We start from the raw sequence: 72,089 nt of genomic DNA, 5'->3' as shown, positions 1-72,089 counted from the left end.
TAATATAAAATAATAAAAATAATAAAAAACAGGTCATAAAAAATATTTGATAAATAAATGAATTAAAAAGTCATACAAATAAAATAAAAATAAAAGAGATAAATTCATAATTCAACTAATCAAATATTAATTAGGGTTTAAGATTTAGGGTTTAGAGTTTAGTATTTAGGATATAGGGTTTAGAGTATAGGATTTAGGATTTAGAGTTTAGGGGTTAGGGTTTAAAATTTATTTAAACATATTATTAAAATATTTAATGTGAGAGTTTGTTGTAAATTATTGAGTTTTTTTAACTAATATCAAATAAATGAGTAAAATAATAATCGTGAAAATATGGATAAATAAGATAATTTAATTTGTAGAGATAGAGAGAAAAATTATTTAATAAGAGGAGAGAGAAATTAATTAATAAGACGAGAGAATATTTATTCTATTTTTAATTATTATTCTATTTTTATTTATTTATTAATTCCACTTGTCACGTAGACCATCGCGCTTCCAGTCGCGTTCTCTATCATTTCTATATATATATATATAACTGTAATTTATAATATGAATATATATTAAAATAGGTTTAGACATAAATTTAATCTAAACTTAATATACAAATTACATCAACCGATCAACGTCATCACTTTTTTTTTATAATAAATGATTATATATTTTATAGTTGTATACCAAATTATTCAAATATAATTTTAAATTACTTTAAAATTCAAAATTTAATAACAAATTTTAGTTAACAAAATTAAAATATTTTTAATAATTATCTTGTGATATTTATCAAAACTTTACCAATAATAAAATTTTACATTCGTCATAATTATCTAAATTAATATATTAATTAATAATAAATTAATAATTTAAAACAACCTCATAACAATTAACTTGACACATATTATTAAAAGAAAAGACCTATCATTATTTTAAAAAAATTCAAGTAAAAAATTATTATAATGTTATTTTGTTTTATTTATTTTTATCCATAAACTAGTCTAATCATATCATTGATTATATTTAACTAACTTTAATTGTATTTAAATAGTTTTTAAATCTAAATAATATTTATCCTCATAGACAAATTACAATTTTATTTATAAATATTATTAATAAAACATTATTAAATATGAATTTAATAAATTTAATAATTTTTTCATGTATAAATTTATAGGATTTAATTATTTTTTATTAATTAAATAAAAAAATCTAATTAAAACAATGTATATTTTCTCATACAATATCTACTTTACTTCTAGTTATATATCCTAATAAATATTATATAATTAATAATTATGTGTGAATTCTTATATAAAATTTTACATTAATCGTATTTAAGTATTTAACTAACTTAATATATTAATTTAAAATAAATAAATCAATAACTCTAAACAACATATTTAATATATGAAACCATCTTAACTAATTTAATTTGATTAATTATTTGAATATTTTACCTATACATTCTAAATAAGTAGTCTTTAAATTATTATCTATGAAGTTTAGGTTAAAACCTATTACTTAAATTTTTAAATAATACATTTAATTTATTAAATTAATTTAATTTTTTTAAATTTAAAATATTTAATTAATAATCTTATTTTATAACTTTTATTGACACTATAATATAATATATGCTCTTATCACTTAATTTTCTTTCATTTTTAATGCAATAAATATGTTAAAAGTATTTACATAAGTTTTACCCCTCTAATAATAATAATAATATTATTATTATGATAGCTAATTATATTTGCAGACAAATTAATTGAATAAATAATTAGTAAAATCACATATATTATATATTTAATAATAATAAGGAAGAAATGAATGAAAACACTAATATTTAAATAAAATTTAGCACAACACGAAGTAACAATGCACTAATAGACTTGCGGGTCATAATATTTTGAGTGGATTAAGACACGATATGATACACATAAAAACGGGACTCGATCCGATACGATAAGGAGACCATGATAACCAATTCAAATCGGAACAACACAACATGCGAATTTAAACACGAGATAATACGAGACGAATAAGTTCGTGAATCATAATATTTTGAACCGGTCAAGACACCATATTTTAATTTAATCGAATACAACTATTTATATATATATATATATATATATATATATATATATATATATATATATATATATAAGTGAGAAAACATAATTTATTCAATAATTGAATATATTGCTGGAAATTGATGCAACTCAATAGATTGATTTTTATTTTTCTAATGGGCCTATAATAGTCTGTTCACTTAATGAGAAAAGAGAGCCCAACTCAGAAGTTAAAGATTTTGTCCATATAGGCTTTTACTTAAAGTTAATCCTACATTTTAGGGTCTGTTTGAATTAAGCTTATATATTAGCTCTTATGTTTGTTAGTTTTCAAGTCATATTTGATCCTATTGGTTTAAGGCTCTTATTTAAAAATTAATAATAAATAATTTTATTTGTTTCTTAGTTTTGTTGAACATTAAATAGAACAAATCTACACGAACCTGACATTAAAAATAAATAAATTCATTACTCATAATTGGGACAGCAAATGAGTCAAGTCTAGCCGTTCGGTCAAAGCTCGACTTAAGTTTGACTTTGACCAAGTTCGAGTCGAACTCGAGTCGGCTCGTTTAATATTCAAGTTGAGCTCGAGCTCTATAATACTTATTCGATGTTTTGTCGAGCTTTTTTGAGCTTGATAATATATTCTTTATTTATTTTAATGTTAAAACCTAAAATCTAAAAAAATTATTGTTTTTCACAAATATTTAAATATTAAATTTAGTTCAAGCATTTCGAGTCGAGTCGAGCTTGTGGTAAATAGTCGAGTCGAACTCGAACTTCAATTTATAAACTCGTTCGAGCTCGAGTTCGAGTCGAGCTAATAAATATTTAATTGAGTCAAGCTCGAGCTTAAACTGGTTTGAGCTCGACTTTATTCGTTTGTAACCCTACACATAACTTTCATTTTTGAAGAGAGCAAAAATAAAGTTAGAGTGAATTTGGTCATAATTTGGGTTCACAATGACTCATACATTTTAAAAACAAAATTATTCATAATAATTGGACATTAGAAATTAAACTTAAAATTTTAGTTAAAATTATTAATCATTTATAAACTCTTACAAATTTTTAGTTGATCTATTTTAATAGTAATAATATATTTTTAAATTTGTAAAATAAAATTTTAATTTTTTATAAATCTTAAAGTAAAAAAATTATAAATTATTCAACCCACTAATGTAAATAATGATTCTTATTTAAAACGTTTTAATTTAAATTAAAGTAATGTTTCTTATATTAAAAAAAATATTAATTATTTTTAAATCATACAAAATTAACTGGTTTAATAATTTATTTAACTCTTTAACTTTTTTTTTAAAAATAATAAGATTTAATAGTTAAATGTTTGGTGTAAGAAATTACAGTTCACCTTTCATGTATCTAGCTTGTTTATTTACAAAAGGAATGATTTTTTTTGTAAAAAAAATTGCTTTATAATTTTGTTTTTTATAAATATTTTTCCAAATTTGTATATAGTGCCAAAAGAGAATCAATAACTGTTCATGAACTGTATAAAATATAAATAAAAATCCAAGTTGCTTGATCATAATAATATACATAAGGATATGTCACATCTTATCCAAAACACATTCATGAAAATATCACATCTTATGAAAACGTAGGCTTTTCAATTCGGAAAGAAGATACTTAGGGTTTCGCATGAGACGACGAATAGGGCGGTGAGGATATTGTCATCTGTGTCTAGGTTTTCGGGGAATCCTAAGGTTTTACAAGAGATGATGCAAGTAGGGATAGTGTCGAAGTTGTGTTTGGTTTTACAAGTTGACGTGAGTTTGAGAACGAAAGAGAGGGCTACGGAAATGCTTAGGGTTCATTCTAAGGTTTGGAAGAAATCGGCTTGTATTCCTCATCATTTGATTTCTTCTTATCCATGTTCTTGAGGAGATAGTGCGGATTTAGTTATATTTGGGGTATGAGTTTTTGATGTACAAATTTAATTTGATAATATGGATGTGTGAGGATAAGGTAGCCTCACAAATATTTATTTTTAATGATGTAAACTATAAATTTTTTATTATTATGATCCTCATCACAATTTGAATCTCTAGATTTACAAAATCTGTTCTCTTATTGCAATAAGATATCACTATGCACCTATTTCATGAGTGTATTAGTTGTATTATTCATGACAAAAACTACACAATTTTGTTTTGTGAATTATGAAACCGTCGATAAAAATATGACTTGTCATTAGATCGATATAATGAATATCGATATTGATTTTACCTCTTATAGTCTTGTCTTATAAATTCGAATTTCTTATCATTTTTTTTAGTTTTGATTGTGTTTATATATTCATATATGGATTTATAATTGTAAACTTATGACAAATGATTCAAATTATATTTGATCAATATTTTATTTTGAAATTTCTAATTAATATCATGAATTTGAATAATTTTATCCAAATTTCTAGCTAGTTGGTAGAATATTTGGATCCAAAAAGGATATAACTGAATCCTTATTTTATCTTTTTAATTAATTGAATTATTTGCTTAGAACTGAATCGATGCATTTTTAGTAATTATATTCAATCTATGCACGCACGTAATTCAAAACGTTACTATTATGAGACGGGAAATTTGAGGAAATGACCCCAAAATAGGGGCAAATAGCGGATGGTGCGACGCTATAATTTTTATAGCGCTGGTGACCCCCAAACAATTTTCTGCCGAAAATACCCCCATTGCGTCACGCACCCTCCGGTTGCGTGACGCACCCGAGGGCATTGTGAAAAGTCCACAATGCCCTTACTATATAATAAAAAAAATGTCAGTTCTTTTCATTTCTTTCTTTCTTCTTCTCTTTCTTCACTTCCCTTTCTCCTCCTTCTCTCTAAAAAAGACAACCACCGACGAAGACGACGGCGGAATCCCTTTCTCTTCCTTCACAATGTCTCTTTCTGCTGCTACGGGTATTCTTCTCCTTCCTTTATTTCTCTCTTTCCACGCTTTGTTTGTTAGGGTGTAGTGATTAGGGAATGAGTAGGTGGAATGCCACCGTCGCGGCGGAAACCGGGTGCGTAACGCAGTTGCGTCACGTAGTTGCGTTACGCAGATGCGTAACGCACCCCAGACCATTTATAACTATTACTTGCATTTCATTGTTACGGTGTCTCTCGATTGATACTATCATTTTTTCAATTGCAGCTGAAGTATTTGCTGACGTATTTGTTGTGTACAATGGAGAGTGGCAAATTGCAGCCAATGGTACCAGGTCTTTCTCTGCACAATCATGCAAAACCATGGATATACCCCAATGTACTACATTTGCTGAATTAGTTGATATAATCTATGAGACGATTAACGTGCAAAAGTCTGCATATGATTTAGTGATTAAAGTCATGTATGATCCTTCTGCAAAACATCCCTCTGTTGTTATTGAGGGAGATAAAGATGTGGGCATGTATTTATCACGGTTGATATCGGGTCGAAGTTCGTCATCTTCGTCACCACTTTATATAACTGTGTACTTAAGGCATTAAATTAATTGCTGCACAACCTATTACAATAACATATATAACATTAACAACGTTTGATATCATTAAATCAACCATATTACAAAGGTTTGAGATTAACATTACAAAAATTTGATATCAGTACAAAAGTTTCATAAATAACCTATGGATCTACAAGTCCACGAAATAACCTCACTGCCCACTTTTCTCTCCAAGCTTTCATCTCATTTGAGGTCACTTCTGCTAGATTCAGGTTTGCAGTCAAGTACTCAATATACATTAGTACAAAGACACCACAATCTCCACTCTTAGTTGCTTTGGGAACTTCTGACTCTGGAAGTCTTGTGTATGGCAAAACGGAATCAGGGTTGAGCAGAGGAAATCTTTGTTTATCTTCAAGAGGCAATGCCTTGTCAAATATAACCGGAATCATTTCGCACATCGGTAGCACAAACTCATCAAGATTAGCATAACATCCAGGATTGCAATCATATACGTCTACGCGCCATTGCTGTAGACGGACAACACAAAGTATCCAGTGGACGTCTTTGATGTTCAAAGGAATATATATATCATCGCATACTTTCCAACTATTCCTAAAGTTGTTTTCATTGCCCAAGAAGTATTCGAAAAAGTTTTCAATGTCAAACTCAATACGACTTTTCTTAAACTCAGGGTAATCAGCTGTGAACCTGGTGTGGAGCCAACAATCTCCAATAAAGAAGTTTTTCTTATATGTCTTTGGATATAGCCAAGCTCTTCTTCTCAGAATGAAGCAACCTGCATCGATTTCCTACACAAGAGAAAAACAATTTAAAATACAATCTGCAAATCTAAAATACAATCTAACATGAATATTACTTACATCATCATTCAGCCAAGTGAACCTTTTTAGCAATCGGCGAAATAATGCCTTATCACCTAACGTAGTATGGAGCTCAATTTTTGTGTTGTCAGTTGTTGGATCTTTAAGCCATGTTTACAATTGATGAAGAAGTTGATCGTCATATTTTAGGAGTGGATTGACGGTGATAAGATCTTTCAACTTGGGCTGTTTCAGATTAGGGTCGGTGAAATCTGGATCATGCTTCGGCCTCCTATTCCTTCTCGTGACCAATATGACTTTCTTAGGAAGAGGAGGAGGAGTATTCATTATTTTCAGTTCATCTTCATCATTTTCGTCTTTCTTCTTCCCCACCTTCTTCTGAAAAGTCTTTTGTATAGGCTTTCTCTTCACTCCTTCTTTCTTCTCCCCTTCTTCTCCAATCTCCACTTCTTCTTTCTTCTCCCCTTCTTCTTCAATCTCCACTTCTTCTTTCTTCTCCCCTTCTTCAATCTCCACTTCTTCTTTCTCATTCTCATTCGGCGGATCCTCAACAACATTCTCATTCTCGACAACAGCCTCATGAATAACATTTTCTATCGGCGGATCCTTAACAACATTCTCATTCTCGACAACAGCCTCATTAAGAACGTTCTCTATCGGCGGATCATTCTCATTCTCAATCTTCTTCTGCTCCAATTCAACATTGTCTTGCAAAATGGCTCCATTATTAACCTTCTCATTCTCCTTTTGCTCCTCTTCTTCATCGAGAATGTCATTCAGACCAATGGCATTCTCCTCTTCTTCGTCACGAATGTCATTCTGCTTTTCTTCCTCTTCTTCGTCACGAATGTCATTCTGCTTTTCTTCCTCTTCTTCGTCACGAATGTCATTCAGACCGATGTCATTCTCCTTCTGCTCCTGCTACAAAAGTGAAAAGAATTTATATTCAGGATGCGTCAAGCAACTGCGTCAAGCAGGGGCGTCAAGACATAAAGTAGTAAAAAACAGAAAGCTCTAACAGAATTACCTGGTTGGTGACATGGCTGGAGAACTGGTTGCTTAGACTGAGAATCATTTTTTCAAACCTCATAAAGTAGTTTTGTTGATTCAATTTGATGTCTCTTATGTCTCTCTTGATCTCTTCGACATCTTTCTTTATCTCTTCGACATCCTTCTTTATCACTTCGGCATCCTTTATCTGAACATGAGATGCCGGTGCCGGTTCACGTGCAGGTGATGATGGAGGTGTTGAAGTTGCGGATGGGGGACTCATGTTACGCAGGCTACGACGCTTGATGGCTGCTTTGCTGGTGGGGAATATATCATCATATTCAACATTCCTCTTCCTCTTGGAAGGTTGGACAGTAGTAGGTTCTTCATCAACATCTTCATCATCATCATCTTCATCAACATCTTCATCAGCCTTTCTCTTTTTTCCCCCATCAGTAACTCCCTCAAACAAATCATCGAATGAATTGTTAATGTGTTCAAAATCCTCCCCACTGTACAAACTCGTCTCCTCGGAGGACTCTTCCATCTTAGAAAACACAGCGCTATTAAAGACAAATTGTACCTCCTGAAATGTATTCTTCCTTTTGGATTGATACAACAGTATCCTTGGGCGAAAAGGGCCATCAACGTCTTTCCTTGTGGCGAATTTAGGGACCAAGTTTTGAATGATCTCATAGCTCCACACTTGTAGTGCTAGTACAAACCCATACACGTTATAAGCAAAAGAATTAGTAACTCCACTCCCTTTCCTGGACATATATACGGACTTGTGGTGTTTCATGTCCTGGTCAAGACCCCTCATGGTGAATCTAAAGGACACCTTCCCCCATGGAAATCGGAGGAAATCTTCAACATCTTCAACCATATGGATGATTTTGAGATTTAAAATCCGTTTTGGGTCATATGAGAAGAGGTACTGGTTAATCAAGCAGATCAGTCCGATCTTCCATGCGTCTTCCTTATCGGTGCATTTCATGAAAATAGATTTCAAATCCATCATTCGAATTGATGTATTCCTTTTGAAATATTTTATCAGCAAGGGTGGACAACCTCGGCATTCATCTTTGTATATAGGCAATCTGTCGAAGTTGAGGCCTGTAATCAATGCGTACTCTTTCAGACCAAAAGTATATTCCTCCCCATTAAAGTTGAAAATCATCCTATTCAAATTGGCCTTCACCTTCTGAAGCAGCAACTGATGTAAAATGGTCCCTGAGAACAACAAGTCTAGGACTCCTTTCAATAAATACTGAAATTGGGAATTTAGAGCCCTCTCCATAAGACCCAGCGCTTCAAACCTATCAGATACTTTTTTCAGGGCTAGGACAGATTTCAATGAAGTCCTACCAGGAAAATCATAAACCGTGAAGTCTGCCATCTACAAAAGGGAAAACAAAAACAACAATGTTTGTGAAAACCTTTCACAACAAATATAAACAAACGAGAAGAAAAGCAACCGTCAAAATAGCTAGAAACAACTGTCAGATGCGTGACGCAGCCTGCGTGACGCAACTGCGTGACGCAACTACGTCACGAAATTGAGTGACGCAACCGCAAGACGCAACCCAACCCATAAACCGTGCATGAACCATTTGAAATCAAGAAGCATCCTACCCTAATCCCTAACATAAAACATGCATGAACCGTTTGAAAGCAGGAAGCAACCTACCCTAAAACCCTAACATAAAACATGCATGAACTATTTGAAAGCAAGAAGCAACCCTAAAACCCTAACATAAAACATGCATGAATCATTTGCAAGCATGAAGCAACCCTAAACCCTAACATAAACCATGAATGAACCATTTGCAAACAAGAAGCAACCAACCCTAAAACATAACATGAACATAAATCAATGAATGAACGAACCATAACATAAACCAACATAACTAAAACTAACCTGATGAAGTCAATGAATGAACGAGAAGACGAAAACGAGCAGGAAGAGACGTTGAGGCAGGTGCGTCGTCGAGGCAGGTGCGTCGTCGGGTGCGAGAGAGAGAGAGAGCATGAATAGTGGTCGAGGCTTATTTGGGTTTTTATATAAAATAAAAATAAATGTGACGCATCGTATCCTACTTGACGCATCCGAGTTGACGCATCCGAGATGACGCATCCGAGTTGACGCATCCGAGTTGACGCATCCTAGTTGACGCATCCGAGATGACGCATCCATGTTGACGCATCCGAGATGACGCATCCATCTTGACGCATCCATCTTGACGCATCCTGCGTGACGCATCCTACGTGACGCATCCTACCAAACAAACAACCTGCATTCAACGAATCAGCGAATCAATGAGGAACGTTCTGTAAAGGAAATATACACGAACTGAATAGGAAATCGAAACAAACAATAACGAAATAAACACAAAATATAGTGGAATGGTCGAATGAAATGTCAATTTGTTCGAAATCTTCAGCGCTGTGCAAAATCGTCTCCGTTGGAAGTTCTTCGAAGCTATATGCCGTTGAATATGGTGCCATGGTCGACGGTGCCTCTTCGATTCGTTCTTCAGCGCTGAAAAAGAAGAGAAAATCTTCTCCGCCACCATTAGGGTTTCACGGCGGAGCGGAGAAGACGGGGAAGAAAGGGGCTGGATGAGAGAGAAAATGAATCGAAAATGAAAAAAAAAAAGTCTTTATAGGGTTCAGGGTGCGTCACGCATCTGGAGGGTGCGTCACGCATGGGTATAATGGTCATTAAAAAGTTTGGGGGTCAACAGCGCTATAAAAAACATGGGCTCGCACCATCCGCTATTTGTCCCTATTTTGGGGTCATTTCCTCAAATTTCCCTATGAGACTATGTAAGATTTATTTTGAAAAGTTTATGGAGAGTCAGTGGCCTCTAGTTTTTGTTTTTCTCTAATTTTAATTTTTCTAATCTCATGTATACTTTATTTTATTGATTTTAAAAGACTTATTTTTTAATATTTTATTGACCTTTTCTATAACAAAATGGTTAGTTATGTATTTTTGTCTTTCATTTTCTTGAGATTTGAATCTTTATTATTTTTACTTTTTAAAGTTAATTTTATGGCATGTATATAATTTCTCTCTACGATTTTATTGATTTTAAAAGACTTTTTTTTTAAAATATTTTATTGACTTTTTTTCTAGAAAAAAATGGTTAGATATGTATGTTGTCTCTCATTTTCATGGAATCTTGAATATTTTTACTATTATTATTATTATTATTATTATTTTAAAGTTAATTTTACGGTATATAAAATTTCTCTCTACGTTTTATTGATTTTAAAAGACTTATTTTTTAATATTTTATTGTCATTTTTTTAGAAAAAAATGGTTAATTATGTATTTTGTCTTTCATTTTCATGGGATCTTGAATCTTTTTTATTATTATTATTATTCCTTTCTAAAGTTAATTTTATGGCATATACAATTTCTCTCTACGTTTTATTGATTTTAAAAGACTTGTCTATAATATTTTATTGATCTTTTTTTTTAGAAAAAATGGTAAGTTATGTATTTTTGTCTTTAATTTTCATGAGATCTTAAATTTTTATTATTATTAATTTTTAAAGTTAATTTCACGACATACACAATTTCTCTCCACGTTGTTTTGGTAACTCTTTTTTCTCAGTTGTTTATTCTAGTAACTCTTTAAATCTTGAATAAAATTAATTTATTTGTTAAATCTCGCAATTATTACGAGTATCATAATAAATAAAACACGAGCACAAAATCACTCTCATAACTTAAAAATAATAATAAATATTGAGGAAGACTACTCTTATAACCAATTAATTGCAAAGAAAAATAATACACCCCAAAGTCTAACTATATAATTAATATTGACTTGTCGATGGTATTTCAATTCCATCATCTTTCACAATTAATCAAAGTCAATCACATTATATAATCCAATTATCGGGTAACTAATATTGAAAGGAACATTTTAAGTGAAAAAATAAATAATGATCATCTTGGAGAGTATTCATTAATCTTAATCAAAATATTTTGGAAAATATAGAAATTCTAACCTAGCTAATAATTTTTTCGAGAAAAAATATGTGGCCATGGAGGGTTAAGTACATAACTCGCAAACACACTTAACCATGATGCATAACTTACTATCTGACGGACTCGAACTCAGAACCTCTCAAGGAGACTGAGAATATTTATCTTTTGTTACCGCTAGGTTAGAAGAATGACCTAATTAATATTAAGTGTATTGAAACTGTTGGATTTTTAGTGTATGAAAATCTTGTTACCCTATTGGGTTGCAATATATATATTGTAATTTAATTAATGAGGTAGTTTATATATATATATATAAAAATAAAATATTGTAGTTGTTTCTAATTGACAAAAATGAATTGATTGTTAGATGATCTGCTAGCTTATATGATTCAATATTCTAATACTCTCCTTTTAAAAATATTATTCAATATTTCGATCAACACAAAAATTTAATTTGTTTTTAGTACATTTCTAACGGGCAGACATATATAATTACTTATAATATTATTCATGGATGTTTGTGTTTGGACATTTTTTGTTTAGGAAATTGGGATTTGGAAAAGTTTACAATCTTTTAATTATCGAGATTTTAAAATATAATATATACATATATATATTAATAAAATATTTTTTAAAATAAAATAATAATTAATCTGATGTTAATATTAATTTTAAATTTGGAATATTGATGTAGATCTAACCAATAAGTTTGACCCATTGTCCTTGAGAGATGTGTTGTCTCTTCTACCATCTATTATATATCTATTCGTCTTTATAAATTTTTCTTTGTATTTTTATTTTATTATGTGATTTCTATTTTTATTTTTTTGCAAGCATAGAGAGTTTATTTAAGAAATTATTAATTATAATCGAATTAAGAGAGTTAAGCTATAGTGTAGATTATGTCATTTATATTTTATTTTCTTAAAATTTCATCTCGAAAATCAAAAGAATTAGGACAAAGTAAAGTCTCAATTCTTCCTTATAATGAAATATGTAAAATTAATAATTTTTTTCATATAATATTATGGGGGAGGATATATATATATATATATATATATATATATATATATATATATATATATATATTTCGGCTAGGAAAACTATAAAATAAAAATACATATTATAATATAATATATATATATATATACAAAATTAAAGTATATTAAATAAGGTATTACAAAGAATAGATTTTAAACAAATTTAAAAAAAAAATTGTCCAAACCCAGCTCTGAGTTTAGGACCACATGAAATAATTTTCCATTACAAAAAAAAAAAAATCTAATAGAATATTCATCCAATAGTGAAATATGTCCAAAGTTTCATTACAACTTACATTATCTTATTTTAAATGTAAATAATTTTATTTTGTTTTTATTTTTATTTTTATTTTTATTTTTGAAGTTAATACAAACCCCATCATGGGTCCCCATGTAATATCATTATCACACATTTCAACTTATAAACATCTTAGGTAGAATTAAAATCGAGACATGTTACTAATATTTAGAGTTGGTGTGAGCTTAAATTTTTTTTAGGTGGCTTAAAGAAAATAAAAAAAAATTATGGATGAAACGAGAAGATGAACATAATTTTTTTTAGAATTAGATAAATAAATAATAGACTAAATTAAAAATTATGAAATTAGGGATTTATCGCACATTTTTTGAGGTGGACTTAAGTCCACCCTAACCCTAACCCTAACCCTAACCCTAACCCTAACGTAGAAACACTTTTGAGATTAACCCGAAAAATATGTTATGAGTTGGAGTTAGAATTCTAGACTCTTAATGTCGCTATATTAATTTTTATATGCATTGTAATTTGGTTTAAAAAATGGTTTTGAGTTATAAAAGAATTTAAGAAATGCTTAATATTTTGTACAGTTAGGGCTTTTTTCTAAATTTCATTTCAAATGTAACGGATGAAACAAAGTACAAATTATAAAAGCAATTGTCCGTGGCCCATTAGTGACCAAACTTCTTTTTATGTTGACTGATAATATATATTTCATTAATTAAAATATATATTGTTTGAAAAAAAAGAAAAGACCGGTAATATATATATATATATTATTTCTTTTTAATAAGTACTAATATAATAATCATGTTTGTATACTCTATTTTGAATTTAGAAACACAATATTATATTTTTATGTTGTAATGTCTTAATTAAATTATTCAATTATAAAATACATTTTAACTAAACAAAGAAATACAACTATATGGTGAGATTCTTTTATTCAAATTTTACATTGTTTAATTTGAAATAGTTGACACGGATACCGATTACAAATTTAACTTTCACACAAGAGAAATTATGGAGGCACCAATTTGGTAGAGAAAATTTAAAAGAAAATGACTTGACGTAATTTACGGAAAATGATTTGGTAACAAGTTATTTCCTCCCTTATCATTTCAATTTATTTATTTATGCTTATCTGTTTCGTTCTAACAAATAAAAAAATAATAATCATAATAAATTATAAATTGGAAATAATAATAAATAAATAAAAAAGTCCTTGAAGAGCCATCAATCAGCTTCATGATTACAACGGTTTGTGGAAGCCGTTGACAATTTCATACTATATTTTCAAAGCCCATTCTCCAATGAGCTTTTTTCTATTTTTATTTTAATTAAAAAAACTATTCTTAAGTGATAAATCACATTAAATTCTTATCAATACAATTTTATATTTTATTTTAATCTAAATAAAAACTGTCACGACAATAAAGGCAATAGGTCCATTTAAATTAAATAGTATGAGGTAGGCTGCCAAATAATTAGGTAAAAGAACTACTATTTAATTATTTTAGTAAAATCATATTCTTTAAGAAAATTGATAAAATCATATGAAAATTAGAAACCAATAAAATGATAAAATAAAATATCAAGAAAGTCATAATAAAAACTGAAAAATAAATTCAGATCACCAAAAAAAAAAAAATTCAAAGTTTGATTCGATTAATTTCAAACAACTTCGCAATTCAAATAACATTGTTAGATGATTAGGATGTGACTGACTGTTATTTGTTTTGCCAATACTTAACTAAAATATTGAATCTAATAATAAAAAAATTATTTAAAGTGTGATAGAGTTGACCAAATATATATAATTATATTGGTCAAAAGGTGACAATATTGAAAATAATAATAATAATTTTGTTTAATGACCACATGCTTCAAAACTTTGGTGTGAATTAAGGACCACACAACCCAATTTGCAATAAATATTATATGTGTGGCTATAAAATTAAAAATCTAAAACTATTTATAATTATATAATTAAAATAATTAATATTGAGTTGGGTCAATTCAAACGAACACAATATATTGCACACAAGTTATGGGCTGGAATAAGGCTTTTAAAATTTCAATTTAACTCGATTTTACAATTTTACATAAAGTTAACGAGTCTGATTTTAAGGAAACTTTTAAATAAGTAACTCTTATAATTTTAAATTTACGATAATAAGATTTTACGATTTTACAAGTTTATATATAATTTCGATTTTACGATTTTATAAGATTTTATATTTAAAAAAAAAACAAATTTATATTTAAAATATAAAAATAAAGCTATTTTTATTCAAATTAATTAATTAATTTTGTAAGTATAATTTTTATAGTGTTATTTAGTTATTATTATTTTACAAATAATTTTATATTTAAATATATAAATTTTTAAAATTGTCTAAGTATAAAATACTTAATTATATATATATAATAATATATAACTATTATTTTTTCAAATTAAACTCTTAATACATACGTATAATTAGCCAATTTTTGATAGCACATATTTTTAAATTACCTCTTATTAGTACATACGTCAAAATTAGCTAATTCTATAAGTACATACGTCTAAGTAAACTTTTTTTCTTTAAATTTTGTAAATAATTGTACAAAATTATTTAAAAGAGTGTACTTAAAATTATTAAAAAGGTCTTAAATTATTTTTTAAAGATCTTCAATTATTTTTTATTATATGATTGTGTTGATATAAGATTAAGTATAATACCTGAAAAATATCATTAAAGTGTTAGAATTTTAAAATAAATTCTACAAGGGCCTTGGCTAAAATATTTGTTTAAGAAATATTCCAAAAGTATTTAAATATCATTTTTTGATCTTTCAGGGTTATTTGAAAATGGATTGGGGTTCCAAAATTATAAAAATAATTTTGAATTTTGAAAAGTGGAACCAAACAGTCCTTACCGAAGTCCTAGTGCTTGGGTCCGTTTTTGCCGATCTAGGATCGGACGGGCTCGGGGTAGTCTGGATTATGGCTCTTGGTTAGATAGTAAACGACAATTTTGAGCTTATTCTCATTTTTTTGAGCCAATAGGCTACCTATAGCCGAATCTGTTACTCTGAGATAGAGAATTAAGGGTTATTCATGTGGGGAAGTCCACAACTTTAAGGAATCCTGCTTTGAACTATTTTTGAACTTCCTACTTAATTTTGGATACAACCTTAGTTTTTATCCGTCTTAACTTTTGTTTGACGGGCTTAGCCTTTGGATAGAGAGGAATTTGATGTCGAACAAGGCCAAGATCTACGCCAAACATATCCTTGTAAGACTAGGCGAACACGTCTTTGTTGGTTTTTAACAATTCTATCATTTCATGACGTTTGTCCTCACTCAAACTTTGACTGATCAATACAATTTGAGGATCATCTACCGTATTGAGGTTTATTTCAATTGTTGTTTCAGCGGCGGATACGATCTCGTCCTCATGTTCCAAATAGTTTTTCATTTCGAAATTATTATCAGACTGAAAAGAAATATCATCATCTGAAATATATTTGAAACTATCTGGTATTTTATTGGATGTTTTATTACAAAAAGTAAAGGGCATCCCATCAAGATTGTCATTACAGACTTCTTTATTTATTACAATATCAGACATTTTTTCACAGTGAAAAATGGGGACAACAAAGCTTACACTCATTCACATTAGTTCATCCTACTATGTCTTGGCCTTTTGCTTTTCTAACGTAAAAGGTGGTCGGCCATTCGTCAATGCCCAGGAATCCGTTGGACATCACAGTTGCGGGTATTTGTTGCCATCAACTTCCAAGTTGATCACAAGAGTTTTATCAGCTACTGGTAGGTTTGCGGAGTCGTTCTCACAAGAACTTTCATTATCCAAACCTTTTCGGTCATAGAGGGATTGTTTTTAACGAGTTCCTCTAGAGTTTCATGTCAATAAGCGGTCATTTTCTTAGTCATGTTAATAGGTGAATTAGGATTATAAGAACAATCTAAAAAGAATTCGAAACCTGGAGAGCGGGTTTGCAAAACTGGATTAAAGAATAGCTCAGGAAAATCAAAACATAGTGTCGCACAAATTGTCCATTTAGGGTTGAAGGGATATATCTATATATTGCTTAGATATTTTACTTTTTCTATACCCTTCACACCCTGTCATAATATATCATATATTGAAGGTATCTGAGTCATAATAAGACCAAGGGAAAGAAGGCATGTTAGTAACATTTGTTCCTAAACATAGGCCTCTATGCGACACGATAAGGCACGACACCAATAAACCAATTGACACGAATTAGCATGATACGAATGCACCCGATGAAATATTGAACGAGTCAAGACACGATACGACACAAATAGAAAGTCGGACTTGAATTACACGAGTCGAATACGACTATTTAGGTACGATACCCGGTATGTCATAATATTACTTGGTTTCTTTACCTCTAATGTTCTTGTGAGATTTTACCATTATTTAAAACATTTTTACCAGGAAACATTCCAAAATCACACATGTGATAATAATTCATTTGAAGCACCTGAAGCTATGTCATTCACCCTTAATAAGGAATACAAAATATATGGAAAGGGTCAAACCTAAATTTGAAAGTCTATTCAAGAATTGGTTGTTAATGTCTTCAATCATTGTCTAGTTTAGAATGGACAATTGATAGATCAAGACAAACCAACACAATCCAACACAAACATAAGACGACACGATCACGACACAATTAATAATAATATAGACATTATTTAACACGACAATTCAAATGAATTTGAATTTTGAACACAAATTAACATGATTGAACCCGAAAACATGGGTCTCTATTAACACGATACGGCACGACACAAATAAACTTATTGACACGATTTAGAATGACACGAATGCACCTATGCATCATAATATTTTGAGCGAGTCAAGACACGATACAACATAAATGAGAATGAGTTTCGACATGACATGGCACAAGTAAAAAGTCTGACATGAATTGTATAAGCCGATTACGATTGTTTAGGCACTATATCTAGCTGGTATATATGTCATAATATGATCTGATTTCTTTATATCTAATATTGTTAAAATAAGTATGTAATTTATGTAAATATGGAAATGCTCGTGATAATAGAGTCTGTAAATATAAGAATGAATATATATATATATATTAAAATAGATTTATACATAAATTTAATCTAAACTTAATATAGAAGTATTATTAAGATACTTAGATTTAGATCGATAAAGAAATAAAGAATAGAGACTATTATTGACGTTATAAATAAATGAATAAAATGGGAGATAACCCTACTAGTCATCACTTCTTTGTTTTTTTTATATAATAAATGATTATTTGTATATCAAATTATTCAAATATAATTTTAAATTACTTTAAAATTTAAAATTTAATAACAAATTTTACTTAACAAAATTAAAATATTTTTAATAACTATCTTGTGACATTTATCAAAAACTTTACCAATAATAAAATTTTACATTCATAATAATTAACTAAATTAATATATTAATTAATAATTTAAAACAACCTCATAACAATTAACGACACATATTATTAAAAGATTTTTCAAGTAAAAAATTGTGACAATGCTATTTTGTTTTATTTATTTTTATTCATAAATTAGTTTAATCATATCATTGATTATATTTAACTAACTTTAATTGTATTTAAATATTTTTTAAATCTAAATAATATTTATCCTCATAAACAAATTACAATTTTATTTATAAATATTATTACTAAAACATGATTAAATATGAATTTAATAAATTTAATAAATTTTTCATGTATAAATTTATAGGATTATTTAATTTTTATTAATTAAATAAAAAATCTAATTAAAACAATCTATATTTTCTCATACAAAATCTCCTCTACTTCTAGTTATATATCCTAATTATCCTAATAAATATTATATAATTAATAATTATGTGTGAATTCTTATATAAAATTTTACATTGATCATATTTAAATAATTAACTAACTTAATATATTAATTTAAAATAAATAAATCAATAACTCTAAACAACATATTTAATATATGAAATCAACTTAATTAATTTAATTTGATTAATTATTTGAATATTTTACCGACACATTTTAAATAAGTAACCTTTAAATTATTATTTATGAAATTTTAGGTTAAAACCTATTACTTAAAATTTTAAATAGTATATTTAATTTATTAAATTAATTTAAAAATTTTAAATTTTAAATATTTAATTAATAATCTTATTTTATAACTTTTATTGACACTATCATATTTATATATATATATATATATAAAAATATATATATATATAAATATATATCAATGTATATAAATATAACAAAATATATATATATATATATACTTTAGGATCGTTTGATTATCCTCCTTAAATCATAGGCTAATGTTTGTCTAGCTTTAATCCTTGATCCTTCCACTTTTGAGATTTTAATGAAATATTTTAAGTGTTTTTAAAAAAAAATATATTATATATATATATATATATAATAATTTTCTCTCAGTCTTGATCTTTTTATTCTTACCATTGAATTTTCTTTTATTTTCAATGCAATAAATATGTTAAAAGTATTTACATAAGTTTTACCATCTCTAATAATAATAATATTATGATAGATAATTATACTTGCAGACAAATTAATTAAATAAATAATTTGTAAAATCACATATATTATATATACTTAATAATAATAAAGTAAAAATGAATGAAAACACTAAAATTTAAATAAAATTTAGCACTCACGAAGTAAAAATGCAAGAATAGACGTGCGGGCCATAATATTTTAAATGGGTTAAGACACGACATGATACACATAAAAAACGGAACTCGATCCAACACGATTGAGAGAACATGATGAACAATTCAAATCAGAACAACACAACATGCGAATTTAAAACACGAGATAATACAATACATATAAAATCGTGAATTATAATATTTTAAACTGGTCAAGACACGATACTCTAATTTAATCGAATACAACTATTTTATATATACGTAATTTATTCAATAATTGAATATATTGATGGAAATGGATGCAACTCATTAGGATTGATTTTTATTTTTCTAATGGGCCTCTCATAGTCTGTTCACTTAATGAGAAAAGAGAGCCCAACTCAGAAGTTAAAGATTTGGCCCATATAGGCTTTACTTAAAGTTGATCCTACATTTTAGGGTCTGTTTGAATTAAGCTTATATATTAGCTCTTATGTTCGTTAGTTTTCAAGTCATATTTGATCCTATTGGTTTAAGGCTCTTATTTAAAAAATAATAATAAATAATTTTATTTGTTTCTTAGTTTTGTTAAACATTAAATAGAACAAATCTACACGAACCTGGCATTATAAATAAATAAATAAATTCATTACTCATAATTGGGACTGCAAATGAGTCAAGTCGAGCCACTCGGTCAAAGCTCGACTTGAGTTTGACTTTGACCAAGTTCGAGTCGAATTTGAGTCGGCTCGTTTAATATTCGAGTTGAGCTCTATAATACTTATTCGATGGTGTGTCGAGCTTTTTCGAGCCTGATAATATATTTTTTATTTATTTTAATGTTAAAACTTAAAATCTAAAATAAATATTTTTTTCACAAATATTTGAAAATTAAATTTAGTTCAAGTATTTAGATTCAAGCCGAGCTTGTTGTGAATAGTCGAGTCGAACTCAAGCTTCAATTTAGAAACTCGTTTGAGTTCGAGTCGAGCTAATAAATACTTAATCGAGTCGAGCTAATAAATACTTAATTGAGTCGAGCTCGAACTTAAACTAGTTTGAACTCGACTTGACTCGTTTGCCGCCCTACCCGTAACTTTCGTTTTTTAAGAGAGCAAAAATAAAGTTAGAGTGAATTTGGTCATAATTTGGATTCACAATAACTCATACATTTTAAAAACAAAATTTTTCATAATAATTGGACATTATAAGTTAAATTTAAAATTTTAGTTAAAATTATTAATCATTTATAAACTCTTACAAAATATTAGTTGATCTATTTGAAAAGTAATAATATATTTTTAAATTTGTAAAATTAAACTTTAATTTTTTTAAAATCATAAAGTAAAAAAATTATAAATTATTCAACTCATTAATGTAGTTAGAGTATTTTCTACGATAATGATTCTTATTTAAAACGTTTTAAATTCAAGTAATGGTTTCTTATATTTTAAAAAAAATATTAATTAATTTTAAATCATACAAAATTAACTGGTTTAATAATTTATTTAACTCTTTAACTTTTTTTTAAAATAATAAGATTTAATAGTTCAATGTTTGATGTAGGAAATTACAGTTCACCTTTCATGTATCTAGCTTGTTCATTTACAAAAGGAATGATTTTTTTTTGTAAAAAAAATTGCTTTATAATTTTGTTTTTTATAAATATTTTTCCAAATTTGTATATAGTGCCAAAAGAGAATCAATAACTGTTCATGAACTGTATAAAATATAAATAAAAATCCAAGTTGCTTGATCATAATAATATACATAAGGATATGTCACATCTTATCCAAAACACATTCATGAAAATATCACATCTTATGAAAACGTAGGCTTTTCAATTCTTTACCAAAATAGTGTCAATTTGAATTAAATTTAATTAAATAAACATATAATTCTTTCTCTATTTTTCAGAAAAATCTTAAATAAATAAAAAAGTAATTATAGGTAAATAGACAATATTTTTAGGGTGAACTTTAATTAAATTGAATTGTTTTTTCGATAAATTTAAATTTGACCTACTAACTATTTTGTATGATTACATTACATTTTAAGCTAAAACCGATAATGAATCTATGATATTGTTGTCTATTGGGGTAAAATTCGAGTTCATAGGTTTGTTTGTATTTATTTTTATTGAGTTGTTTTGAAGTATGAATGTACCCTTACTAGGGATCATGTCACTCGCCTAATGCGGATAGCCACTCACTACATCATATCTTATTGGGTCTATTTAATAATCTTCTATATTCAATTTATATACATAAAATAATTCATATTCAATATTTTTTAAAATTAAATTTACAATAATTAATCAAACCAAATTAAATATAAAAAAAAAAACACCAACATAATAAGAATTTTATTAAATAAACGCATGAATATTAATTTAAACTATGAATCATTAAAATAAAAATAGATTCTATGTCATAACATCAAATTAATATATTTTAAGTCAAGCAATAAACTTTATATTTAAATCTATCATATATCTGACAAATTGATTATTTTTCGGCTCAAATTAATTGGTAACATTTATTTGTAGGGACTCAAATTAAGTTGTTTTGAGTAAAGAGATTGGGCCAAACAATTAATCATAGCGAAATAGGCCCATGATATATAATAATAATAATACTATAAAAAAAGGAATAATAATGATAAATATATATATATTTTTTTGTTTTGTAGATTAATTAATACATAGACATAAAAGACAGCTAGGTAAGGGAAACCCGTATGGTTCATTTTGACTTACATTACATATAATTATTATCATTTTCTCTCTCACACAACACAACACACACATAGAGATAGAAATAGAAATGTGATTTATTTTATTTGAAAATGTTACTTTTGGTGGACATGATTTGGTCCTATGGCATGCTTTGAAGTTGAAGGCCCTCAAAAACTCTCAAGTCTTGATGTAAAGAAAGAAACAATTCATTTATATCCAGACATCTATATTCAAGTGTTATACCCATGCAATCATATTCATTTACTGTTTATATATAATAATAATAATAATAATAATAATAATTCAATTCATAATTAATTTTGACCTAATTTTTCTAGGTTTTATTTACAGAGCTATGAGGATTGATATACCTAGCTAGCTAGGCGTGTAAGGGAAGTATGTTTTCTTCATTATGATGTATAAATCATAGTTATACTTATGTTAATTCACAATCTTTTACTTTGAAAAATTAAAATTCTAATTTGGTTTCTCTGTTAAAATGTTTTAAGAGTTTATTCGGTAAGAGTTTGTTTAAATAAATATGAGTCTATTTTAAAAAAATGTTGATGGGTAGTGATTTTAAGGAGGTATGTAGATATTTTTTGGTAAGAAAAAAATTTAATCGCTATTAATATATAGTGATAAAAAAATAGAGAGTATTTTAGTATTTTATTAACGAATTGAGTAGTAAGAGAGCGAATGAAATAATGTTTTTGATTATGGTTGAAATTTAAAAAAAAAAACTTAATTGAATGCGACTTAAGTTAATATAGAGATCTTCATTGTGGAATAGCTATACTATAAAATAAATAAATAAAAACTTTGGTTTATGAAATATTCTTAGTTGGGTGAGACCAAATGATTTATACTATAATAACTTCTTCTTTTTTAAGAACATATCAAAATTAATCAAATTCCTAAAAAAAAATAAACTTTAGATGCAACTCTTGTTTAGTTGCTAATAGTTATTAATTTGGGTCCTTGGTCTACTTCATTCATTATTGATCTCAATAGTTTATGTTGGGCTTATAGGGGTATATAATATCATTAATATTTCCATTATTTTTTAAATAAATGATAATTTAAGCTTTTTAATTAGTGATGATTTGAATGTTGTTATTGATAAGATAATAATAGATTTAATGAATAAAATCCTAAATAGCCCACATTAAACAAGTTTAATTTTAAGATGGTGTTTTATTTTTATAAATAATTAAATTGATCAAATAAAATAATTTATTTTTTTAAAACTTTTTTTAAGGATGTATTATTGTATCATACATAAATTTTTGAAATCCCAAATAAATTTAATTTATTTTCTTATAAAAAATGGTTGACAATACTCATTTAGATCTAATTTTTTTTAAATTGGGCCCATATGAAGATTTTATTTTATTTAATTTATTTGTTAAGGTAGAAAGATATGTGTGACAAGAAAAGGTATGAAGATACTGTGGAGACCATTAAGATTTGGATCTCTTTTCATCTACTTTAAATTGATTACTACTTTGACACAATTATATAATACTACAGATCAATACTAATTGTTATCACATTTATTATTATTATTGAAGAGACTTTTTATTAGTAAATAACACAATTATTATTAATTTATTATATAATGTCTCTAGTTTATCTTTGTTTTTTAATGGGTAGGTTGTACTTTTTTTTTCACTTTTTTTTATTTATCTTTGTTGCCTTCAAAAAATGCAATAATGGTTTTGGAGTTTCTAATCTTTGTAGTATATAATCTTATTTTAAAATTGTTTTTTTTTTCAAATTCAAATTGTTTTTTCTTTGTTGTATTATGATCCTAAAAACTCCATAGACAAACAAATTATTTGTTGGTAAAAAAGTTATAATTGAATTTGAAAATATATATACACACACGATAAAAGCAAAAAAATATTAAAAATTTAACAATAGAGATGATGTGTCATATTGAATGCCTCAATCCATTCAAAATTTAATAAAAAGATAATTTTCAAAATTTTAATCTATTCGAGGAATAACACTTATTCCCTACACTCTATTGTCAATATTTTTTTCGTTATCTATCGTTTTTATTAATATACCTAACAATTTATTACTTAAAAAATTAAAAAATTAGTATGATCCACAATCGAAATAATTTTTAGTTGTAACATAAAGCATTTTTTATAATAAAAATTAAATTGAGATATTTAATATTTACAAAAACACTTTTTATAAGAATTAAAACAAATATATATATATATATATATATATATATATATCCAAAAAAGAATTTACTCTGTCGATTTTGGCTTATTTGAAATCCCAAATTTGAAATAAAAAATTAAATTTACTTTAAAAACAATATTTTTTTAAATATCTTAACCAAATATTAATTAAAATAAAATATATTTTTATATATTAACAAATTTGATAAAATAATTCTATTCAAACTCAATTTTCCTACTGCTTCTAATTAAATTGAGACAGTTTTCGGTTGTTAATTCGTTGTGAAAAGATATCTAAGTCCCTTTCAAATTTCAATCAATTCAAATTATAGGTCTGAATGGTGTATATAATATCTATTTTTTCTTTAAATTTTGTTTTTATTAAAAAATTATATAATACATTAGGTTAAATGTGTTCGAGATCAATGATGTTTAGATATTCGAGATCTTATTTTTTTTAATAAATTTTTTTACAAAAATAATATAGTAAATTTATAATGAAGCTGAATAGTCTTTGAATATCGATAATCAGATGTAAATATGATAATAATTAGTCTGGTTGGTTCACCAAATGTTTAATTATTTATCGGGTGTAGCATTTGGGAAATTTATTTTATGTGGAAAAGTTTTCGTGAAGAATCTACATTCATTGTGAGAATGGTTATTCGATTATATTTTGGGACGACATTTAGTGTAGTATTAAAAGTCTAGCTACGATGTATCATGAGTTTGTTTTCATTGATATATGTAGAAATGACACAGTTAAGGACATGTTTGATCATTGGTCTAGTGGTTTGCTAGTCGAATTAGATATATAAGAAGATTAAACATTATAGAGACTTCGTCTCATAATAGAGTTTTACTTTTGGTAGAACGAAAACAATTGTCACCGTTTAATAAAACGTTATGCGTTGACAATATATTGATAGTTTCCATGTAGGGCATTGCTACAAATTGTTCTCTAAGACGATTCCATATAATTTTTGTTGAGAAAAACTTTGGGAGTCAAAGATTCCATTTAATATCTCGTTTTTTGGATAAAGCGTTATTAATGGTGGAAATATAACGAATGATATGTGCGTGAAAAAATGTTGTATTATGACTAGTCGTATATTTCACGAAGTGGTTGAATCGACAATTCACTTACTTTTGTATTATCGAGGGTGACTAGTATTTAAAGACTTTTATGAAGTATTACTGAGATTAATTGGGTGATGCCCGAGTCTTTGGGTAGTTGCTAGGAAGTTTAGATTGATGTGGCTGATTTGACATGCCTACATATTTGGGTTAACATCTCAATTATTTTTTATTGGATTATCTAGTTAGAGAGAAATTATCGAACTTTTAATAATCGTAGTCGTCCGATGCGTATCATTCATAATACTATTATTATGACACTTTTTGAGATCGTTTAGGAAAATAGTAGAGTCTGTCGGGGAGTTAATCATTTTTCTCAATCTTTTTTAATGCACATATCATATATTAGAATTCCATCATGAATAACGTTTCATTCAAAGAATGATATCTTAGATGAAATCTTTGACTCCCAAAGTTTTTCCAATAAAAATTATATGGAATTATCTTAGCGAACAACTTGTAGAAATGACCCACATAAAAACTATCAATTTCTTGCCAACGCATAATATATTGTTCAGACGTTGACACTTGTTTGCGTCCTACCAAAACTAAAACTCTATTAAGAGACGAAGTCTACATAATGTTTAATCTCATTCTATATCTAATTCGGCTAGCGAAACCACTAGACTGAGGATCAAACATGTCATTAATTGTGGAATTTTTACATATAGCAATGGAAGTAAGCTCAAGATACGTCATAGCTAGACTTTTAACACTAAACTAAATGTCGTCTCAAAATCTAATCGAATAACCATCCCTCACAATGAATCTAGACTGCTCACGAAAACTTTTCCACGTAGAATAAATTCCCTTCCAAATGCTACACTCCGCTGGATAATTAGATATTTTGGTGAACCAACTAGACCAATCATTATCATACTTAAATCTGATTATCGATGCCCAAAATCTATTCGGCTCCATTGCAAATCTACTACACCATTTTGATAGAAGAGTTATATTAAAAGACATAAGATCTCAAATATCTAGACCTTTTTAATCTTTAAAACATTTAACTTTATTCCAACTAACTAGATGACAAAACGATGAGTTAAAAGATCCTTATAGAAATTTACACATTATTCTCTATATTCTCACTAGCCCACTCTTAGAGAGAATGAATAACAACATCATATATGTGGGCATAGATGACAACATACTCTTAATGAGGATTAGTCGACCCCCTTTCGAGGTTATTTTACTTTTCCATATAGACAATTTATATTTTATTTGAGTGATAATCGGGTCCCAAGAGACCTTGGATCATAATTTAACACATAATGGCATATCAAGATATGTTGACGGAAGATCACCAATTCTGAACCCAACACATTTGTCAACCTTATCCTTCTTCTATTCGAAACGGAATTTAGAAAAGAAAATTCTGACTTATTAAGATTAACTCAAAGATCGGAACATGCATCAAATAACCATAAAATATCCTGAAGGTGTTTAAAATTCTTATAAGTACCATAAATCATGCAGAGCGTGTCATTACAAAAAAACAAATGTGATATGTCAAAAGAATATCTTCTTGACTCACAACTCACTCCACAGATGAGTCCTGAGTTTTCTGCAAAAACAATCACTTTTAATAGAGTTTTTAGCAATGACGAACAAAAAAGAAGAGAATGGATCACCTTGTTTGATCCCTCCTCATAAAATCTCTGAGAACTTTCATGTACAATAACAAAAAAATTTAACCGTCAATAAATTTAATCATTTTATTTCATTTTAATCATTTAATCAATAAATTTATTAATCAAAATATAAGAAGATTTGTAGTAATTTAACTAATTAAAATTTTAAATAATTTATTTATTTTTATTTAAAAAAGAAAATCTCAAATAATCCAACATGGAATAATTTGATAATTATTCTAATTAAAATTCAAAACTTTATGATTATTCCAAACATTGTAATAGTATAGTTAAATCTTGATTTTGTTTGATATGAAGTTTGATTTAAAATGTCATTATTACATGTTCTCTTATGTTTTGTCTAGTTATTGATCGCATTTTATTTTTCAAACCAAATATAATTAATATTTAATAGTATCCACTAGAAATAATTAATATTTATCGAAATTGATAAAATTATTGATTAGAAATGAATTCCAAATAACGTTTGCCGCTAAGGGCTAAGATTTTCTTGTTTGGATGCCCCACAAATATTATTTGAAATGACAAATTTTATTGGATGCTTGCCAAATCATACGCATGATGGAATTGACACTATTTTCTCCATTTATATATACATAAAATAAATTTTAAATAACCTAAACCAAATCATCAGGAAATATATCAGTTCATTTAAAAAATTAAATATTTATAACATATTAAAAGAAAAGTTGGGGACAACAAAGATTATAATAAACTAGATTGAAAAGTTAGAATAATATTTACAAATTAAATAACTTTTTTTATGAAGTGGAGAATTAATAAGTCAATATTCTCAAGCTGCTGCCTCCCATTTAAATTTCAAGAAATTAATTATTATTAAATTTTATTAAACTAATAAAAAAAAATAAACAAAATCGAAATAAATAATTAATTAATGATCTTAATGACAAATTGTATAAACAATTTACAAAAAATAAATTTTTTATGAAAAATATTCAATGATAATTCAATTTTTTTGAGTAATTTGAAAGACAAACTTAATTAAGTTTTTAAAACGATAATGATTGAATTATAGTTAAGATTATGATAAATGAACTAATGAAATATTATTGGAAAAATCTCAATCAAATATTTTAGTGGCAAATAAAATTATTCTTAACCGATTATTAGTAAGTAACGCCGAAAAATATCATATCAAATCATAATTGATAATTTTCATAACTGATCGAAACAATAATTTTTTTTCTTACAAATCACTTGATGATATATATTAAAAAAAATCTCCATATAAAAGATTAGTCTAAGTAACTCTAATTTAATAAGTTTGTCTCCCTTGCTGCTAAAATGGGACAGAAACGGACTAAAAAACGGTTGTCAACATAATCGGAGAATACAAATAAAAAACGATCCATCAACAACGAATAATATTATTCGAATCACAAAAATTCAAGATAAAATATCCAACCCTGTTAAACATGATGCTGATGCCGAACTAAGTAAAATGCAACACCAATTCAAATATGAAAGAAACAAGACATACTCCTACACTTATAAAAAAAAATCGAATCAAAAAAATGTTTAAATATTTAGAATAGATGCGTATGCTTGTTCTAGTTATGTCTTAAATAAATTCTCATTTTCAATATTATTCTTATGTTAAATGAATTACATAATAATAATAATAATAATAATAATAAATAAGACTTCCATTTCCATTTTAATTAAAAAAAAATGCTGTGATCGATGTGGAATATAATTCAAGTTTCAAGTGATGGGACTTTTTTTTTTGTAATGACCCATTTGGGCCACATTTATCCTCTTCTGGCCAAGATATTCCGGCAGCTGACTGGCCGGCCGGCCGGCCAGTTGTATGAAATGAAAGCAGTCGGAATTCTGCAAAATGTTTGGCTAATATTCTGGGCACAGAATATGCTTTTTTTTTCCTCTAGGGAACCTAAAAAGTTTATGCATTGAAATTTTTGGGCAAACACTACTTTTCCCTTAAAGAACACCTTCTTCCTTCTTCAAAATGAGTTATTTAAAAAAAAAAAAAACAGTTTAATAGGGTAGTTCGGTGAAAAGAGTCGACCTAAAAAATCGAAATGTTACGGATTCACTTTAAATAGAAGCGTAGGGTAATGATTGTGAGATGTAATGCTATTTCTCCTTATTTTCAAAACAAAAATAGTTAACTAAAAAGAAACTACATAAATTAAAACAAAAGGTGTTCAAAACAAAGCAATAGTAATAAATAAATGACTTTCCCAATATCATTTAAATTACCCATAATAGAATCAATAAAGATCACTATTTTTTTACTCGAAATATCTATTAAATTAATAATCATAAAACTCTAATCATCCTTACTTTGTTGTGGGAATATTTTTAAAAACTATATAATTTTATTAGATCTATAGGACTACAACCCTAACCCTAGAAGCCAATAGGTCATTCCTTGAAGATTAATTAGATTTATCTATGCTTTCATAATTATGTAATATGACCCATCTATTGATTGTTTCTGTACATTAATCTTATCCTCACCATAATGGTCGGCTTCCATTTATTTTTAACTTTTAGTAAGAGTCGGCTTCATTTGAGATAATATACCAAACTTGTTTTTAGGGCATGTTGGGTAGAAATTATTTGAATAACAAGGAGAGAAAACAAAATAATAGTTGATGATAATTACTGTTTTATAATAAAAAAAAAGTTTTATGTCCTCTTATGGTTTAAATTTACATAAACAATATGTTAAAGTTTGAAGATTAGGAAAAAGGTAATTTAAATTATAATATAAAAAAAAAGTGGGAGACAAAGGTACATTCATTTGATGCCTTTAAATATGAATAGGAGGAATCTTTTACCCATTTCCCCAAAAGTTACTATGACCACACCCCCCACAGTAAAAAAGCAACACCATGGGTCTCTATTCAATCCTTTTTTTTTTTTAAGTCTTACCTTCATTTCTACTCAACAATTATTTGAAAAATAAATAGTAACACTGCCTTATATTATTATTATTATTATTAATCTATATCACTTTTTCATATAGAAATAAAATAAATACAAAATACTTTCTCCATATACAAAATTAATTAATTAATATTTTCTCCCCTAGTTCCCACCTCCCAATATCATTCCAAACTACTTTATCAGTTTGGGTTGGGTGTCCCCCCACTCATCATTAATCCCAACCGTTGATCCTCTTTCATCATCCAACGGTCAAATTCTTCACACCAATCCAACACCCATGTGGATGTGGCACACCATTTTTATTTTAATTTTTGTTAATTATTATTATGTTACTAAAGATTACATAATATAATGGAATAGAATAGAAGCAGTCACAGCTATATCAATAAAGTTACATTAATAAGTAATAATTTATTAATCAAAAGTTAAGGAACATTCACTGCAATGTCAGCCAACCAGTGCTTGTAGTTTGTACCACACCAATCTATTTATTCTCCTCCTAAACCCTAAAAACCCACCTCCCCAAAAAGAAAATTAAAAAAATAATAATAATTCATAAACATGTTAACTTTACATAGAACAGAGGAAAATGTGACATTGGTCCCTAAACTTGAATATGACATCAACATTGATATTGGCCTATAACCTTGACAAAATTGTTCATAGCAAATCCAATTTGGACACTTCTTATCACCTTTTGTCAATTTATCCCATTGTCTTATCTCGATACTCGGTTGAACCGTCGTTGTAAATAATTTTGTAATGTGATAGTTTTCGTTGTTTCATCATCAAACTAGACAAAATTTGAGTATATCCATATTTTCTCAAATACCCACAAAAAAAAAAAAGGAAAGGAAAAGTATTTGAATTGAAAATGGCTCCAATTTTGGTGTTGGTGACCTAGCTAGGAGGGCATGGAACATATTCCTCTTCAAGGTTTGAGAGTTGAGATCATTGTTTTTTTTAGGGGCTCAAAAATACGTGCCCTAGTCCCAATAACCAACATAAATACATAAAGGGCTATAGGCTATTCTTTTTTTTGGGGTTTCCAACTAATAAGGTTGTTTTTTATATTTAAAATAAATTTAATTAAAAATTCACTTTCCATATTTAATTATTTATTTGAGTTCTTATAATAATTGATCATTGTTGAGGTTATCTTATCGTCATCCCAATACCTAGTTGTATTAGTCACATTCATTAAATGATTTTAATTAAGACTTGTTTGAAGTGGAATTATTATCACGAAAATGAAATGTGACTTGTCTTGTAGACTCCACACCAAAATATGCAACAATTCAAATGCATGCATTAGAATTATTAACACAAAACTAGACAAATGAGAGATTTATGATATTAAAAAATGACAAACTTTAGGTTAAATAATTTACATGGATGCATGAAATTAAAAAAATTAATTTGCATGTCTCCAAACTCCATGAATGTTCCTCGAACTCGAATAGCTTCAAAGTAATATATAAATCATTAAAAACATTATAATTAACCCAATATATAAGAAGACTTAATACAATTATTTTGCATGTTTATTAATTGGTTACGTGAAATTTAAATAAGATATATAGGTCAAACTTCATAAATGGTTCCAATGTAGGAAAACATGTTAACACAAAATGAGACTTATTCATAATAACAAATTTAAATATAATATATATCGTTGTCGCTATTTATATATTCAATATTCACAAATACTATCTAATCTAATTGAATACGGCCGAACAAATTATTGACATGCGTAACATACTTACTCAACCCGCATAAGCTTGTAGGTTCAATGAATTTACATAATTTATTAGTTCTAAGTTAGTAAATTAATGGATCCAATGTTGTTAGGTTAGCTAGAAATTTATTTAGTATAAAAACTAGTTATCATTCTAAGCCTAAGGGTCATGCAATGCAACAGTCCTTTTTTTAAATACTCATTTAAACCAACTATAACCCATAATAATATATGTTGCAGTTGAAAATATTGATAGAGTTAGAGATTGAGCAAATTACAATTAGTCAACCATATATATAATTTATAAACAATGTTAAATTGTTTGATATGTGAGTCATACAAAAAAAAACATTTTGTTTATACTGGCTTAGATATTCATTTGACCAAAAAAAACTATTCACATAATATTTTTATTTTTGTGTTAGTTGCTTTTGTGGTTATTTTATTCAATTGAAATATTCAATTTAATGTGACATCTAATCATCAATTTAATTATAATTGTATATATATATGTGGGAAAGCCGTTGACACATCTAATAATAATAATAATTAATAGTTAATTATTTTGTTTTAAAAATAAATGAATTAATTAAGTTGGCTTGAGTAAGCATGTTTATTGACTTAAATCATCAAGCATGATTATTCTTTATTTTGTCTCATTTGCCTATGGTATCCTATGTTTTTTGGGCTTAAATAAAAATTGAATAAAGTTTGGGGGGAATATAATGAATTAGAAAGGATTTGGGGGTATATTTATGAATGTTGGAAAAATAAATGATAAGGGCGGTAAAAAGGTTTACGTGTCATGATCGTAATGGGCCGGACATAGCAACCGTTATCCTGGTCCCGACACACGCGATCAAAGCTGCAAAGTTTACCTGCTATACCACCTTAGGACAATCATATCTGACGTCATCTAGACAGCAACTTCCACCATAAGTTTTTTTAAATTTTTTTTTTTTTTTACAATGAATGTAAAAATGAATGCGAATGAATAATATTGTTAATTTATAAATTTATCGATTAAAAAAATGTTAGATATAATAATCCCTGGTTTACTATGCATATATATGGGTGATCTTGGTAATCCCGACAAACTCTCGAGTTAGGACATCCCACAACCAGAAAAACCCATATAAAATATTTAAATAAATTTATGATTTTAAATATAAAATGTTATAGTTTAAGTGTTTAAGATACAAATTTAAAATTTTTATTTGTTATAAGTTTAAATTTTACAAATATATATATTTTTTTTTATCAATTTTTATTACTAGATTCAGAATAAAATTAATATTTTTTTTGGCTCTGCATATATATATATATATATATATATATATATATATATATATATATATATATATATATATATATATATATATATATATATATATATATGATAATAGCATTTTAAACAAATTATACAATATATAAGTTCAATAAGTTACGATAGTGTATTAGGTTTAAAGTAATTTTATTTTTTATTTTATTTTGGTATTTTTTTTAGAAAAGATTATAAAGATATATAATATATTGATTTTAAAATTAAAAGTATTGATTTAGATTAATAAAAAAAATAAAATTAACATATTTTAATTTTAAATTATAAGTATGTATATAAATTAGGGTTTTGATGGTTTATGTCCTTTATAATAATAATAATTATTATTATTAAATGGTCCTTTATTATTTTATTTTACTTTTTTGAAAGAGAAATAAAAATATATAATATATTTAATGATTAACCTAATTAATTATTTAGTTTTAAGAAGTTAAAAGATATTTGAGTTATTATGGTGATTTAAATAAATAAATAAAATATATAAAAATAATTCATTTTTTTAATGTTACTGTTAGACTTTCAACTTGTAAAAAGTAAATTGAGTAATGTCATTAAATAAACTATACTAGATAAAAAAATATTTCTTATTTAGCAAAGCATAAACCCAATATTAGTGCTTGAAATAATATGAATATTATTAAATCGTTAAGTCATTTATGGAAATAAGCTGAGAATTAAATTAGTCATTTGATTGGTTTAAATTATTATAAGTAATATAATAATTTGTTTGTTTGATATATAAAGTAAGAGAAACAAAAAGTATAAAAGCAAAAAAGTAATTTTACCATACTCTTTGAATTAAAACGGTAATATAACCAGTTTATATCAATTTATACTATTTCTAGCATCTTTATAACCTCTTATACAACTAACTAAACATATATTCTTAGTAAATTTACCTAGATTTTATCAATATATTATTGTTTATTTCTTTTTATGCATATTAAAATACTTAAAAATCTACCCACATGTCTTATTATATGTATTTTAAATCATAAAGTTGTCCTAAGAATATTATTATATCAAAATTTTAACACTTAATTAGTGAAAATCCTAAATCATGCTTCAAATAAATCTGTTTTAACAAATAAATTTGGAAGAATAATTATGCCACATGTCACTAGGCCAGTTAGTTGATCTATATTATTACTTATTACTTTGTCTAAACCAAACAAAGTTTACCCTTCATTTGTCACTTAATTTTTTAAATTAAAATATTAAAATATTTTTATTTAAAATAATTAATAAATTATTTTGTTAATATATATTAATAAATTTTAATTTTTTCTACCAAAATTACAGTTTAATTTCAATAACTTACTCCAACGAATATCTACTAATTTGAGTTGACGTGTGCCCCAAAAATATTGGGGTGAAGTTAAAAAATAATGAGAAAATTATGGATAAAACGAGAGTGGATAAATGTAAATTTTGTCTTTTTTTTTTAAATAGATAAAAAAAAATAGTGTATTAAATAATTTTTGTAAGAAATTAAGGATAATGTCACATTTTTATCGTAAAATTATTATTATTATTTTTATTTACTTTTTGGGGTGGCTTCAGCCCACCCTGAACCCAGAAACGGATCTATATAGGAGCTCGGGTGTACTAAATTCACCACAAAAAAAAATATTTTTATTTTTTAACAATAAAAATGTGACATCACCCCTTAATTTCTTAAAAATTTCAATATAATTCAATATTTGTTTATCTAATTATTAAAAAATATTAAAATTTATCTTTATCCACTCGTTTTATCTATAATTTTCTCGTTATTTTTTTAAATCACTTAAAAAAATTTCAAGCCTACCCAACTCTAAATTATAGATTCGCCTCTTCATATAACTACTTATATTTTGTTCAATATTCGATTAATAAACAAACTATCTACTAAGTTATATTTATGAATGATAATGAGTATCCGTATATCCAATACATGTGGGTACTCGACGGTCAGGATAAGATATTTTAAATTGGATCAAAATAGGAAATTACCTGATAGGGTTTAGGGTAAGAATATAGAGAGTAAGAATATAGAGGGGTTGAAAATCAAACTCGATATCCAACTATATTAATATTTATGTTTTTTTTTATAAAATTTAAGTTAATTTTCAAATATATAATCATTACAATAAATATCTATGATTTATTATACCATCTCCAACCGAAAAAATCCATTTTCAAACTCATTTTGGTGTAAATGTCACGTCAAACAATAATTTTCTTCAACCGAAAAACTCATTCTCAAACCCAAAAGAATATTATTATAATATTTTTTCTTACATCAAATTTTATAACTTTTTAATATCACCCATATATTTTACAAACTTATAAATTACACCACAATATTATAATATCATCCAAATATTTTAAACTTAATTATAAACTAATTATAAAAATAAAAAAAACTCAAAAATTATAATACACGAACAAAAAAAAATACATATAAAATTGAAATAAAAAATTATTCGTACAAATAAAAAGGAGATAACTTTTCAAATGTTGGAATTGTTGTATTTCTCCCACAAATGATCAATCAATGCATTTCGAAGTACAATGTGATCATCTTTATTTCTAATTTTTTATATCGAGATATGATTTCTTCAAATTGAGTATTTTCATCTACTACCATATCGACCTCCGGTGTTTCCAACTCAATCTCAATTGGTACACTTAGATCACGTTCATCATCCATAATCATGTTATGCAAAATTATTATTGTAATGTATTTAGTAATTTTTATAATTATATTTATTATAATATATATATATATATTAAAGTAATTTTATTTTTAAATATTATTATAATTTTTTTTAAATATTATTATAAATTTATGTTATATAAAAAATATTATATAAATAAATTAAATTAATAATTATATAAATAAGCTTAATATAAAATATACGATAAAAATAAAAATATAAACAAATAAAACATATAAATAAATAAGACATATAAATAAATTAAAATATAAATAATTTTTATAAATTAATTATATAAATAAGTTTAATATATAAAATTAATAAAATAAGAGTTGAAGGCTAAAATGTAAAAAATAAATAAAATATATGCGTCTGTGTACCGTTGTTGACAACGCATATTTGCATGCATTGGAGAAATATAATCTCATTTTAGGTATAAATTTGCAGTTTCAACTCTTACCTCTTACCCATAGTATGTTAATATCATTATTTTAAATATAACTTTTTCCTCTAATTTTTACATTTTTTAATAATAAAATATCATTTCTCACCTTTTTTATTTATTTTAAACATCATTCTTTAACCTATTTTCAACCTTTATTATTTCTAATTTAACTATAAAGTTATAAAACTACTCTAACACTGCTAATGTTTTCATTTATTTTAATTTTAATATTATTGATAAAATTTATTTGTATCTCAATTTGATAAAATTTATGTTCGTGTAGTAAAATAAAAAATTGTGTTTGAGGATCTTATTATATTGTATATTATGATATTTATTAATGATATTTTATATTTAAAAATAAATAAAAAGATATATAATTTAAATAAATAGAAATATTGAAATAATAAAAAGAACTTTTTTCTATTGGCGAGTCGTCACTCGTCAGAGAAGAGAGAGGGGGCAGCAGACACACATCATCCCTGAAAGTGACTCGAAACCGACAAAATGCAGAGTGGCATAAAATGTAATTATATACAAACACAAGCCTTTTTCTACTAGCCACTTCTTGATTAATGGAGTGGTGGTGGCGCATATTAGAAACAGTCGTCTTCAACAAAATTTTGATTCATATCTGAAAGTGAAAGAGTAATAGATAGATATAGAGAGAGAAAGATACACATATATAGAGAGAGAGACATCACCATAGCACCAATAGCACCATTAGCACCAGACGAGGAAGAAGAAAAGATACGAGCTTTACTCAAAGAAACGAGTTTTAGAGAAGAAGAAGCTCAACCCTGAATTCGACGACCTGATTAACATTCATTTACATATTACCCACTTCGATTTCCTTTCTGTTCAAATGGCCAAGATTATTATCCACCACCAGCTTATTGATTCCGGTATAGTGTAGGTTTTCTATCTTTTTGAAGTTTTAGCTCTCTGCAAATCCCTGCAGGAGCTTTCTTTCTTCTCTCTTTCGCTCTATTCGAACCCTTTTCCTATTTCCCTACAATGGGTTGCCTTCGGATGACCATTAGAAATCTGGATCCAGTCAGGAAAAGAAGCGGTGGACTAAGAACAAAACAAGCTGGACGAGGGTCTTGTCGTGGTAGTTAGACTAGATAACCCTATTCGCCGGAAAATGCTACCGTCTCCGGCATTGAACTAAAGTGTTTTCATTTTAAATCTACATCCATCTGTTTTTTTACTCTCTTCTTCTTCTTCCCTTTCTATCTGTGATTCATCACCATGGGTTATCTGTTGAAAGAAGCTTTGAAATCTTTCTGTGGAGTTAATCAATGGTCATATGCTGTTTTCTGGAAGGCTGGTTTGCAAAACCCCAAGTAAGTTTCTTTGATTACCCTTTAGCTAAATTGATTTTGATATGCTTTAAGCTTTATTGGGTATTGCTCTCAACTTTTAAATTTGTTTTTCTGCAAAAGTAAACTTTAATTTTGGAGTTTTATGGTTGGAATCTTTACCTGATCTACTTGTGTTCAAATAGGCTTCTAATCTGGGAAGAATGTTACTATGATCCACTTCCTGTAATTTCTGGCATTGATGCCTCTGAACTTGCTTTGGAAGAGTGGGAAGCTTGCTGGAACTCTTCTGGATCTAATTCTTCTTTGTTTGGTATTCATGAAGAGGATAAAGTTCATATTCTGGTTAATCAAATGATGTTGGATAACCAGATTAAAATTGTTGGAGAAGGGTAATTAAATTCATGTCCTGTTCTGTTTTGTTCTGTTGTGTTCCTAATCTCGTTCTCTCGGTTTCTTAACATGGGTTTGAATCTATTTCATTTTCAGATTAGTTGGTCGGGCTGCGTTTACTGGTCAACATCTATGGATTATTGGGGAGAATTTCACAAGAGAAGCCTTTCATCCTCCTCAGGTAAGTTATGGTTTCCAATTTGAATTCTTTGTTAAGACTTGAGAGAGTTTGTATGAATGAAATCTTCATATTCTTGTTTTAGGTTCTATGTGAGATGCACAGACAAATGGCAGCCGGTATGAAGGTATTTTCTGGCATAATCAAACTCTAATCTTGTTTCTTGTTATGTTTATTGTGAATTTGCTGAAGTTTATTTATGTTGTTTCAGACTATTGCTGTGATACCTATACCTGATTGTGGTGTTGTTCAGCTTGGTTCGACTTTGAATGTAAGTTGTTGTTAGCATATTTTCATTGTTCTTGTTTTGGTTGCGGTTTCTGATTCGAATCTTGTTTTGATTTGATCAGATTTCAGAGAATTTTGAGTTTGTTAATGGTGTTAAGACTCTACTCGTTCAACTAGGATGCGTTTCCAGTAGTGTTGTGTTTGATAATGATTCGTTTCCTTTTGCTGGTAACGATTCGGTCTGTTCTTCAGTTTCTCGAGCCCCGAGTGATCTTTTCGAGCAAAACTTTGTGAAATATGACGGCGGTTTGAGCGTAATAAATGAGAATCTAGATGAAATCTTGGAACCGCCTTCTTCGGGTGGTGGTGGGGGTGATGATCTATTTGATATTTTAGGGTCGGATTTCAGAAAGAGAATGTTCAATGACGGGAGGAGAACATTGAAAACAGACGATCTTCATTGTTCTAACTCCGATTTATATTCATTCGACGGAGGAAACTCGACAAGTGGTGTTTTCTCGGTAAACAGTTGTGACAATCTGTTAGATGCTGTTGTGAACAACGTTTGGAGTTCAGGTTCAAACAAACAGATCTCAGACGACAGTCTGTCGTGCAAGACTTCGATAACGAATGGAGGGTTGTTTGGCGGAGGATCTTGTTCTTTTAAATCTGAACGCACTAAGGAAGATGCCGTTGTCAATAACTGCTCCCAAGCCAGTAGTTCACATTTCGGATCTCAAATCAGTTCGCTGATTGGACAAAGCCAGAGTGCTTCAACTGCTTATTCGAAGAAGCAGGACGAGGTTTGTAAAAGTAACCGTAAACGACTCAAACCGGGAGAGAATCCTCGACCTAGGCCAAAAGATCGACAGATGATTCAAGACCGGATGAAAGAATTGCGCGAAATTGTACCCAATGGAGCAAAGGTGTTGTTTTGTTTTTTGGTTACAAATTTTCTTCTCTTTTGTAGTTACTTATATATATTCTATTTTATTTTATACAAAAAACAGTGTAGCATCGATGCATTGCTGGAGCGAACGATCAAACATATGATTTTCTTGCAAGGTGTTACGAAACATGCTGACAAGTTAAAACAAACCGGGGAATCCAAGGTTTTGTTCTGACCCCGTTTTGACATCTTATTCGTGATTATTAAGGTTACATGTAGCTGATTTATTTTTTTCGAATTGAATCTTGAAACAGATAATAGGCAATGATGGAGGGCTGCACTTGAAAGATAACTTTGGGGGAGGAAGAACATGGGCTTATGAAGTTGGATCACAATCCATGATGTGTCCAATCATAGTCGAAGATCTGAATGCTCCTCGTCAAATGCTTGTCGAGGTATTGATTTTAACAGCCCCATCGCATATTATATGAATGATTTGTGATTGCTAAAACAATCATTTTCTTCTTGCAGATGCTTTGTGAAGAACGTGGTTTGTTTCTAGAGATCGCCGATATAATTAGAGGACTCGGATTAACAATCTTGAAAGGTGTGATGGAAACCCGGAATGACAAGATCTGGGCACGCTTTTCTGTTGAGGTATAATTCAAAATTTTAAATTAATCATACATACATATATGTATAAATTGATTTGTTTGACATGGAAATGCAATTGCAGGCTAATAGAGACGTGACGAGGATGGAGATATTTATGTCGTTAGTTCATCTTTTAGAGCAAACCGCCGCCACGAAAAATATTTCTTCATCAACACATGGAATTAACTGCTTTGAGAAGAACAACGATAACTTGATTGCCCCGGTTCCTCCTATAGGTTTTCGTTAGCAGAACTAATAATGGATATTTTTATTTAGGGTTTTTTTGGTGTGTTTGTTGTTTGTGTGTCCTGGATATGTTGAGAGCAATGCCATGACTGACATTGATCCGGGGCAAGATCGGGTCTGGATTGTTCTTGTAATGATCCACGACCGAATCGGAATGTGACCTTGCAGATGTAGCATAATGTTATTTATAATAGTTCAATGTTTCATTTTAATTTGAGACGATGTTTGTTTGATTGTTATTCGGTTTTGAGTGTAAATTAAGGGTGATTGTTGATCACATTGGTTCGGTTATTTGCAAAAAAAAACCTCTATCCGACTATAATAGTTCGATTTGTATTGTACTAAAACTCTATATTCTAACTCAATCAAGTATTAGTGACATTTTATTGTTTTTCTCATTATTATTATTGAAATTTTAATAAACATGATGAATTGATGCTTAATTATCTAACTTACCTAAGGTAAAAATAGGTTAAAATGTCTTATTCAACAAGGTAAGAATGTGACTATAAATAAACTAAAATGTCACCCTTACAATATTATAATCACCTTTAATAGAAATTCAAATTTTGATAGATAAAATAATAATAATTTCTTATATATTACCAAATAATATTTAAGTATTAAATTTTATTTTTTTAAAATATATAATGTTTAAAAAATTATGAGTGAGATGCAAGTTTCACTTTCCAGTTGTTGATTAAATCATTGGACAAATATTTAAAGTTACATGACAGATTTGTAAAAGGAAAAATAATTTTGGGTAGTTTTGTAATTCCTCTTTAGGAATAAATGGCATAAAAGTTAAATAGACAGCTGAATTTACTTAGAAGCTTAAATAGATCATCAAACTTTTAATTGGATAAACACCGTGTTAAATTTATGGAAAGTGATTGAATAGTTTATGCATTTCTATATAATAATTGTAAAATTGACTTAATCGAGATTATGGTTGTTATTATAAGTTTTAATCATGTTCTTGAAAAGAAAATTAAAAAAAAATGTTTAATTAAGCTTTTTTTTAGCTTCAATTCATAATGATGGATGTCTATTAATTCCCCCACCCAAACAATTATTCCTTAAAAAAAAACTAAAAGTTATTAATGATACAAAGAATGTAGGTGGACTACATCTATTGTATTTGCACTTAAAAAGAGGATGGCTTACTACTTTGAAATATGCTTGATTGAGGGATGCTTGTGTCGGTTGTTAAAAAATTTGGATACAAACCGTAAAATCGGTTAGTTTGAGTTTATGGATCTCTATTTCGGTTATTTATGGGTCTCCAGTTAATGGACCATTTAGAATCGTATGACGTTCGGTGATCGTGGTCAACCAATACGTTTATTTCACAACGTTATTATTATTACGATAAAAAGGTCTCCTCAGAAAAATCAATAGAGGCGGTCGATAAAATTATTGATTTTATTTAGAATTTCTTAACTCGTTAAAAGTGTTTTTACGTTTGTTTCACAATATTTAATTTTATTGTGTTTTGAATGTATATGATTTTTTTATTATTATTTTAATTGATATAATATTATTCTTAAAAAAAACAATAATAAGTTATTAATTGAATGACACTCATGTTTAAGTTAGAAAGAATTTTGGTTTAAATACTACAAATATAATATTTGATTTTCTTTAAAAATTTATTGAGGTGGGACGATGATAATAGTTGATGTTTTAGAGAATAAATTTTAATAAAAAATATTAAATGTAATAAATAATTTTTTTTTAAAAAGAAATATTTATATATGAGAATATTCATGTCCTTAAAAGGTATATTAAAGTGCGGCTACCCTAGGATCTGATTAATCTCATCCAATTGTATATTAAAAAGATAATTATTCATGGAGGGATTCAAAATTTAGAGTTTAAAAAAATTTTAGCATCAACTTCAAGGAAATAAAAAGAATTAATGAATGTGGTTAACACTTGTTTTTAAAAGTAAAGAAACAAATAATGAATTAAGTTAAATTAACAACAACAAAAAAAAAATTAGAAAACTATATCATTTTATAAAAAATAAAATATATAATAAATAAATTTTAAACAAGTGTTTTTCTATTTTTCTTTCTCAACTTCAACCTAACTAAGATCTGCTGCCATTTGTAGTACTAATAAAAGTGTGTTAGATATACAATCTATTTTTTTATACTTATTAAAAGATATTATCCCTTATTTAATTGAAATCAAAGTTATTTTTAAAAAATATCTAAAAGGAAGTGAATAATTTGGGTTGACGTTTTAAGTGATTTTTTTAACTTCAGAAATTGTATTTTTTTATTATTATTAATATTTGAATTGATATTTTTTTTGGTGCGACATTTTGTTTAAATAATCAAAATTTTCATCCCAAAATTTATATTCCGAATAATATAAATTATTTGTAGGTTGTTAGTACACATACCTTTCGATTATTTTGGTTATCAGTTTCTCGAATCCGGAAATAAATGGAATTACCATTATTAAGTTGTTTTTACTTTCTTCTATAAAAAAAAAATTAAGTGATTTTTTAAGTTAAACTGCTATGTATTATAATATTCGATTATTTTAGTTATCAATTTCACAAATCATTTTATTTTATCCAGAAATAACTGGAGTTACCATTATTGAAGTTGTTTTTACTTTTTTCCATAAAGAATAATTGAAAGTAATTTTTTAATTGAATAAAATTTAATATGTATTATTCAATTTTAAATTTTTTAAATTTATTTTAATATATTATTTTTATAATTTTTTAATTATATATATATAGATAATCAATTATTAGGATTTTTTGATCAATTCTCAGCCAATGACAATTTTCACTAGAGGCGGGTAATGAGGTTTGAACTCATAACCATATAAAATTTAAATTTATTGATTGAACCACTAAACTACACCATTTTATATTTAAAATTACAATATATTTTACTAAATACTTTAAGATTTTTAACAAATAGGCTGCAAATTACAAGATAATTCGATATTTTTCAATAGAAAATTAATTATTATAAATTTGACATATTATTTAACATATAATTGTTTTGATTTTATTGATATTATTTTGCAAATTAATTCTTAATATATAACTTTTTATTTAAAATAATAATAACTAATTCATTTAAAAAAAAACAAACTTATTTATTTTCAAAATATTAATATCTGTTTATGAGCTATTTTCCGGAACTTAAAATCAAACGGGGTTAAAAGGCGCTCTTCCTTCTTAGATTCCATTTTTCAAACTTAGCGATCTATATCAAGAGAAAGCGGTGAGGCGATTAGCAAGAACGCAGATTTTATCTTCTTTGGATCTACTTTGCTTCCTCGTCTCATCTGAAGCTTCCAATCGCTGCGTTTTCCTTCTCAATTCAGTAAGTCTAAACCCTAGATCTTACTGTATTAAGCGATATAAATGAAATAATCTGTTTTTTTTTGTTCTTCAGGACCAAAGAAACATGAAAGTGAAACTTCTGCGTATCCTTTTTATGCTATTTTGTAGATTGGGTTTATGAATTTAGGGTGTTTCTGAAGAATTGATTTGATTACTATTGTTTATTACACATCTGTCATTCACATTGATAAGTATGCTGTAAATTAGGGTGTTTTTTCAGATTTGAAGCTCTTTATGATTGTGTATTTTCTTGACTCGACACCTTTTGGAATGTTTTTGGGCTTGTAAAAAGAGTAAGCATTCATCTTTATTTTTACCCAAATTAAATTATGGGAGATGTAATACTGATGAGATGAACATGGTGTTTAGGTGGCATGCAATTGCTTCATGGACTTGGGATGCACAAGATGATTCATGTGGGATTTGTAGGATGGCTTTTGATGGTTGTTGTCCAGATTGTAAGCTACCTGGTGATGATTGTCCATTAAGTAAGTTATTATTGGTCATTGTAATAGTTGTTTCAGTATATGACTTGTTTTTATGTTTTCGAAAAAGCTTGTGTGGACATTGATTGTGTTACTGCATATGGTTAGGTTTTTCGGAAGGTTTTACAAGGTTTTTGTTTTGTTTGGCAGTTTGGGGTGCTTGCAACCATGCTTTTCATCTCCATTGTATCTTAAAATGGGTGAATTCACAGACCCCTCAAGCGCATTGCCCCATGTGTCGTCGTGAATGGCAGTTCAAGGGATGATGATTATGATGACGACGACAATGAAATTCACAAGTTTATTTAATTTACCTGAAAGCCCACAAGTGAAGAAGGCGACAGAAATCGAATCTTTTTAAGCATAGTATGGAACAGAGAAATTATTTCTACTAGCTAGTCTTGTTTAGTGATGTTGTTATGATATTTCATACTTCTAAATATTGGGGATTGAACAAATTCACCATTAGTGTTACTTTTTTTCCCCTTCTTTTTCTCATAACAAAATTCATTATACAACTTATCCATTCTCGGCTTTTAACCAATGTCAACTCCTCGTTCATTCCTCTCTTCAACCATTGAAGAATCGAATAAGGAATCGCACCCAAGCTTATTCTTCTTTGTAGTTCATTCACGACTGTACATTCTTCAACCACCACCGAATTACAAAATCCCTCTTCTTTGTCTGCAACGATTCTTTTGTGTAGTTCATTCACGATTGTACATTCTTCAACCACCATATCTAACTATTCAACAGAGCAAGGTATTTTTCGAGCAGTTCGGTTTTATTTCATTTAGGTCTGATGACTATTTATGTTAAGTCTATTGAGTCTCCTAAATCATCTTTATGATGAATTTTGCATGACAATTATATTGGGTTTATGTATTTTACTCTATACATTAATTTTTTTTTGTTTTGATGTAAAAGATAATGACACGTATTCATATCGCTAGAAGATGCAAATTATTCTAATTATAACATCAATTGTGAACATGTTCATTGTTGTATATATTATGGGGGTACAACTGTTATTTTTACATTTACATATTATATTATGTATAATATGAGACTTTCACTTGGGTGTTAGATTCATCAATATTCATAATCATATTTAATTCCATCAAATGACTTTAAACTTATTCAAACTCATTCATGTCTCGATTCCAGCATTTAAACAGTCCTCTTAATGTTTTTTTTAGAAAGACGATAATTAAATGAAAGCCATGAAAGAGTAAAAGAGTTAGAACTGAATGAAGAACAACAATGACGAAAAAAAATAAAAAAAAAATGAATGACAAGCACCATGAAATAAGTGGTGAGGGTGACTTTTATCGTTCTAATTTTGACGGATTAATCAATTTTTCTCGCATGTGGGAATACGCCTCCACGTTCGGATAAGGGAGTTACCGTCGATGATAATATCGTTCAAGTCCCCTTAATGTTACTCTAATTAATTGAGTATATCAATATTTCTTTTTTTTTTTAATTAAGTTGCATAATAATTTATTTGATATTTAATAGAGAAACTACGAAAAATTAAATAAAAGTTACACCCCATCACAAAAATAAATAATGAAAATGATGATATTTAAATAAGTAAGAAATGTTAATATTAATATTAATAGTATAAGGGTAAGATATAATAATATATAATAGAAAATTAGTCTCTATCATCTCTATATATTTTAATAAAATTTATTAAAAGTCCATATTAGGCACATTTATTATGACATAAGATAAAAGTTTTTTCCTTCCATTAATACTCAAATTACTATCTATAAAGATTTAATTAATCTTTACATATATAATATAAATATACCACCACTAAAAAAAAATTTACAAAATATTGAAATAAAATGTTGATGTTTGTATGATAAAGTTAAAGTGGTTAATTTTGGTAAGTAAAAAAGTATATTTTTTTTTTTACAGTGGGGGGTTGGGGGAGTAATAAAAAAGTTACTACTGTCCAAAGAAGTGAAGTGGTTCTTCCCTCCATATCTCTCTCTATATCGAACCAAATTGTTCATCGTCTAATTCCCTCGTTTTCTTCCTTTCTCTCTCTTCCCGCTTTTTTAATCTTTCAACTCTTCACGAATCAGATCTTGTTCATCCTCTCCGTTTGATTCAACTACTGTTTGATGAATCACTTTTTGAATCCTTTCCTTCTCTAGAACCTCCGTTCTTTATCAAACAGTTTCACCGAGGGTTCCGATCGAGCGCAGCGTCATTTTCACGAATTGAAACTTTCAAATGGCAACTCCTAAACCTTTGGATCAGTTACCGGAGGAGAGTATCGTTCAGAAGAAGACACACTTGAACCGTAATCTCACATTTTCTACCTCGAAGCCGGTGTTCAATGACTACCACCGCTTCACTGCATCTCCTTCCGACGTCAAGAAGACATTCGAAGAAGGAATTGTCGTCAAGTCTCCGGTGAGTGCGTTTTACTTCTGTGTTTTTATAGGTTTTTTAGGTAATTGGAGAATTTATGAGCTGTGTGAGATCTGATTATTATCTAGTTCGAAGTCAATGTTCTTTTCTTTGCGTGTGGAAATGGAATGTGATGATTAGATGGATGTTTTATAGGTTTGTTCATGCTGAATTATAGGAATCGATGACTACTCTACTTGTCTTCTTTTCATTCATATAGATGAATTAGTAAGTTATTACTATGATACTAATCAGGCGGAATGATATCATTCTCATTATAGCCATGTACATTCATCCTAGTTTTGAAAATGCTGGAGGATGTCAGTTGTGTTTAAGGATCTATTTCAGTTTTTTCGTTTCTAAAGGTTTACACCTAATTATTCATTCACATCGATGAATTTGTAAGTTATTACTATGATACTAATCAGGCTCTATAGGAATGATATCATCTTCAAACAAGCTCATTATATCCATGTACATTCATCCTACTTTTATGAAAATGCTGGAGGATGTCAATTGTGTCTAAGGAGTAAGGATCTATTTCAGTTTTTTCGTTTCTAAAGGTTCACACCTAATTCACTTCTCAAAGTATATCAAGTCTCTCTTGAAGGAGTATGAATTGATAAATTTACATTTGTCCATGCTCATGAATTTTGACACAATGAAATACATATTGATTCTATGATAAAAAACAAAAGGATACATTATCAAGAAAACCTACCTGATGCCCGATTCAGACTCATAAAGAAACTTTAACTAGGTTAATTGATAAGGAAAGGTTGTTCTCCAATCCTTTTATGAAGTAGTCTCAGTGATTGACATTTTTGTTGCCTGTGGGCTGTGGCAGAAGAGAGTACGAGAACAGCAACTGTTGCAGATTCTTGCTTCTCATTCCGGCAACATCTGAAAGAGTTTGTGTTAATGAGTATTCCTGATGTTCCTCTTGTTGTGTTTGTTACGATTTCTTACTGTGAATGTTATCTATGGGGTTTCATTGCTTTTTCCGAGTTCATGATTTTGTTGCTTGTGCTTTATTTATCAGAAAGTGTTACTTGCTTTGCCACAAGGCTAATAATGTTTGGGAAACTTGTTATTAATTTGACTATAAAGTTCTATAACTACTATACACTAACTTACTTAGATATCCATTAATGTAATTTATTAAAACATTTGATCTACTCAGCCACTAAAACGTAAGGTTGACAGAGCAGAACAACAAACTGAGTCTTTTGAACAGAGACCAAGCAGTGAAAATGTTGTCAACAACCTTGAAACCCCAGTATCAAAAGGTGGTAAAACTCAGAAATTACCCAGGGCCTCTAGGTCCAACAGATATGGACAACAAACTCCAGCAGCTAATCTAGGTAAGTTTTGCACCATTATTCTTTTCTGACTTCAATATATGGCATTACATTATAAAGTGAAGTATTTCAAAGAGTCTTTTAGCTACGATATGATTGATGTCTATCAATATTCTTTTCCAAATCGTGTCCCAAGGAAAGGACAAATAGGTGAGAAACATATCATAGTTTTGTTTCTTTCAATTTGCAGGTACTCCATCAGGAAATAATCCCACTCCTGTTGGCCCCTGTCGATATGACAGTTCCCTAGGTGAGTGAGTCACACATGGTTAGGGCTTTGTCAACATTATTCCTCCTTTTCATGTTTTATTTGTTTACTGTTTTTACATGATATCAATATAGTCCCCTTTTAAAGGGTAAAGCAAGCACCAGCAATTCATTCTCCAATGACAAGGTTCCTTTTTGTTTGTTAATTTAGGCTTATTAACAAAAAAGTTTATCAATCTGATAAAACATGCGGAAGATGGAATTCTTGATCTAAATAAAGCTGCAGATACACTAGAGGTGATTTGTAATTTCTTTTTCCGTATATTTATATTGTCTGCTGTGGGAGTTTGGCTTATTTGAAAGATCTTCAAGCTTTATATAGGTTCAGAAGAGACGGATATATGACATAACAAATGTCCTTGAAGGAATTGGTCTTATTGAAAAGAAGCTGAAGAATAGAATTCAGTGGAAGTAAGGATGTGTTTAATCTTGTAAAAGAAGTTTATCAGTTAAACTTGTTTGTTCTTTTATTAGTTTATTTGAGCGAGAAGTTGCTAAAATTATTTTTATTAGGGGACTTGATACATCGGGATCAGGCGATGTTGACGAGAATGCTTCTACCTTACAGGTAAAATTCTTGAAAAACATGAACTTGTTGAGATACAGGAGCTTTAAGTAGTACATTACATAAGGATTTAATTGAAATTAACATTCTTTGGTGGTACCTACAATTATTGAAAGGCATATTACTCTTACCATGTATAGAATAGAGCTTGTTTTATTTTGTTGATTTGTACATCAATATTATTACAGAAAGAGTGAAGGCATCTAATGTAATGGGTTGATTGTCCTAATGGATTTTCAGGCTGAAGTTGAGAACCTTTCTCTTGAAGAACACAACTTGGATGAACAAATAAGGTAATTTACTCATCCCTAGCTAGATTTGCCAAATTTAAAGTTGCATTGTTCTGATTTGATTGCATCTTCCAGAGACATGCAGGAGAGGCTAAGAGAACTGAGTGAAAATGAAGACAATCAAAAGTAATTTTCTGTCTTGGGATTAATTTAATTATGTCAGATAATTCATCAGAAAGAAAAAGTTCCTAAATATGACCTGAAAGCTGTGTGATATTATCTTTCTATCCCAGCATCATATCTGTAGACAATGTGAAATATTAAGTTGCATATTCCTCTTTTGTAGGTGGCTTTTTGTTACTGAAGACGACATCAAGAACATACCTTGTTTCCAGGTATAGTCTGTCTTCATGTCTTCATGTCACTATGGACTTTAGCTAGAGATTTATGCTGCTAACCTTTTGTGCATATATTCATTTTAGAATGAAACCCTGATAGCAATTAAAGCGCCACATGGCACAACTCTAGAAGTCCCCGAGCCCGATGAGGTGAGTTAACATCATGAATAGTCATAAGTTTTTTGAAGTAAAAAACTCAATTTTCCGGGTTAAAAAATGAGCAGGCTGTAGACTATCCTCAAAGGAGATACAGGATAGTTCTGAGGAGCACCATGGGGCCAATAGATGTCTATCTTGTGAGGTACACTACTACTTAATTTGTTGTTCCTTCCTTCGGGTTATATGATGCATGAAAACAAACATATATATAAATTGTAAAATGAACACTATTCAGTCAATTTGAGGAGAAATTCGAGGATACAAATAATGGTGGGGGATCTGCGGCGGCAGCAGCAATGCCTGTTGTTCCTTTTGTGGGGGGAGTGAATGAGGACAATACTGCTGCAGGGACAGAAGTAGTAGTGCCTGTCACTGGAGAAATGAGAGGAAATGAATCCGAAACACATGGAAAAGAAGCTGGATGTGGCTCGCAGCCGTATGATTTTGTAAGTGGGATGCTGAAGATCGTCCCTGAAGTCAATGTGAGTCCCCCATCTGTGACGAAATTCATTTGAATTGAGTAATTATAATAATGTTTTGTTGATAATTGCAGAGCGATGCAGATTACTGGCTTTTAACGGATGCTGGTGTTAGTATTTCAGAAATGTGGGAAAATGGGCGTATCCTTTAGTAATTTCTCGAGATGATTATACTTTTTGAAATTTGTTAAAATGTGAACCTTGACGATGATTGAATACAGCTGGTGATGTGGAATGGGATGAATTGAATAGATTAGAAGATGAGTTGAATAGATTACCAGAAGAAGATGAGTTTATAATGGTAGATGTTGCAACACTTCAATCTCAAACTCTGCCCGATGTTGCAGCACTTGAATCTCAAACGCCTCCTCCTGATGTTGCAGCACTTGAATCTCAAACTCCGCCAGTACCTTCAACTTCAACCGAAGCTCGTAATGATGATGATGATGATTCTTCGTTGGGGAAATGAAGTTAGGGGGTATGCGGGAACTATCGTTTTATAAAGCAAGCAAGCAAACAAACAAGAGAACAGTATAAAAGACAAGGAGGGTGAGAATTTAGCAGAGCTGTGTTTAGGAAAGCAGGGTTTAGGGCTTAGGAAGCACCATATTATTATGTACATATTATTACTGTTTGTATGTTTGTTTGTTTGGGAGTACAAGTGCAAAGACAGTAGATAATAGGAGGAGTGGTCTATGATGTGTTGTTGTTGTTGTTGTTGATGATGTTGTTAATCCAGGAAGCTACAATGGGAGTGAGAGCGACAGTAGGAGGAAATCTGATAGGGGAAGCTGCTTTGTGAGCTGCATAAGCTAAAGCAAATGTTCCTAGTTTCTCTCCGGTTTCATTGGTTGAGATTCCGACCTTGTTTAGCAGAGCAGAGACGTCGACTCCGGCAGTAATGAGGGCATAACATAGAGAGAATGAGATCAAGGAGAGAGTAATGGAAGTGGCCAAGTATGCTCCTCCATATTTAGTCAAGAGTTCCTTTGCTTCTTCTCCCTTTCCTTTTGATGATTTCTTTCCCCCTCCTTCTTCTTCTTCTTCTTCTTCTTCTTCCTCTTCGGACGAGCTGCTGCTGCTGCTGCTGCTGCTGCTGAATATCTGTTACAGCATTCATACATTCATTCAATCAATGAATGAAGCAAGCAATTGCAAAACTAGATAAGAGGTAATGTTGTTGTTGTTACCTTCCAAAGACCAGCCTCAAGGCCGTATTTCTTTGTAATATCTTCAGCTGAGGAAGAAGAAGAAGTAGGGGGTTTAATCTTCTTCTCGTCCTCAGTGGTGGTGGGGGTCTCCTTGAGAGCTCTGATTCTGAGTCGGAATCGAGTTGAGGAGGTGGTGGTGTTGATTTTGGCAGTCGTCGGTCGTCGATAATTGCCGGCGGCGAAGACGAGGAAGACAACACTACTATTGGCAGTGCAGATGATAGATGACGATGATAAAGCCATGTCTCTTCTATCACTCTAGTAAAATTCAGGCGGCGGCAGTGGTGGTGGGTACGGGCTAAGTGAAGAGCATAATTTTGTGAAAGGAAGAAGATGGCGATGCTTATCAATGGAGGAAGAGCTTCATCCTCTTTTGTTTTGTCCACTTATTAGAGGGTCATTTTCGTCATTCTACTTTCTCTTCATTTTCTTCTCTGGACCTCTGGTAAATAAGACGGACAACTCTACATTAATCCACTCCATCCATTAATATAATAATAATAAATAATCCCTTTAAACAAATTTATATTAAAATAATATTTATATTATTATTAAAAAAGAAATTGTTTTTAGTAGTTCTTGACAAGAGTGTAGCTACTTATATAAGTAAATGAAACCAAGTTAAATAATAGCCCGACATGTATTGGTTTCCTACAAATAATAGACCAATAAGTGTTTTCAATAGTTGTATTATGGAAAATTCCTTTGTCGGTGAACATGGTGTATATATAATAAATCAACATTTCAAATAATCAAATCATCTAAAAACAAAGACGTTAAGAGCATTTAGGGGTGGTGATACTCTTGAAGAAGCCCATTACTCTTTACTAAACCTCACATAAGAAAAGGGTATCTTCAACCGGATTCCATCAAAGCATGGACAAATCCAATTTTTTTTTTTTTTTTTTTTTTTTTTTTTTTTTTTTTTTATGTAGTAAGCTTGTCACCTTAATACATTAACTATTATTATTTTATTTATACCCAGATATTTCGATCCTGGCAAACCCTAATGTAAATCTGTCTTTCTAACATAGTAGTAACTAAAGTACCACCATTCTAGAAAAGTTTATCTCTAGAGCAACAAAGACTTAATTACAAGTTAAAGGGGTTAATCTTTAAAATGAGTATAAGATTAATGTGTATTGAACAACCTTATAGTACAAGGATATCATACTAGTAAATGTTTAACTATGCAAAACCATTTGTTCTTTTTTAAGTTGGTTAGGTTATATTAAAATCCTAGTGAATGTTTGAGCAAGTAAAACACAAATGTATTTTTTTGGTAAGTTGACTAGGTTATATTATGGGTATCATGAGTTGGTTGTCTATCTTTCATAATAATCAATATATATATTTACAAATCTTCTATATTAAAAATTATAATAAATTTCTTACAGCATAGAGAAATGAATTTGATATATAAATAGGTCTTGTAAACATTAAGAATGAGGTTTTCCCAAAAAAAAAAAAACATTAGAGTGAGTCTACAACGTGTAAAGAAACATAACACAGTAAACGTTCCCTTTTCTTCTTTTCTTTTTTAATTTTAAGAAACAATAAACTCTTCTACAAGATTCTTGTCATAAAAACAAACACTATTTTATATTCAATTATATTAAAACTAAATACATAAACATGAGCCGTCTTAGCTCAGCTGGTAGAGCGCGTGGCTTTTAACCACGTGGTCGTGGGTTCGATTCCCACAGACGGCGTTCTTGTTTTTTTTTTTTTTGCAAAATCAAATGCTCATTTTTCTATAGAAATGTTATGGTTATGTTTTAATTTGATTCATAAATAAAATGTTATAGAAAGAAATGAAACAAAAGAAGTTGAAACATTCATTAACAAATACTCAAACAAAGTAGTTCACTTTTTACATATTATTATTATTTGCTTAATTAATTTATTTACTGAAGTAATCTTCAGTCCTGCCCTTGAATCCAATTTGTCCAAAAGTCAATGCCAAGAACAATCCCAAGTGCCAAGTAACCAGCCATAACCTGTTTATTACATATTTATATTAGTATTAGAAATATATTTTTATAATAAAAAAAAAAGAATTACCAAAATGGAGAAGTGAGAGCAGGTCCAGTTGGGAAGTGAGCAAGCTCAGTCCCAATGCTGGAAAAGAAGAGTCCGGTCAAACTGTTGCCGTTGATCGCCGGAATACTCGAAGGTGCTAACCATCCGATCAACCCAAACCCAATCACGTTCAGATCTTTCCGTAGCCAATCCCTCTCGAAACTACGTTCAATCAAACAAACAAATTTCAATTCTATTCTTATTTTCTTACATTACGTTTACGTACATACATGATACATACCATGTAAACTTCCCCCCTGAGGCTTTTGCAACCATCAAAGGGTTCCTGGCTCTAACCGGAGCCTTTAGGAATCCTGAGGTCAGTCTCACCGGTGATGAAGACAGACAAGAACCGCGTCTCACCGGTGATGAAGACAGACAAGAACCGCCTAGACCGGTGATTGTGCTGCCGGCGGTGGCCATTGTTGATGCCATCATTTAGGGAAGAAGATGAAGAAGAAGAAGGAATTTTGTGGGTAGTAGTGAAATGTGAGTGGGATTGCTAATTTTAACTACAATCTCGATTTATGTTGAATTTGTGATGTGTGTTCTTCCTGAGTGATTGCGTGGATTTTGTTTAAACCAATTATTTAATGACAACTGGATTCTTAAGTGGATAATATGGCTTGTCTGTTCTTTCTTCATTGGATTGTTTCGTTTGGCGGGCCCAATCTTAATAATGTCCTCATCTTTTTTTTCTTATTAAAATAAATATCAATGAATGTTTTCAACATTCTTACATAAATCAATAATATTGATTAAGATTCTATACTTTGAAAATAAGTTATATATAATGCAAATGCCCATGTTAATTGTAAACATGGAATGCTTGTTCTAATAATTTAATTATAAAAATCAGTAGTAATTCAATAAAATTAACATATTCATAAGCTAATATTAAATTTAATATCATTTTGTAAGTCTAACAATTATATTTTTACCACTCTTTTTAATAAATAGATTTCATCATTTTTGTGTTTCATTCTAAATTTTTAGATTGTATGGAAAAACCAAATAAAAAATAATATATGAAAAGTGAATATTTGAACATTGAGAAAGAAAATCTAAAATTTTTATTTTATAAGAGTCAATACAAGAGACTAAATATCATGAGTTCAATTCTCACCAGAAACGCTTTAATGAAAAATCTAAAGAAACGCTTTAATGAAAAATCTAAAGGCTCGATTCACTAGAAACACTGAATTAAAGCGAAAAGTCATAGTTGTGAAGTACTGAATTAAAGCGAAATGTCATAGTTGTGAAGTGTTTTCTCCTTAATTCAATATAAATATATATATATATATATATATATATATATATATATATATTCTAAACAATATTATAATTGTTCTTTGAGTTTTCAAATAATGATAGTTGTTGTATACTTGCTCCATTTTACATATCATTTAATTAATTAAATTCCCTGAAATAAGTGCAGAAAACGAAACAATCAAGACTGTTAATTGGGGGAGGGAAAATCATTATAAAAATCACCACCTATTCCTAAATATTTAACCTTTAATTAGTAATCAAATAAACTATAATAAGCCAAAATAGAAAGAAAAAAACATGTGCTTTCTCCTCAAGGAAGAACATGTTTTCATTATTAATGTTTTTACACGTTTTTAACAAAATACATATATGATTATTGTACATTGACATGGCAAAACCCTCTTTTATCAGAGGAGGAGTAAATAATAAATAATAAATAATAAATCACAATGCTTTTGACATGTATTTTTTGTATTCTTCTTATCAATTTAGTTGTTATGTCCAACAACAAACCATATGCATTTTTCATTTGCCTGAAAAACCACCACCCGCGGTTCCTCCTATAAAACCCTAAACCCTAATTTCTTCAAAGAAAAAAATACCTCCATTCATTCACGAATCATGGCCTTATCTTCCATCCACGCTTGGCCAGTTCTTCGTGAACCTTATGTGCCGCATCCGCAGTATCATTTAGAGGAGGGTAACTCCAGCTCTCAGACATCTGCACACACCTCTCACTCGTTCATTATTATTTTCCTCCCCAATCAATATCTAAATTAATTCATTTTAAATAACTTACATCCTCAAGACCCGTAAAAGGTCTTACTAGACCTCGATCACGCAGAGACTTGTGGAATTCCGTAAACTTCCATTTACAGCGTTCTCCCCCAATCACATAAACAGGTTTCCTACAATAACACACACACAGCTTCCTTTACATATAAAAACATACTCCTCTTTTTGCATATTAATATATATATATATAGTCATCATCATACCCGGTGCTGCAAGCTTCACTCAGCATGCTGACTGAATCGGCACTAATGATAAACGAATCTGCCCAAGCTAGATCACCCATGTGCGGATTTGGCCCTATATAAAGGTCCACATAAAATTAAATCAAATTAATTAATTTCAGAAGAAGCTGCCCAAGTGGTTAGTACCTTGGCCGTCCCATATGAACACTTTTGGATGATTTCCCAGATCCTTTATTATGAAACTGGATATCTGTTTATACCATAAATAGACAGTTATACATTACCTTTTCTAGCACAACAGAAAAGAATCAGAGGACAGGACAAAAAGTACCTTCTTAGGTGTTCTCTTTGAGAAGGATATTCGAACACTCCCACACCCGACAAGAACATTGTGTAAGGAGGCAACAAGCTGCTTCGCAAGGTCCAAACCGTACCGACAGTGACCTACATTCAAAATTATTCCCATCTTTATTATGTTACATAAAAGCTTTGAACTTGATGAAGCAGCTAAAAACCTGTAGGTCCTCCAATGTTAACGACGAGTAGGGGCTTAGGAATGGAGGCAAACTCATCATGCCAGGTGATGGCTGCATTTCTAAGAGAAGTTGAATCAATTTGATGAAGAGATCCCAAAGTGAGGACCTGAACAAAATGCCATCACTCAGTCTTAGACATGACAAAGCCCATGCGGAAAAGCACTCCTTTTACATCAAAATTGGCTATACAAAGTTTTTTAAATGGTCAAGAAATTTACCACATGGTTATCAGGTGGATCACGTGGAGTTATCCACCGCCTGAGAAATCTGGGGACCTGCTCCTGCGCTTGTGGAGTCAAAGGATAATAGTCATGATGAGGAGTGATGACCATATCAAACCTATCCAAATGGGATCTTGGATGCTGAATCTGAAAGATGGCCAAAGAAGGGTTAGGGATTTTATATTAAACAAAAAAGGCCAAGTAAAATGGAAGGCAATTATAATTGATAAGTAACAATGATGTTCTAGGACTAACTTTAGTTTCCAAACGCTTTTGTATCTGGATCCATGTACAAATAAACAAAACTTTAAAGTGTTCCAAATGGGACCCATAATATGTTTTCTCATCTTCATAAATTTATTTTTGTTTCACTATGTGGATTTGGATCCATAAACAAATTGTTTCCTAATGGGGTCATTATTATCTTCATTAATAATTGCTTATAGGAGAGCTAATTCTAAGATCTTAAATTGAATCCAGTATAATCCTCATAACCCTCCCTTGAATGGTATCGATTGATAATAGATTGGGTTGACTCATCCAACCTTTTTCTTCATATTCTCATAGATCCTTGAAGTTTGTTGACACAACATGAAACCTAAAGGATCTAGTTCAATAACCCTACAATCTCTGAAAAGAATGGCTATGCGAGAAAACAAAAGAAATGGTGTGTACTTTCAAGCTGATATTTCCTTCCCTTCTATCCATATTATGCCTCCAAGAGCTATATGTCCATAGAACAGAATTAAGTATCTATTTCCCGGTTGAACCTATTGTCCATAATAAAAATGGAATCTTACCAACTAAGACCTTTTTTTCATTATTTGACAAGTAAAGTGAACAGATACTGACCCTAAGTGTCCAAAAAAACATATAGCTGGTCACCAGGACTAAGATTCTAACATTAGGGACAACAATAGGTCGTAACACCTATGAACAATTAACAAAATAAGTTCTTGTTATATACTAATCTATTCAATAGAAATAACAAGCGCAAAGAGAAAATGAACAAGACACAAAGCATCATGATATTCAAACATTTCCTTTTCCAAAGGAGACTGCATTGATATCACCTAAATCAAAAATTAAATCCCAATACAAAAGCAGTTCCCAGAAGGCCAATATTCATGGTGCTTTTTGTTACAAGGGAATAAGTAGGGTTAGGGTTAATTTCCCTAGCATAAGCTGACGTTGAATGTTTATTCAATTAGTACTTAGTAGTTAGTGGCTTATCAATAAAGTGATTGGAGGTCATATAAAAGGTCAACCAGGGCAGCAAAAGGAAGTTATGTCAGCAATTGAGAATTAACTAGAATCTATTGAAGGTTCTCTCTCTATCTCATCTCTTACAATTCAATCTATTCTCTACAATTCTAACCCTATCTCATCTGCAATTGTAGGATCATCTACTATTTCCGCTCTTATTCATCACCATCCCATACTCTAGTTCTTCTACAATACATTCCACGGTATAATCAAGAGGAGTGAAACATTCTGCATAACCTGCAGTATTAAACTAAATTTAACTGAAGGGAAGCAGAGGAGTGAAATTGAATTTGCTCTTAAGAGTATGCACATTTTCTTTTTCTGCCTCAAAGATAGATTATGCAGACAATTCATTTAAACCCCAAATAAATATAAGAGATAACACCACACAAACTGGAAAGCCACATCCAATCAAGCAAGATGGTGCATTAAGTTACAAACCTGGATAACAAAAACTTTCTCAGATGCTAATCTCTTTATGGCACTGGCAGTAGATATGGTATCTCTTCCAGATGCAACAACCAATAAAGGACCATCCCTGAAAAAGAGAAATGTATTACTCTTCTTTATTACAATTGATAAAGATACTATGAGGCTGCAGACAATTTGCAGAAGAACAGTATCCCATTTATGAACTAGCATAACTTAACAATTATAAGCTTCACACAAGTCCAAGACCCCCGATATTTTGAAAAGCAATACGTAATCTCCATGATAATTTAACCTACTGGTCATAAAACAATTAAAAGAATCTGACATGTCTTTGTAAAATATCCAAAATGCTATGAATCCAAATAGCTGGTCATAATTAGGCAAATGTATGACAATACTAAAACCTAATATCTTCATACATAATTATATGCTTCAGCACGTGCTGCAATCTTGCAAATTAAGTTCGACACAAGAAAAACTAGTGTTGTCCAATTCTGGTGGAAACATAACTTATTAATACTAACAAATGTTCTTCCTCTAGAGGTAAATGTAAGCACTTATTAAACAATAATTCTTTCTGGTATCTTGGGACATTCTATTGAGAAGACTGTCTGGATAACTAACCCTATTCGCCCACTTTGAAAATTAGAAAGCCTGAACTTTCTATTTTCAAATATAATCTTATCTTTCCTAAACATGACAGCATTTGATCTCCAATTTTCCAATGCATCACTTCAGGAAATGGTAAACAGAATCTTAAGTTGATTTTGTTTTTCATACATCAATCTGATCAATTTAAAACAATACAAAATAAATTGAGGGTGGTAAGAAAGAATACTTCTCAAAATCATCCCGAGCCATGTTTACGATATTTCTTACATCAGCTTCTAAGATGGATGATAAACCAGTGCTTCCACCATTCTCAGCACGAATAGACAATATTCTCTTGCTTCTACCAGCAAAGATGAATTGTGAATAACGATACAATGTGATGATAATGTAATATAACTTGTTGTGGATAGAAACTGGTAGCCAGTGAAGCCACTCATTAACACCTCCTATCGGTCGCGTAACTCGCTGTTGACAAATCGATAAAATAAACTCAATCACTAATCTAATCTAGTTGTATGTCCTATAAACTTACACAAATAAACCTCCAATGTCAAATTGAAATACAAACAATAACCAAAGAACTTACATAGAACGTCTGCTTATCGGAAAGCCCTAGAGCGCGAACTAATCCGAGACTTTGATTCTCAGAAGCCGGAAAACCGTTGCCGATGACGACGGCGCGTCTGATGACGCCGTAAACACTGCCTTCGAAGATGTCTGGGAGACCGCCGCTGACGGTTGGACTACTTGGAGGTTCAGGAAGCCTTATTGGCTTCATCACTTATCTGAGATCGACAAATAAGAGAATCGAACTCAGTCTGAACTTCCAATTTCGATCTGAATCCAGCCAAATTGACGATCAAGAATCGGTGTATTGATTATCTGAGTTAGTTGCTTTTGCCGCAAAAGAGATCGGCTGGTGGTGGTTCGTTGATTATACAAAGTCGCTTGGGGAAGAAGGCGGTTTCTTTATTTGTCTCTTTGTACGTTAGGGTTGGGAAAGAGTGCTTAGGGCTTGTTTGATACGCATAGATTAATGAAAAAGCCTGTTTAAAAAGAAAAAGGTTGTAATTATTTTTTATAAGAAATAAATATATAAACATAATTTTTATTATTTTTTTATAAATAATTTGAATGTTTATTACTAATATTTAATCATTTTTGTATATGATTGTTGGGAAATTTCATATTTTTGGCTTTATCTTTTTATATGTTCATTCAATTCATTTATTAACATTTTTTTCATTTATTTATAATTACAGTAAATTACTTTGGGTCTTTTAATTACTTTGATCATTCACTTTTAGCCCTTAAATTAATTTTTGAAATAAATCGTCCCTTCAACTTTTATAAAGATCACCAACAGCTTCAGTCAACTTTTTAGTTAAACATAACGGCTTAAACTTAAAATATTTTATAATTTAAACTTTTAATCTTCAAATTATTTTTTAAATATATATTTTATAAATTATATAAATTTATTTATATATATTTTTTAATCTTTCTTTTAATATATAGTTGTTGCAATCTGGTAAAACTCATATGATTTTAAAATAATAATTAAGAAAATTTAGTATCTATTTCCATTGTTGTTCATATTTTTTTTTTTGACGGATTTAGACTTCGTCAGAGTGTTTTTTAATTACATGTTTTTCGATAGATTTTTGGACGAAATAAGCAACTATAGTTTCTATCAAAATTTTCGGGTTATTAATGATAGCTTTGTTTTACAGAATTTGCGATGAAAATTTTCGTCAAAAGTTCTATCTTCTGCACATTTTGCCCTTTCTCTATCTTCTGTAAATTTCGCCGCCGATACTCAACAACCATGAACATCCTGTAATTAAGAACTTATAGAAACCCTCAGCTGGAAGTGGTAACAAGAGGTGATAACAAAGCTCGTTCACAGCCAACATCCACATTTACATTTGATTAGTAAGAAAATCTAGTCTAAAAATGTTCATTTATGGGTTTTGTTTCTTATGGTCTTCGAGTCGTTTTTGTTCATTTCCAATTAATAAATTTTGAGATTTACAATGATTATGATGTTTAGGACTGATTGCTTTACCTGATTTAGTATAATCCTTGAAAATTTCGAATTTCTGGGTTTCATTTTGATTTCAGGTGGTGTTATCACATTCATTATGGTTCTATTTTTTTTCTTGAATCTTCTATTAGGCCATTGTATCATTTTCCTAGCCACCAGTAATAGAAATCGTAAACCTCTTTCGACATTTCATAATTATTGAAGAAACTACTGAAACTTATTTGGTAAGCAAAATCTTGATTCAAAAAGTTGAAATCATAAAAAGAAGCTAATTATGCAAATTCTATTTGAAATCTAACCTTGTGTTAGAACATTCAATCCATTGAACCCATATTGCAAAATTTCCATATGATATTCACTATGATTCTCCATTGTTTATGGTTAAATTAGTTAAGTTGGAGATGATGAAATATAGAAGGATTCTAGATTTTCATAGTAATGCTGAAATATGTATGACTAAGACTTTTTTTAGTTATGAAATGTTATTTGTTATGTTAATAAGAAACACTTTTTCTTAAGGATTTTCTTGGATTCTTACTCTAAGTGTGCACTATGCAAGGAATAATAACCAAAAAGTCGTTTGTGTGAAGTTTGTGTGAAGAACATGACACCAGAAGAAGTAATTGATTATGCAACAAAGATATTCTCCTTTCGAAATTGATCATACACTCGTATTAGCCGGTATGTTCTTCGAATCCATAATTCCAATATGTATGTAGAATTAAAAATACAAATTTTAATTGCTCATATTGACTCTTTCTCAATCTATTTAGACCTGAATTAATATATATATATATATATTATCAGGGTGCATATTATAAATATGAGAGAAGATCGACTATTGATGTAAAATAAAAATTTGTTAGATTTTCGAGGATTAATTAACGAGTTCATTAAAGGGACTAAAGAGTTTATACATTTTTCTACACAAAATACTAAATTTATGAATGCAGGACATATTTTGTGCCCATTTAAAAAATGTGGAAATCGTAAATTTCAGGATTCAGAAACTTGTAGAAGTCATCTTTATCGAAGTGACTTCGTTGAGAACTATTATACATGGGTATGTCATGGAGAATCATCAACTTGTTTTGTGCAATTTTCGGGCAGACAAGTTAATGATGAACCAAAATTTAGTGTTGATGACACTAATTTGTATCGTAAAATGATCTTCAATGCTGCTGTTAGTTGTGATCCACCAATATAAAATGAAGATGAAAGTTCTTCCTTACACGTTCCTTTAGTTGATCTTGTTGAAGGAGACAAGTTTTGGGAAATGTTAAATGCTGCAGATCAACCTATTTGGCAAGATCACCCAAGTGAAACACAATTTATGCAACTACGAGACTTATCAGCCTCAAATCTGATCATAATTTATCTGAAAGCGCAATGAATGATATTATCAATTTAATGCGCGACCTAATGGCACATGACAACAACTTGCCTACAAATTATTATAATGCGAAGAAATTGCTTAAAAATTTAGATTTACCGGTTGTAAAGATTGATGCGTGCAATAAAGGGTGTATGTTTTTTTGGAAAGATGAGAATCTATCTGAACATTGTAAGTTTTGTTTATAACCAAGATACGAGCAAAATGATGGAAAATCAAAAAGGAAAAAGCTTTGTAAACAATTAATATATTTACCTTTGATGCCAAAATTGCATAGATTATATGCATCACATGTGACAGCTGAACATATGACGTGGCATGCACGACATGATATTGAAAATGATGTGATGTGTCATCCTTCAGATGGAGAAGCGTGGAAATCATTTGATCGTACATATTCATAATTTGCAGCAGAGCATCGTAATATTCATTTAGGATTATGCGCTGATGGATTTGTACCTTTTGGCATGTCTGGAAAAAATTATTCTTGTTGGTCGGTGATTGTGACTCTATACAATCTTCCACCAGGTATGTGTATCATGAAAACACCATACTTATTTCTTTTTTTAATTGTGCTCGGTCCAGAAAATCCAAAGAAAATATTGATATTTATATGAAACCATTAATAGAAGAGATAAAACAATTATGGGTTGAAAGTGTTTCAACATTTGACATATCAAGTGGACAAACATTCAATATGAAAGCGAATCTTTTATGGACTATTAATGATTTTCCAGCTTATGCAATGCTATTTGGTTGGAGTACTGCCGGAATTGATGAATGTCCAATTTGTATGAAAAAATCAAAATCCTTCAGACTTAAGTTTAGTATGAAGAATTGCTACTTTGATTGTCATCGACAATTTTTATCAGAATAACATCAGTTTAGACGAGATAAGAAAAATTTCATCAAAAACAGAATTGAGATATCATCTCCTCCACAAAGATTGAGTGGTAATGAAATATTATCGATGGTTTGTGATTTGCCCACGGCTATGGAAAATCCATCTGACACACCTGTAGGTTTCCGAGTCTTGCACAACTGGACAAAAAAGAGTATTTTTGGGGAGCTTTTTTATTGGAATCATTCTCTCATTCGTCACAACCTCGATGTCATGCATATTGAGAAAAATGTTTTTGACAATGTCATCCACACAATGATGAATGTGAAAGGAAAAACAAAAGACAATGTCAACGCGAGAAAAGATTTGTTTCTTTTTTGCAATCGTCCCACATTACATGTACATCCTGATAGCAATGGCCCAAAGCCTAAATCTGTTTAGGCATTAACCAAAGAAGAAAATTGAATAGTTCTTGAATGGCTTAAAAGTCTGAAATTTCCGGATAATTATGTGTCAAACATTGCAAGATGTATTGATTTAAGTGAATGCAAGTTAAAGTGGCTAAAGAGTCATGATTGTCATATCTTCATGGAATTGACTTGATCTGGCGGAAACTCCCATTCGAGTCCTTATGAACTTAGCCTCGCCAGAAAGCCAACCCCTACCCCTATCTAGGTCCTCTATTTTTTGGAAGATTCTCCCCTTTTTCCGAAAAATATCCACAGCTTTAGCGAATAGCTTATCGGAATCAGGGAACGTCTTAGCTTTGGAAGAGAAGACCCTGCCCGCATTTCCTTTTTCAAGGGGCAAAGAAATATCTCCACTTGTTGCATTCTTCGGAATTCTACTAAACGGGTCGATCCTCCCCTCTCCTTTGTTTTAGCAACTTATCCTAAATAGAATAGTAGTAGAATCAGAAAGAAGAAAGTCTACATCATTCGATGTAGCATGTTCATAAATTACTAAGTTTCGTTGTGGCATGATTGATTCTACTTTAGGTTTGGTTCTGATAGAATTTCTGGCCTGTTTAGTTCGTTCAACAGCATGAAATGGCCTCATGTTTTGCTTTTGAAGTATCTTGGAAGACCCCTCGTAGATCTGCGAGGTGATCCACATAACACTCTACTGTTTTATGTTGTTGATCTCGAAATATCTGCATCATAGCCCCTTTTCTAGTAGCACTAGCATTTTTTAGACCGAATGGTTGTATAGCAGTACGTACTAAATTGAGTTCTAAAGTGTGCGTTATTTACCTTAGTTACTAGGGGGTTTCGAGGAAGACCTATGTGGGGCACCTTTCGGGTGTGGGATGCTTGTTCCCCCTTCTTCCTTACCATGACAAGTCTTTCCGATGAGAAGAAAAAAGAAGGCATTAAGAGACCCTCCTGGCCCCGCCCTAAACACTTTAAGATCCCTTTTCAAACCTGCTTCCATTTCGAGTCAAGAGATAGATAAATAGACACATCCCATTGCACTAATCGGGGGCATTCGTAGTGACTGAGGGGGTCGAAGACCAAGAAGTGTGATTCCAATTGCTTTCAAGAAATTACTGCCGAATTATGTGTGGGATAAGTTAACAGATTTGAGTAATTTTTTTCATGAACTTTGCTCTACAACGTTGAGTATCTCAAATATTGAAAGATTAGAAGTTGATATTCCAGTGAATCTTTGTAATCTAGAAAGAATATTTCCTCCATCTTTCTTTGACTCAATGGAGCATATTTTGGTGCATCTTCCTTTTGAAGCCAAAGTTGAAGGTCCCGTTCATTATAAATGGTTGTATCAATTTGAAAGGTACACTATATATTATATTTGAGTTATATATTATTTATGATTTGTTAATAATATAGATTTTTTTAGGTTTTTAAATAATTTAAAGAAGAAAGTGAAAAATAAAGCAAAAGTGGAAGCCTCTATATGCAGCTCAGCTCTTATCTTGTTGAAGAAATATCCATATTTGCATCACATTTTTTTGAACCACATGTGCAATCAAAAAGGAAAAGACCACAAAGAAATACAGAAGGTGCAATTAGTTCGACACCTATGCATTTGAACGATGAAGAACTTCCAGCCGCACATCTGTGTGTTCTATTAAATTGTCTTGAATTAGATCCGTACTATAAGTAAGTTCGTTATATTTTAATAATTATTAACTACTTCTATAAATATATTCGTCATAAATGTCATAGTAAAAGTGACAGAATATATTACGTAAGAAATATCATCACAATATGGAATGGTGGAAAAACCGTCACAAATATTTTTGACGAATTTTTTATTCGTCGAAAGATTTACTATACCGACCTTTATTATAAAATGTAAAATATTTCGCCATTTATAAATTCATAAAAAATTCGGTAAAAAATAAACCTCACAAATAGCTCCTTCTCTTGTAATTATATATATATATATATATATATATATATATATATATATATAATATGTGAATATGACTTTCATGTATGTCAACAAAAGGATAAGGTTGTAAAAGAATTATAAATTGTATTTTTTTTTTTTCAAATTTATACGCATATTTAATATTTTACGACTTTTAAAATTAAATTCGAAACATTCGTCCAACTTTCTACTTTCCACCTTCTTTCCATAATTATTTCACGTACAGATAATACAATAATTATTCAAATAAGTCAAATGAAACAAGACCTGGTTGTACAGTCCAAAAGGAACTAAGTTGTACAGACAATGCAATTTCCAATCCCAATAGAGAATCAATATTTTATTGTTCTAAGAGGATTATTTAAATGCTGAAAATAAAAAGTTGATAATTAAGCAAATTGATGTAGAAATAGTGTCTTCTTCTTCATTGATTCCCCTTAACTAATTAAGTTAAAAAACAGGGTCTTCAAACAAAGCTTCTTCTTCTTCCATGGCCATGGAGGTGCTAGCCAACGGTCTTCGATCAAATGCACGTTCACTTCCTGTCGTAGTATAAACCCTACACACACTCATCTCATGCCTCAACTGCAAATCCAACCAAATCAAATCAAAACCTAGAAACATAAACATAGTATGTTTGTACGTGTATGAGAGAGAAAGAGAACCTCAGGAATGGAAACACCAGTCGGAGAAGATGGAGGTTCTTGAAAAATAGCTTTATATTCATTCATCTTCCATTTAGTTTTCTGCCCAACAGGAGTCTTACCCATATAAAACACCATAGATTTCTTCAATCCAATTACTTTATTCTCCATAGAATAAACATATCCAGGAGATCCCGTCGCTTTCCAATACCCGGTCCCCGTAACCCGGCAAGGTCTAGAACCGCCAGCCTCTCTCTCTTGCATTGGACTAAAGAAAAACCATTGTCCCATCTCCTGCCTACACTGCTCCCCCGACAAATCTACCATAAAAAAACAAAAACATGAACTAATGAACTGATCATCAAAGTCTGAAAAAGAACAGGATCTAACTTGGAAGATGCCATGGATCGGTCTGGAAAATGTCGTGAAGAACAGGAATGACTGCGGTGGTGTCTAGACCGGGGGTTGCATTTAACTTGTGATGAAGATAGAAAGAGATTAACTCTTCTTCAGTTGGGTAGAAACGAAAACCTGGTAATGGTGGGTAATGATCATCTTCTTCCATGATCATACTCTTATTTAGTTACTTATTATTTTAGTTTTATTTATAGACAAGACAAAGAAAGAGACCAGAGACTTGAACGCGGTTATGGGGCAAACTAAAAGTGAGATTCTCATATCTTGAACAGGTCAATCATCAATGTCAATATATGTTTTTTTTTATTTGGAAAATCTTTCTCAAATTTTTTTAACAAAAGTTATGAATAAAATTAGAATAAATAAATTTTAATAATATTATTATTTAAATTAGAATAAATATTGATTAATTGTATTTTACTTAATTAAAAAATATTGACTCATTAATCTACTTATGGTAGGTGAATAGATTAAACAATTAAGTTACAAAAATTAAAAAAATATCAATAAAATATACATACCAATTATATAATGTTCTTAAAAAAATTATCATTTAAATATTTACTCTTATTATATTATAATAAAATATAAGATTTTTTAAGAATGGGAAAAAATTAGTTGAATAAAGAAGTAATTAATATTTTTTATATTTATATATTTTTGTTAATTTGATTATTCACTCTTTATTATTACCTATTTTTAAAATATATAAATTAATTAATTAATTATTAACATAAATATATATATATATATATATATTTAAAAATTAATAGACAGGAGGAGAAGATAGAAATAATTAATTAAAGTAAAAAATAAATAAATAATTTCTATATTTAATTTTTGTCTCTTGTATATATTTATTATATATATATATATATATATTTTATTAATTTAAAATAAAACAAAATTAGACTACGAAGAAAAGAAAAGAAAATTATGCTCAGTAGTTAGCAACTTAGTATGTCATAGTCTTGCACCTTCATTTCTTCAAGTCGTCGTGTATTCTTTATTTTTTATATTTATAATAATATTTAATTATTAATAATTTATATTTATTTTTAAGATACACTCTTATTTAATAATTTTTATAAATTATCAATAATAAATTTATTTATTTTATTATATATTTAATATTTTAGTTAAAATTATTTGAATTTTTATTAACTTAATTTTAAATATAAAGGAATTACTTAAATTAAAAAATATTTTTTTTCAAAAAAAATATTTGAATATATTAGTTTCTATCAATTTTTATATTATTTTTTGTATATTTTTGCTCGTATTTTTTATGTATTACTTTTTTATTGTTTAATTTTTATCTATTATTTAATATTTTATTTATAGAAAAATATAATTTATTTTATTAATCATTATAAAACTACAAATATTATTAATTTTTTTATTCTCCGTGACAATTTTAGATCACGAAGCTTCTAAACTCACTCATATATTTATAAATTGTTTTATTAATAGTTTTTAATATTTTGTATCTAAACAATTATAATTAAATATTTAGAAAAATAATATAATATTATATTATTTTAAATAACAAAATATAAATAAGATGAAAATATATACATGTTTAAATTGAGTCTTTGGATAAATGTTTTTGTGTATAAAAAGGAAAAATAAAGTGTTTAAATTTATATTTTATCATTATGATAATAATTTTAAATAATTCATTTAATAATTATATATAATTAAGAAAAGAAAAAATAATTAAAATTTTAAAAAATAGTTAAAAATATATATTTTTAAAGATGATAGGAGAGAAAATAAAGTTGAAATAATAAATTTAAACGTTGAGATTATAAGCTTAAAAGTTTAAAAAAAAATGTGTTTAAAACTTTAAAGATAAAATATATTTGATTAAAAAAATTTATGTTAACTCATTAATTAAAATTAGTGTATAAAATTATTATACAAACTCATATAATTTCCATTTAGCACACTTGTGTTTAGAAATTTGATTTGGGATAGGGTACATTGTAAACGAAACAAAATGTATTTTTGTAGACTTTACCAATTTCATATTGTATTCATTTGACATTATAAAAGTTAAATAAAATCCAGCAATGTTTTTAGATTGGGTGGGTATTGTTTGATTCTTTGGGGGTGGTAGAACATTCCTTTTGTAAATATATCCTACATATGCCATGGTTTTTGTTCGCGATAAATGAAACGTGGATAAATGTAACTCTATCTCGAAGTTTGGATATTTCATTGAATTTGAATTTTACGTAATATTATTTTTTAATATTTTTTTAATAATATTAGAAATTATAATAATTTCTTTATAAATTTAGTTACTATTAAGTAAAAAATTAAAGCATTATTGCAAATGTTGCATCACATTATACTTTTAGAGACAATTTGTTTAAGTCATTAACAAAAATAGATTATTCTCTCACTATTATAAATATAGTCACTAGACAAGTTTTTTTTTTTATTATTTTAATTTTTGTTTTACAAGTATTTTTTTAATTCTCTAACTTTAATTGTATGTTAGGTTTTGAAAAGACTTTATTTTTAAATATTCTATTAAAGTTTATTTTTCAAAAAATAAAAAAAATAATGCAAATATTTTTATGTTAAAACATATACAAAATAATTAGCCCAATTTGGAAAATGTTCAATTTTTTATTAAGAACATTTTAAATTAAAGTTAAAAATCTATCATAACTTATTAAATATTAAAATAATAAAATTCCTAACCAATTTGATATCATGAGATTATTTTGAAATAATTTGACCAATAAAAAATTTCCTAGCAAAATATGAGTTATTTTTATTAATTATTTAAAATACTCTTATTTAGTATTTTAAAATAATTGAATGCAAAATTGTTTTTTTTTTAAGTTCAAATAATTAACATGTTTAGGGCACAACAGTAAAAAGAAAACTCCTTGTTACTTCCATATGAAAACTTCCGTGTTTGTTGAAGTCTTTCTTTTAGTCAACTCTATTATGATGATAATTTTATTTAAATAAACTTTGGTTTATTTTTTATAACATTGTAGGTATTTTTGAGAATGATAATTTTATTGGTAAAAATTTTAATATATAAAAATAAATTAATCAATTAAGTGATATATTTGATAAGGGAATGAATGAATTAATATTTGATAAACATGGAATAAAAAAAAACTAACAAGGCCATATCTTTTATTTTATAATTAGTCACATCTATCTATATCAATCATTTGGTTAGGTCCTATTCAAGTTATTTTTATAATTAATTTTTTTCATGACTTATCTTCAAATTAATCCACTTAACAATTAAAATATTATTAATTTTTTTAAAATAAATATTTTTCCACTACATATTAATATTTTTTCGCCTTTTATAATGCTATACCAAATAAAATTATTTAAATAAAATTATTTAAATATTTCCAAATAAATTATTTACATATATAATTCAAATCAAAACAAGTCCATTGTTTTATTGATAACAATCTTAATATTTTTTCTTAGTTTTCATGACAAGTAATGCATGTTTTATAAAATATATAAATATATTATTATTATATATTAAAAAACAGTAGCCACATGTTAAGAATATGACAAAACAATACAAACAACACAAAAATCATCCATATACACAGTAACACAAAACATAAAAAAATCTTATTAACAACCTCATAAAATTGAAGTATGATATGTTATAGAAATCTTGATAAATTCTTAAAATAAAAAAATAAAAATTGGATACTCAAAATTAACTCACTAAGTTAATTTTAATTAAAAAGTAATATACAATTACACATTTTAAGTATGGTGATCTAGGTTAGGACAATTGTACCACGGTTATATTTAACATAAACCATTTGGTCTTATATTTTGATCAATTTTGTAATTGTTTAAATATTTAATAATTCTTATTTAACATGTTTTAAATTAATTTTAAAATAATTAATTAAATATAATAGAGTAAAAAAGATACTAATATAATAACTCATAATTTTTTTTTTATTAAACAAAGACAAAAATGAAGTTATTTGTCCGGATGTATTAAATTGATTTGATTATTTGTATAAATTAATATTCTACCTTAATATATAATTGTCTTATAATTAAAACTCTATATCTGTAACTAATCAATAAAGCATGTCTTCAGTTCAAATTAATTCAGTATAACGGTGATATCATTAAAATCATTTTGAATAATCATTATATATTTTAATAATCAGAAAGATAAATGTTAATCATTTTGAATAATCATTATATATTTTAATAATCAGAAAGATAAATGTTGTGCAAAATTATATGGAAACTAAAATCAAAATACATTTAACTTAATCATTTTAAGGAAAATGTCTTTCATATATATATATATATATATATATTAATTAAAAAAAAATTAATACCATTATCAACTTCAATTTAAGACATTTAGTGAAAAATAAATACATAATATTTGATTTATTAGGTAAGATTCTTGATAATTGAGAATGTGGTAGATAATATCTCACATTCTAATTGTTAACCACACCAATGTAGTCTAATGATAAGAGTCAACTTAATAGATTAAAGTGTCATCAATCGGTAAGTTTTTTGAGTTGAAGCGGGGATCACGACGGTTGGTGTGATGTTAGTTCTTTTTAATTAAAATAAAAAATATATATATATTTTGGGTGTAACAAATTTATTATTAACTGAAAATTAAAATTCATAAGAAAAAATATATTTTTCTTTTGAATTATTTAAATAAATGTATTTTATTTAAAAAAGTATTAAGTGTTGTTAATTTTGATTAGATTTGATATTTTTTTTAAAAAAGACTTCAGTTATATTATATAATATAATTTGTTTATGATTGTTTTTAATATTTTAGTTGGTTAATAATTTAATGGTATAACTGACCAGAAAATGAATAAAATGATATTACAATTGATTTAAATTTAGAAGGAAAAAACAACCACAAAAAAAACTTATTTTTATTAAAATTTATTCCATTTAGGATTTATGTAAATAAACTTTGTTTAATTTACAAATATTGATGATTAGTAGAGAAGTGTGTTTTATTGATAAAAAAAAAAAGACAAAAAACTTGGTTCAAAAATCAAACATCATCTTATTAAATCTTTTATTAATTACATTATTTAAATTATTAAAATATTATTTATTTAAAAAAATATTTAATCATAATATATATTAATATCTTAACTTTATTTTTTCAAAAATACTAAATTTTCTTAAAATAACATCTCATTAACATTTTTTAAATAAATCAAAATTTATTTTAAAAATCATACTAAATAAGTTTTTTTTAATGGTATTAATGTATAATTATAAAATTATTTAATATTTGATTAATAAAATAATCAATTTATTCTTAAATATATTAACGAATTTAAGGAAGTCTTTGCAAATCTGATGGATATGATTGAGTGGGAATTGGGATGTACAACGCGTCTAGGAAATAGCAATGAAATGAGATTGAAAAGAAAGATAAAGGGCACGTTTGATTTAGTTTATAAGCTTGAGTTTGGACGTTTGCGTAATAAGTTGCTACAGTAATTTTGCGTAATAAGCTCACGCAAAAAATTATAATCAAACACAATTTTTCGTTTAAACTCAATTTTCTCTCTACCTCTCCTCAACGTTTAAGATTATAATCTCAGCGTTTAAGATTATAATCTCAACATTTTTCTCCCTCATCAATTTTAAATATTATTTTATTCTTTCTTTCATCTATTTCATTTATTTTTAATCATTTTATTGATTCTCTCTCATCAATTTAATCTCTCTAATCATTTTATTCCTTCTATTCCATATATTTATAATA

The 72,089-nt window shown here is 28.6% G+C and overlaps 7 protein-coding genes and 1 non-coding gene across 8 annotated transcripts; 4 read left to right on the top strand and 4 right to left on the bottom strand.

Moving 5' to 3' along the window:
• The first annotated feature begins 36,896 nt into the window (after nucleotides 1-36,896).
• LOC124920268 (transcription factor LHW) lies at nucleotides 36,897-40,433 on the top strand. Its single transcript, XM_047460715.1, has 10 exons — nucleotides 36,897-37,633; nucleotides 37,795-38,001; nucleotides 38,099-38,183; nucleotides 38,266-38,307; nucleotides 38,392-38,451; nucleotides 38,531-39,334; nucleotides 39,419-39,520; nucleotides 39,612-39,752; nucleotides 39,829-39,954; nucleotides 40,034-40,433. The coding sequence occupies exons 1-10, from the start codon at nucleotides 37,539-37,541 to the stop codon at nucleotides 40,196-40,198; spliced, it is 1,827 nt and encodes a 608-aa protein (XP_047316671.1). The 5' UTR covers nucleotides 36,897-37,538; the 3' UTR covers nucleotides 40,199-40,433.
• A 3,495-nt stretch (nucleotides 40,434-43,928) lies between these two features.
• On the top strand, nucleotides 43,929-44,452 carry LOC124916738 (anaphase-promoting complex subunit 11-like). Its single transcript, XM_047457501.1, has 2 exons — nucleotides 43,929-44,064; nucleotides 44,212-44,452. The coding sequence occupies exons 1-2, from the start codon at nucleotides 43,929-43,931 to the stop codon at nucleotides 44,325-44,327; spliced, it is 252 nt and encodes an 83-aa protein (XP_047313457.1). The 3' UTR covers nucleotides 44,328-44,452.
• A 1,631-nt stretch (nucleotides 44,453-46,083) lies between these two features.
• LOC124920265 (transcription factor E2FB-like) lies at nucleotides 46,084-50,926 on the top strand. The gene is made up of 13 exons (XM_047460712.1): nucleotides 46,084-46,494; nucleotides 47,675-47,855; nucleotides 48,043-48,102; nucleotides 48,271-48,356; nucleotides 48,442-48,530; nucleotides 48,633-48,687; nucleotides 48,925-48,977; nucleotides 49,050-49,100; nucleotides 49,261-49,309; nucleotides 49,397-49,462; nucleotides 49,537-49,613; nucleotides 49,707-49,953; nucleotides 50,025-50,926. Exons 1-13 carry the CDS (start codon nucleotides 46,312-46,314, stop codon nucleotides 50,100-50,102), a joined length of 1,275 nt encoding a protein of 424 aa, XP_047316668.1. The 5' UTR covers nucleotides 46,084-46,311; the 3' UTR covers nucleotides 50,103-50,926.
• Nucleotides 50,581-51,525, bottom strand: LOC124920266. Its single transcript, XM_047460713.1, has 2 exons — nucleotides 51,141-51,525; nucleotides 50,581-51,054 (listed from the first exon to the last, which is right to left on the bottom strand). Exons 1-2 carry the CDS (start codon nucleotides 51,402-51,404, stop codon nucleotides 50,644-50,646), a joined length of 675 nt encoding a protein of 224 aa, XP_047316669.1. The 5' UTR covers nucleotides 51,405-51,525; the 3' UTR covers nucleotides 50,581-50,643.
• Nucleotides 51,526-52,800: 1,275 nt separating this feature from the next.
• Nucleotides 52,801-52,873, top strand: TRNAK-UUU. The gene has a single exon. It is a non-coding gene; the product is annotated as a tRNA-Lys (tRNA).
• Nucleotides 52,874-52,976: 103 nt separating this feature from the next.
• LOC124920267 (photosystem I subunit O-like) lies at nucleotides 52,977-53,696 on the bottom strand. Its single transcript, XM_047460714.1, has 3 exons — nucleotides 53,485-53,696; nucleotides 53,226-53,405; nucleotides 52,977-53,161 (listed from the first exon to the last, which is right to left on the bottom strand). The coding sequence occupies exons 1-3, from the start codon at nucleotides 53,679-53,681 to the stop codon at nucleotides 53,065-53,067; spliced, it is 474 nt and encodes a 157-aa protein (XP_047316670.1). The 5' UTR covers nucleotides 53,682-53,696; the 3' UTR covers nucleotides 52,977-53,064.
• A 1,208-nt stretch (nucleotides 53,697-54,904) lies between these two features.
• Nucleotides 54,905-59,510, bottom strand: LOC124920264 (mitochondrial fission protein ELM1-like). The gene is made up of 10 exons (XM_047460711.1): nucleotides 59,146-59,510; nucleotides 58,786-59,024; nucleotides 57,957-58,053; nucleotides 56,247-56,396; nucleotides 56,008-56,134; nucleotides 55,824-55,936; nucleotides 55,679-55,742; nucleotides 55,514-55,607; nucleotides 55,315-55,423; nucleotides 54,905-55,236 (listed from the first exon to the last, which is right to left on the bottom strand). The coding sequence occupies exons 1-10, from the start codon at nucleotides 59,335-59,337 to the stop codon at nucleotides 55,135-55,137; spliced, it is 1,287 nt and encodes a 428-aa protein (XP_047316667.1). The 5' UTR covers nucleotides 59,338-59,510; the 3' UTR covers nucleotides 54,905-55,134.
• A 5,911-nt stretch (nucleotides 59,511-65,421) lies between these two features.
• LOC124916732 (NAC domain-containing protein 90-like) lies at nucleotides 65,422-66,458 on the bottom strand (the record flags this gene model as incomplete). Its single annotated transcript, XM_047457488.1, has 2 exons — nucleotides 65,422-66,201; nucleotides 66,272-66,458. Coding segments are annotated over 2 exons (537 nt in total), but the record flags the coding sequence as incomplete, so codon positions are not given.
• Nucleotides 66,459-72,089: the final 5,631 nt, after the last annotated feature.

This window comes from Impatiens glandulifera, chromosome 1 (assembly GCF_907164915.1).
Source record: "Impatiens glandulifera chromosome 1, dImpGla2.1, whole genome shotgun sequence".
NCBI classification, from domain to species: domain Eukaryota; kingdom Viridiplantae; phylum Streptophyta; class Magnoliopsida; order Ericales; family Balsaminaceae; genus Impatiens; species Impatiens glandulifera.
The sequence above is the reverse complement of the archived record's forward strand: the minus strand, read 5'-3'. Positions and strand labels throughout refer to the sequence as shown.

Coding starts and splice junctions, on each gene's coding strand:
- LOC124920265 (XM_047460712.1), top strand. CDS start 46,312: ATGGCAACTCCTAAACCTTTGGATCAGTTACCGGAGGAGAGTATCGTT. Junction 48,531..48,632: donor AAGAATAGAATTCAGTGGAA/GTAAGGATGTGT, acceptor TATTTTTATTAG/GGGACTTGATACATCGGGAT. Junction 49,310..49,396: donor AGAACATACCTTGTTTCCAG/GTATAGTCTGTC, acceptor TATTCATTTTAG/AATGAAACCCTGATAGCAAT.
- LOC124920266 (XM_047460713.1), bottom strand. CDS start 51,404: ATGGCTTTATCATCGTCATCTATCATCTGCACTGCCAATAGTAGTGTT. Junction 51,055..51,140: donor TTGAGGCTGGTCTTTGGAAG/GTAACAACAACA, acceptor ATGCTGTAACAG/ATATTCAGCAGCAGCAGCAG.
- LOC124920268 (XM_047460715.1), top strand. CDS start 37,539: ATGGGTTATCTGTTGAAAGAAGCTTTGAAATCTTTCTGTGGAGTTAAT. Junction 37,634..37,794: donor GCTGGTTTGCAAAACCCCAA/GTAAGTTTCTTT, acceptor GTGTTCAAATAG/GCTTCTAATCTGGGAAGAAT. Junction 39,521..39,611: donor AACAAACCGGGGAATCCAAG/GTTTTGTTCTGA, acceptor ATCTTGAAACAG/ATAATAGGCAATGATGGAGG.
- LOC124920267 (XM_047460714.1), bottom strand. CDS start 53,681: ATGATGGCATCAACAATGGCCACCGCCGGCAGCACAATCACCGGTCTA. Junction 53,406..53,484: donor TCAGGGGGGAAGTTTACATG/GTATGTATCATG, acceptor GATTGAACGTAG/TTTCGAGAGGGATTGGCTAC. Junction 53,162..53,225: donor GCTCTCACTTCTCCATTTTG/GTAATTCTTTTT, acceptor TGTAATAAACAG/GTTATGGCTGGTTACTTGGC.
- LOC124920264 (XM_047460711.1), bottom strand. CDS start 59,337: ATGAAGCCAATAAGGCTTCCTGAACCTCCAAGTAGTCCAACCGTCAGC. Junction 59,025..59,145: donor CCGATAAGCAGACGTTCTAT/GTAAGTTCTTTG, acceptor ATTTGTCAACAG/CGAGTTACGCGACCGATAGG. Junction 55,743..55,823: donor CAAAGAGAACACCTAAGAAG/GTACTTTTTGTC, acceptor TGGTATAAACAG/ATATCCAGTTTCATAATAAA.
- LOC124916738 (XM_047457501.1), top strand. CDS start 43,929: ATGAACATGGTGTTTAGGTGGCATGCAATTGCTTCATGGACTTGGGAT. Junction 44,065..44,211: donor TGGTGATGATTGTCCATTAA/GTAAGTTATTAT, acceptor TTTGTTTGGCAG/TTTGGGGTGCTTGCAACCAT.